The following is a 71,405-nucleotide window of genomic DNA, read 5'->3' on the forward strand; positions in this document are numbered from 1 at the left end:
ACTGTCAAATTCGACATTTTTTTTTTCATTATTTTGTTTTGTTATGAAAGAAACTATATGGAACATTTATAACAAGCTTAATGTTTAAACAGTGAAGTTAAAGCACGGACTCAGAATCTGAATAAGATCTATGAAGAGACGAACGTAAGCTATCCAAAGGTAGATTGTAGCGGCGTCTCTCATTCTGTGCTGTGGGTCCCGCATCCAAGAACTGGCATTTACTATCCTGAGGGGCATGAATGGGTGATGAAGGACGTGCCAAGCGGAGCCTCTTCTTTCTCTGTGAATTATTGGCTTAGGAGCTCAGAGGTAGAGCCTATGCAATCCTCTGCTCCAAGTTGTGCTAGAGATGATGATGATGTTGTTGTTTGATCATCCATTCTTAGTTCTCAAAAGCATCTGTCTAGTTAGTTTCTACTTCATATATTATAGGGGGGTAATAAATTAAGTGGCACAAAATTGTGGGGTAATTAATAAAGATTTGATCTCATTGCAATTGCGTGGATTGATGCTTGCAATTGCTTTGAATTATTATGTAATAATAACATGGCTTGGAATGGGATCCATGGTTTTGATGGTAATGGAATATTCGGAATAAGTGGCCATTAATTTTTCTACTGAAGTTCTATGTGAAAGCTGCATGCACTTCTTCAAAAATAATAATTTTTTTTTGAGAAAAAAAGTCAAGGATCAAGCTATCCAACCATCTAATACATACAAAAAAAAAAAAAAAAAAAATCCTCAATTTGAATTTCAAACATTTGACCTCTACATGAGAGCATTATTTTTTGCCACCAGATGAACGACAGGTTCTCTTGTCCGAAAAAAATAAACATGTAATAGGCTGATGCAAATTTATATTACATGCATATTATTTTGTATTGATTAGCATCTAACTAGATTGAAAAGAAACTTCACATATATCAGAGTACACTAATGTAGGGGACTAGCATCTATACTATTGATCAGTGTTTTAAAATGTGGCCGCATATGCTTATGCAGCCGTCCGCCGTGCTCAGAATGTCATGCAGTCCCTCCCATGCAGTTTTGGGTATGTGGCCGCATATGCAGTTCAAATATGCTGATATGCGGATTAAAAATGTAATATGCAGCGCATGTAATTAAAAGTTCATATGCATTATGCGGAGTTTTACCATCCCATCCCAAATTATTGTATATACAATAAGGCACACTTCATGTTGATTATGTGAAAATAAATTCAACTATATATATATGTGTGTGTGTGTGTGTGTGTGTGAATTTTTATTTTAAAAACCGCATATATAAATCTGCAATAAAATCCGCATATGCGCGCGTCCGCATACCGCTTATGAGGTATGCAGTGACCTTCCACATGCATGAACAAAACCGCATTTTAAAACATTGCTATTGATTGTGAATTCCAAATTATAACTGCTGGCCTTCTAATAATTTACCCACATGTTCAATCGGACGATCAAAATTCTCCAATCTGGCTATACCAAAAAAAAAAGAAAACATGTCAACGCTTGTTTTGAAGTTTGATCAGCCTCCAATGGAGCCTAATTGACATTTAACTCAAGTTGACTGACTCTGATTCGACATGAATTTAACTGATTCAACATGGCATGATAGTCCTCCATTCGACTAATAATCATTAATTACCTAAAAAATTGTTCCGCAACCCACAATCATTTTGCTTAGGATGAATTGAATTACAGTAAAACCATCTTAATCCAATTCGACCAAAAAGAAACTAAATTCAAAAACTGACTTAAAATCTGTTCATATTCATATATTAATGACATTGAGAATATGGATTTGATTATATTAGATAAGTTGAAATGTTGGTACTATGAATAATTTATACTCCCTAACATAAATGTGCATATTCGAATTTATCTTCATTAATATTATGAAACTCAATTTCTATTTTATTTTGTTGAAATACTCTCATGTTTTATATATTTATTTATTTTATTATGAATATCAAATAATATATACAACATTATTCTGAAATTTTTCGTTTAAATTTTTTATTTTATCATTCTAAAATGATCAATTTTTTTTTGCTTTCATTTGTTTAGTATTAACTATTTGGATGCCATATATAAATTTGTATTTGTCGGTTATTAGTTTCAAATCGTTATCCGTTTAATTGATAGTTTGATTATGAGTTTTGACATCCGTTGAACAGGTATATATTCACTCAATCAAATGCTAGAATTTTCTTGTGATTTTTCAATAGGAAATTTTTTTCGTTTCACTGTGCTAAGAAGTCAGACGGAAAATTGCATGTAATTTAGTTTACTTGCATGCAAAATTACAAGTATTTGTGTAATTATATGTGCAATATTGCTTTTATTTAAGTAACATAAATTTGATATTAAATTATTTTATCATAATATTGTTTGATTGTCAAGCCCAATTCAATTTATGGAATTCGATTTGTTTCATAAAAGAAAGTTGGGACAGAAGGATTTGAACCTTCGCTTTTATTTAAGAAACATAAATTTGATATTAAATTATTTTATCATAATATTGTTTGATTGTCAAGCCCAACCCAATTTATGGAATTCGATTTGTTTCATAAAAGAAAGTTGGGACGGAAGGATTCGAACCTTCGCAATAATGGGACCAAAACCTGTTGAACTTACCGCTTGGTGATGCCCCATTTTTTATATTTAAAACTAACATAAATTTGATATTAAATTATTTTATTATAATATTGTTTGATTGTCAAGCCCAATCCAATTTATGGAATTCGATTTAACCACGACAGATTTTTTTAGGCTTTATGATTTAAGTAGAATCGTTTTTCAAATATCATTTGGAAATAAATACTTATTAGAAAAATATTTTTTAAAAATATTAGTTTTCATAATGAGCAGGCAAAAGCAGATATACTACTCACATGACCCCACCAAAATAATGAGAAAATTAGACTATTTGACAGTTGGTTGCGAAAATAACATAGCATAACTAAAATACTTACAATCCCAATCAAATTTATGTGGTTATTATTTAAATTTAAATTTGTAAACTACATTTTCAATACAAAGAACTTATTCCACTATTATTTTTTAAACTTCAGTTTTGAATTTAAACAAATGAGTATGTTAGAAGTAATTGATGACATTGTAGGAACTGCATGTTAATTCATGGTCTGTACAAAAGACGGGGGAAACATCAAGCATGCAATCAAAGTTCAATATTTACATCTTAGTGCCCATATATATCAGCATCTATTTTGTCTTCTTCCCATAAAAAATTTGTTGTTTATGTACATTGTAGGAGCTGCTCACGTAAAGTATGTAACTTTTGCTCCGTGTAATTTCTGATTAGGGTGTGCTGTATATTTTCATATTGCAAGTGACTACTATGTAATCCTGTGTTGTGTGAAATAAAGAAGCCTACGGATATGCAAGATTGCAACAACAACAAGAAAAAAAAAAAAAGCTGCTCACGTAAGTAATTTTATCAGCATTCGAAGAGAACCAAGAAATTAACCACAAAGCAAAAGACAGGAATAACGACATTATGCTTGACCTTTTGACTCCTGCAAACTGCTTAACTAATGTGACGCCTCTGCCAATGGCAGTAATGTCCCACCTCTTCCACTTGTTAGCTTCTGATCCTTTTGTATGAGAAACTCAGGATCAGTGGTAAGAGTAAGTCTATTTAATCAATATTATGAATTTATGATGCTTCAAAATTGTTAGCATTGGTCTACCATTACATAATCTAGGCTTATATGAAAATAGAGTATTAACATATATAATGGTAACAACTTAAAGCAAATTTCCTTCTTTTGAGCTTCGCAAGGATAAGCCGGATTCTATCAGGGACTAGTCCCTCAGCGACTCAATCAACGGTCATGACATCATTGCAAATTGGCAGCATGCACTCCTTTACAACATTCACATGTGCTGGGCAGTTTTCGTATTCCAAGAGCTCCTTCAATTTATACCTATCAAGCAAGCAATAAGTTGGCAGTTAAAAAAAACAATTTTTTTATTCTATTGTCCCCTTATTCCATTTTTGTTAGAGTCATTTTTCCATGACTCTGCTTTCACTTTTTGGTTCTTTTTTTCACTCTTTATTTTGAATCATGTTGGATCATTGTACTTTTTTTTCTAGCTCATCTCTATGCACAGTGTGGAATACTCTTATATAGTACATATACTAAAGGAAAAAAAAAAGAAAAGAATCAAATATTAGGCAATCTAATTTGGTTACATATGCATAGATATTAGAGAACAACGTGTTAGTTTGATTTAATTATACCTTGTATTTGGTATCTTATTGAGCCAAATTCAAAAGGAAATCAATAAACTACAAAATGATTTCTAAAATTCATATGAAGATCCTCTGAAATAAAATTTGCAGTTTTAATTCCTATTGTATATACCATTGATGTGGATCCCAATGAGGTAAATATTAGTTGACAAGTAGAAATTTTGGACCACTTAAGGAATTTTTTCTAACAGGCATTTCTGCAAACACTTTGTATATATCGGCATACTACAACCAAGGCTGAATAGTTGTAGATTTCGTGGAACAAATTAAGAGAAACATGACTCTTTCTTCGTAAGATTTAAGAATAACCTAAAATAGAAAGTAGCTTACCATATCCAAGTAGAATCGAATGAAACGAAGCAAATATTGTACATGCATCTACACTTCTTAGCCTATGCATCAACTTCATCTTCCTCTTCTTGCGACTCCATTCTCGCATAATTACAGTTGAAAAGACCGGACAAAGGGGCCCACTACAATGCATGGAACAAAAAAATATCATCAGAATATTCGCAAAATAAGGCAAAGCAGGTTGGTGCAAACCAGGCTTGGAAGTAAAAGCAGAGGGAAAACAGATGATATCTCAAGAATAGGCAGCACATATATCATCAGATCATACATAGATCAGAGCAGTAATTTATTGAAAAAGCGTTAAGGAAGATAGAAAATGGACAATGACTCACTTAAGAATAGGCAGCACATATATCATCAGGTCATACATAGGGAAGAGCAGTTATTTATTGAAAAGGCTAAAGGGAGATAGAAGACAGACAATGACTCACAGCGTAGGAGGAGTTACCCCAACCGACAATGTCTTGCTCATCACACAGAAACCTGTCGCACATGGTAAGAAAATGAAAAAAAATCAGAAAATATTAAGGTAGCTATAAATTCAGGAATTCGCCTTTTTCTCTAAGGGCTTCTGAATGCCAGCCAAGAACCTCATAAGGTTGTTGCTCTACTACTCCAAACATAAATACATGACCGGTGATTTGGGGGGAAGAATATTTTTTTATTTAAAAAAAAAGTGTACAAATCAGCAACATTTCCCAGCTGGCAAGAAAGGGAAATACATTAGAAAATATGAAACTAAATGGAAATTCAGGTTTTCATCTTTCTTTTTTACTGTCACATCCTAGATTCTATGTAATTTGTAAGTTGAAATAAAAAAAATAAAAATTCCCCTGGTTACATTCAACCTGCCTCTGGTAATATTTTCTCATTCGGGTCATAGGGATTTAATGGCAGGACCATTGTTCTGTTTGCTGTCCTGGTAATGTTCGTGCCAGAATAAGAGGGCATCTTTATCCTTTTAAGGTATGTTAAAAGTTAGTTAGAGGTATTAATAAGTGGAAGCCAAAGGCCACTCGAATAAAAAAGTTAAATGTGTCAGAACTAAACAAAAGTTAAACTGAGTAGCTGTTTAATAAAAGACTCTTGTCGCTAAAAAAAATTAGTAAATGTTCATTGCTTAGATGTGAAAAAATGAATTTTATCTTATCCTATACCAGTAACATGACAGAAGTGGGGTGAGGTTTTTTTTTTCTAATGACGATGATGATTTGTACATGGTATGCACTATAGGGGAGCACAAAATAAATTGTATTGTTGATTAAGCGCGGAAGACCTGAATTTTTAATGTTGGAATTGACCAGTAACATGACAGGAGTGAAGAAAGTGAGTTGCATTTTTTTTTTCTTTTTGCTGCTGATTTGTACACGGTATGCACTACAGGGAAGCACAAAATAAATTGTATTGATGATTTGTGCAGACACATTGGACACTTACAAATGGCTTGTCGTGGGAGCAATCTAAAACTGAGTATTTGCAAGGATGATGTGTTAGCTGGTACCGTGCAAACTGGTTGCGTCTCTGATTGAAAAATTATGTCAAAAGCACGGGGAAACGACTCGTAGTGGACAAGACACCTTTCTTTTGCTTCCTTTGGTTCACCTTGGAACAGCAAAGTACAGGTAAGAGAATAGCATAAATAGTAAATATATTAATACCAGCTTATATTCCAACAATTCTACATGGCAATACATGTACAAATTTTTAGAATGGCATTGTGCAACAGATTAGATGCACAGTTGGAAGAATTGTGAGGTTAATTTCGCAATTAACCCTGCAAATTAAAAAAGAAAACATTAGTAAGCTATTGCAAAGGGGAAATTTCTCATGGAAACCCTGGAAAATGTGAGATTATCACACAGGCCCCTGCAAAACCATAAACAGACAGCCAGCAAAACATAGAACCATGCTTACAATACCATACAATTCTCCTACGTATGACATGCTCAGTTACTTAGCAAGATGCTCAAATATCTCGTTGTTATAGAGACAAAGAGGGGCAATTTTGGTATAATTTGTACATGCTTCTAATGTTTTCCATCTATGAAATACCTTTTGAAGTTTTGGGGAGCATATTAACATAATGTGGCTCTTCTTAGTTGGGGAGCAATCGTTGGATCGTGATCCCTGTCAACGATCCTAAAAGGTTGGATCGTGATTCCTGTCAACGATCCTTAAGGTTGGATCGTGATCCCTGTCAACGATCCTTAAAAGGTTGGATCGTGATCCCTGTCACCGATCCTTACGGTTGGATCGTGATCCCTGTCTCCGATCCTTAAGGTTGGATCGTGATCCCTGTCTCCGATCCTTCAAAGGTCTGGCCCTCCTCTTTTTTTATCGTGATGCCTGTCTCCATTCCAAGTGTTCCGATCCTCCTTTTTTTTAAAATTTGAGTGGAAATTAGAAGTAGAAGTAAAAAAAACGAGTTGATTGAAAAGAACGATTTTGAGAACAAGTGGGATCTGCACTTAGCTGATATCTGACCTTAGGTCTGGCCGTCTGGCCCTCCTGTTTTGCTCTCTCATCAGGGCTAATTTGGTCTTTTAGCGGGGTTGGGTGCTAGAATTTGAGCAAGGAAAAATTGGGCTCAGCACTGTGCTAAGAAGTCAGAGGGAACTTATATGAGGAATCTGGAGATATATAATCTTCTATGGAAAAAAATAGAAAGTAGATCACCAGCAAGATCTCAGAATTCGGATCACCACAGGTCCACAGGTACCTGACTCAAGCAAATTAGAAACGGACGGCCCAGCATCGTTATTTTAACTTGGCACGAATCTCATCGATGAATATTGGTCTGGTGTTCATTTATTTACTTTAAAATGCAATGGTTCATTGGTTTCTAAATTTTTTTTTGGGCACAGATATACTAGCAGTTGGCATTCAATGAAAGCAATAATAATTGAAAATACGTAGAATTAGAAGAGGGATGACGGCTTTCTATGTGAATCAGATGTACGGATGAGATCGATTGCTGAGTTGATGATTTCCTCAAAACCTTTTGTCAAGACCTGATCAGAAGCATTCATCTTCCATCTAACGCGTGAAAAGAAATGAAGTGGCATGGCACATCCAGGCCGTCTGGCGTCATGGGATGGACAATCTAACAAATGAATTGAAATAAATCATATCTTACTACAAGGTGGCAGGGGAATGGATCATATCTTACCTTCAATAATCAATACCATCTTCTTCTTTTTTTCAATACTATCAAATCCAGCCCACGGAAACAAAAGATTTTGTTAACCGGCTACTCATTTTTCTTAATCCCACAGAGCCTACTGAACGAAGATTATTTCTCTCTGCGCCTTTAAAAGGGCCAATGTTGTATCTCTTCAAACATAAGGTGCTCAGGTGAAAAGGAGCAGAAATAAGCATGGATCCGTTGCTGTTGATGGGGTTGTCAGAATTTTGCCAAGTATACTTCAAAATAGGTACCATAATCTTTTCCATTTCTGATTTATAGATCATTGGTAGTCTATTTTTCTTTTCCACTAGGATGACTAATAAAAGTCCTTAGTTGGTAGAAGAAGCCATCAAATCTAGGATGGAGGCAGACTTATCTTGAGAGTGCGGCAATATATATTAAATTATTAATATTGGTTGCAATTTCGTTATATTGGGTCATAAATTTTGTAATAAAATTCAACAACAAATATAATTTTAATTTTTCTTAGGAACTAACATAAAACACAACTTACATGATGGGACGCTGCATCCAAATCCTAACCCTTCCCCATGTACTTTATTTTAGATTTTATTTAGTAAATTCCGTAAATCAGGCTATTTCATAATTTATCTAAGTTTTTAGAAATTAACAAAATTCTGGTACCTCATTATTTCTATTAGACACTCTATATCACAATCTAATTAATTAAAGGAAATCTAATATATGTATTGTCTTCAATAAATACAACCTAAAATATATTTGCAAAGACCTTAATTCAATTAATTCAACATATATAAAATATATTTGCAAAAATATCTGAGAATCTACTGCGTAGTTATGACACATGGTTAGTTTGTACTCAATTTTTGTAATCCCAAATGAAATCATTATCCAAAATCGAAACTTTTTGTCCTTCTGTGTTATACCATAACTCTAAACAACATGTTCCAGACATTCAAAGGGGAGAGAAAATGACTTTTTTTTGCCTCATAGAAAATCTGTATTTGTTTAAATAAACTCTACATATATGATTTTTCATAGTTCAATTCAAATAATGAAATTTATATATTTTTCTTTCATTGTTATCTTACCATAGAGTACAGAAACTTTTTTTTTTTGTAAAATGAATGTCCCGCAAAGGCGCAAACAGTTTTTACGATAACAAATGAATTTGAATTCATTAATTTGGTGTTTTGATGATTTTTTTGCTCCAATTCAATTAATTCAACATAAAATATATTTGCAAAGACATGAAAACCTACTGCCTAGTTATGGCACATGGTCAGTTTGTGCCCGATTTTTGAAATCAGAAATGAAATCATTATCCAAAATTTTAGATCCTTCTCAATTATATAATAACTATGAACAACATGTATCATACATTCAAAGGGGAAAATAATTACTTTTTTTTTGCCTCATGCAAGATAATAATCTGTTTAAATAAACTCTTCCATATATGATTTGCAACAGTTCAATAAAAAATATAAAATTTATTTATTTTTCTTTCATTTTAATCTTACCATATATTATACAACTTTTATTTATGTAAGCATACTGCCCCGCAAACAGTTTTTACGGAAACAAATGAATTTGAATTCATTAATGACAAGTGTTTTGGTGAAAATTTTTTGCTCTAATTCTAGAGAATATCTTAAGTGTAATTGAATAGTGATAATTATATTTGTTCAGAAAGGAATTGCAACTAATAAATATTTCTTTTGTTTTTTTATACTGGTCAGACAGACTTACTGGCAGTTCAGCATGAGTGGATTAGGAAAAGAATCTACATGTTAAAGGTAAGTGTGAATTTACTTTAATTTAAGAATGGACTATGACTACTGATGCAATATGAAAGGAAAATACACATGCACGTATCATTAAGAATACCAATTTTGATCATGCTTGGGTTAACCGGAGCTTGCATGCGAGCAAAGAAGCAACAAGATTGCTGCACTATAATTACCAGTTAACTAGAAAATCTGGTGTATCCTGTAGTTCTGCCCCACAATCTCACTTATTGCATCCTATATACAAAGACAGGTGTAATTATGTAAGCTTGCATAATTTTATTTTTGATGGAAGGCTTTATGCTGGTATGCTTTATAATAAGAGAAGACTACCAGTCCTTTCACTTTGATAGAAAATGGTGCACTTGTCCAATAATCAGCTTTTTCTGTATAACTTTGTTTCCATTGACTTATTAACATATTGGTTACACTCTAGCAAGTATGGAAGATTTCCTCTCTTAACTGACTTAGCCTTTGACCCTGCTTACAAGCTTGAACTAAGGGGAAGAAGAATTTCCTTGAAAGTAAAGGCTGGAAATAAATGGTTTCCTAAGAAGTCTTTACCCAGTTGCTTTTATTCGCAGAAGTGTTTTTCTGAATGATTAGTTATCACCTTACTGATCATCATGATCATCATGATCTAGGATTCTCAGCTTCTATTCTATATTGGCATTTCTAAGATATAGTTGGGCTATTCCTATTCGTGTAAGTATATTGGTGGGGTTTGTAGCTTGTTCTATTTTCACCTTCCTTGTTACCTATTAGCTGAAATGACACAATTTGCTATGAGCTTAGCAACCGTACGTAGGTCTACCTCTAGGAATTGTACTAGTTTAAAGCTAGGGAATGACATTGTAACCCCTAACCTGTGTGATATATAGTATTCTTGGTGTTACAAGTTTTGCTTCGATTAAGAAATTTTTATTTTAGTTCATTTTATCTGTCTGATGCATTGATCTAGTGTTGTTGTGCTCAAATGTACCAGACTTGGACAAGAAGTAGGATATTGCAGCAGTCAACTATCCTCATGACACTTCTGTAAAGTCGAACCTTATATCTCCATGCCAAGATAACGTGGAAAAGACCAGATGGCCAGAAGCGCTTGTTGAGGCGAAAGGCCTCTGTTGACAACTCGAGCAAGGATTTGGAGACACCCTTGCACCGAAAGAAGGCCTTCGGTGGAGATAGGATATCTCTCAACAGATCGTCCAGGAGGAAAAAAACTGGAGAAAGAAACAAACAAAAGGAGGAAAAAATTGGAGAACAGAAGACTCTCATGTAAGAAACGATGAATCAACGGCATATTGGTGGTGGGATCCATGCAGAATAAGCCGAGCCAATCAGAAAAAGGACTGTTATTTTAATTTCTTTGTTGTATTTTCGAAAAAATTTAGTGTCGCATTCGTGTCCCGATTTCATAATGCGAAATTGAGAAACGATAGACTTTTCGATTTATTGTTATATAACTTTACTATTATTTGTGGGCTTATTTGTTTTGTGACACCCTACATGTATTTTGGACATCTTGTAAATTTCGTAGTGTTTTTTTTTTTTTGGTAAGAGTGTAATTTTCTGTGGCCTGTGCTGTTTTGGGGTTCCAATCGAAAAAAAAGTGTGGAACTTTGATGGTTTTCCAATGGTACTCTTTTTAACTATTGTACAGTGGAAACATATTATTCGAAGATGATGTATACTCAGTATACACTATGAATATACTTAATGTTGAAAAATAAATTGTATTCCAAAAATTGTAAACTTTTCTTTTATTGATGCAAATTGTTAGTGGGCAATTCGTCCGCTAATATAAAAAAATTACAAATCCCTTTCGAATAACCAGTTTGTGTAGGCTACAATCTTTGAAAAGCTAAACCAAATCCCCAATTCAATACAAAAAATCAATATGTCAATAACAAGAACCGCAAGACAGACAAAACAATATTGTCTACAAGGAATGAAAAGTAAACGAATAAATAAATAAAGGAATATATGCTTATTAAAAACAAAATTGAAAAAAAGAAGAATAAAAGCATAGAGCGATTCGTATCTATTTAAGATATTTGCCCTCTGGAAGCATTTCCGATTTCCTCTAATCCTAAATTATTTTGGGCCAAATGGACCCGGCCTTGTTAAGAAAATTGAAACTGCATGGTACAGGATCTCCGCACCGAACTCTCCCCCTTCACACATTGCCATTCTTACTATTAAGCGGAGCAGAGAAGCGGAGGCGAGGGGAAAGACAGGTGGCATGGCGGGGCAGAGAAGCGGAGCGGAAAACTTCATCTTCAAAATCTTCCTAATCGTCTGGAGTGGAGCTTACGAGGCTTTTTGTTAGGTGAATAGCATTTCAGAAATTAATAGTAACCAAACAATTGTAAACACTAATGTGAAATCTCTAGACACATCACTTATTCACAATATAAGCAAATATATAATATTTAATTACTCTATATTCTATAACTAAAATTACAATTGTTACGTCCGATTCTGAACTTATTTTGTAATTGGGATAGAATGTTACAAGTTTACTTTTTTTTTTTTAGTTGACTTGGTTAAAACTTTGTGGTGAAAGCTTTTCATCCATGATCCATGTAAGCATAATTTGTGTACCTTGTTTATGCACTAATTTTTTATTTATTTAAATCAAACCAGGTTAGGATTTGGGTCACATGAATTGGGAATCTGTCGTTTGGTTTGGATCAACGCCATGTTAGTTTTAGATTCAAATCATTTGACTTTGCAACTATTTTTAATTATCAAAGCTTCTCGTTGCTGTTGAAACCTGAAAGTAATAATTCCTTCCATTTATAATTTTGACTTTCTTGTAAGAAAATGCACAGAAACATGGTATCTAGATGGTATTATCCAATTGGAAGCAAAGCTACGGTGCACATGTAAGCAAAGACAAAAATTCTAGTACAAACTTAGAAGGAAGAGCAAGATGTCAAAGCGGGGCAAGGGAACGATTTGCCATGGTTTGTCTTTCAAACAAAATCTACCTTTCTTGCAAATCTCGGCCTTATTATTTTAAAAGAAAAATCAACATTAGTTTCTTTCTCCAAGTTTTCTAATTATAAGTCCAGTTAATTTCCAGCGGGAAAGACTCGTGAGGAAAATTGGAATAATTTTTTTTTCACGTTTCAAACCTATCTTCATTTTCTAATTCTTAATATAATTTTTTTCTAAAATTCTTATAAGAAAATAATATCATTAGACATGATCTCATAAAAAGTTACATTATTTCAGTTTTGATTTAATAAGAATTAGAACTTTAAAATGAATGGTAAAAAGTTATGTAAATAGGTGAGTTTCACATACTCTAAATAGTTATGTAAAAATGAATGCTAAAAATTTATGTAAATAGGTGAGTTTAATATATAGAGAAAATTTTATAATTTTTATATGTTGATAAAAAAGTAACATAAATTTATCTAATGATTTGAGTTTTAACATGTAGGTTTTAAATTTGAACTTATCCAAATTTAAAAAAACTAAAACACAGGGCACAAAACTATTTCAAACATAAAAAAAACCAATTACACTAAAATACTAATAAAAGAATAAATATGATACTTTTCATAAAAAAATGTTTAGATAAATCCAAAAAACGGAGCTAGTTAGAGGGAACGAGGTCGATTGACCTTCATTTAAAAATATATATATATATATATATAACTTAGAGTAAAATGTTACAAGTACAATAAAATTAACTTTATTCGCAGCATGAAATTTTTATAAAATATGATTCTCATTCACGTTTGACCCCTATAATTAGAAAGTCGGACTATTTCAATCCAAAACAATCCAAACAACCAATGAGCTATTTTTGAATAGCTCAAAAAAATGCTAATCCACTATTCCTAGTAAAAGATGGAACAACAGTTATTCTCGTGTGTGAAGAGAGAGTGGAAAACATATAGTTCTTTCTGGAATTTCTGTCAACACAACCTCGATCTGACGAAGTTAAAGTCACATTTGAGATCCCACTTGCTTATTTTTATCTTTCATAGTACCACATTAACACTATTTTTTTCGAATACATATATTCATTATTCTAAATGTACAATCTATATATACAATAATTTTACTAAATCGAATAAAGCACATTAACACTATTTTCACACTAATTTAAACATCACTATTTTCTCTCTATTATCATTTACAAATTTCAATTCTTATATTTTTGTGATAATCTTACACGATTCAAACTTGTCCGAAAAATGTGTTAATAATGCTAGGTTGAATGTTAATGGGACATGGTACAAGTACTCGAATGCATGCCTGGGCGCAAGGTAAGTCACAGTGGGGATGGCTTAGCTAAAATGTGTATTGTATGTATTAGCCCCTCTATGTATAATACAAATTTTCTGAAGGGTTTGAATGTAAGAATGACATACCATTTTAGTTGTAATTGACGCTTAGGCATCCTTGGCCGTGTGCCCGTGTGAAATTACTGAAGTTTGAAAAGCCTTTAATTGAAATATGGAATGTGAAATATAAATTGAGGGATCAACTTATATCTTTTTTTGATGACACTATATTACATTCTATATTTTAAAAATTTTTAAGGTTCAAACAGTCAAACCGTTCAACATGATAGATATATTAAAATGTACTTGCAGATCAAATTTTATATATTTTTTGAATTTTTATATTATTTATTAAGTATTTTACATAATTGTTGTTTTCAGACCATTGAATTTTTGTACTCATATTAATAAATAGTAAGAAAAATAAAAAAAATATAAAATTTGATCTGTAAGCACATTTTAATATATTCATTGCGTTGAAAATATAGTCTGATTGCCGAAAAGTAAAAATAAGTTATCAGAAAAAAAATAAAGAAGATGATTGAAAATCAGGAAAATATTCTATCATGAAGAGAGAAAAAATCAAAGTGAAAAAAGTGAAATTTAAATTGATGTGAAGCCGTGAAGGACATCATTTTTTTCTTCTTGAAATTGAGGTTTAATTTTAAGGTTTGTTTTTATTCACTGACTATTTACAAATTGTTAAATTCTTTTGGATGTTTAACTTTTTGTATTAAAAAATAAATTATGACAAAAAATGATTTGCGTATGTAATTATAGAAGAGACTATTTAATTTTTTGCGTACAAATAAGATATAATTTGTGTATAAGTTGTTCAGATGAGATTATTACATAATATGATTTTTTAGAAAAATCACAAATCTAAATTTAAATAAACAAAATATTAATATTCTATGTTTTACTTTATACACATATGTTATTTATTTATTGTATTTTAATGAATTTAAATGGTGAAAAGTTTTATTCTCTTGTGTTAAAGATATATTTTTTTTTAAATATAAGATATTTAGTCGTTTAGTCTTCCTATATTCAAATTCAGAGTTGTGTCTCTAAATGCGACTATACATCCATAAATTTTACAATCAACGCGTGCTTACTTTACATCCACCAACCTTTTGAAGTTCTTTATTCTTTTCTAAACCTTACGTATTAAAAATTGATGTTATCTTTATCATATCATCAATATCTATAAAGTTATTAAGAATGGGTTTGTTAACATGTTGTCCCACCAACCAAAAATGAAATATACTAGTAGTCTAATCGGAATAAATAATAACTAAAATGATCCCTAAACAAATAATAACTAAATGGACGCCCCAACGAGGCAACGACATTGAAGGTTTTACAAATTGCACCGTGTCGGCGTGTCCCCAATTGGAATGTACCGTGCTGTATTTCCCCACAATCAAAACGCCAGCTAAAAATGGTGTGATGCCAAGTCAGACACGCTGCGGTCCCCTTTCGTGAATTCGTCGCCACAGGACAAACGAGTTGCGCGATGACAGCGATTGCACTGCTACAAAACTGGGCCCCACAGAACAGCACTCATCTGGGCGGCTCTGCCTGCCTCTCATGAAAGCAATAAATAAACAGCCGAATTTATTCTATTAGGTATTTAGGTAAAGCTTCACATCTCCCGTTGCTCTTTTATTGTCGGTCATATGTCAATTGATGCTATTCTTTGTTGCTATTATTTAAGTTATCATATATAGTTTTCTATTAAAAGAGTTATAAAGTTATTCCATTTTTTAAATAGTAATTGTTTGTTATAACTTATAAGCATATCAAAGTATTTGATATTTTCTTTACATTAATGTACTTAAAAACAAAATTACAAAAACTTCATTAATTTTTTGAAAATAAAAACTTTTATTGTTCCATACATATTCATGTTTGACTACTCAGATAAATGATTATATATTTGATCTTTTGTTATTTTTTATGAGACTTCTGTGAATATAAAATATGATATCAATATAATAATAGAAAAAAAATAATGTGTACATTATACATAAATGTGTACGATATATATGTATTTTTGTTTCATATACAAAAGTGAAAATTATTTATCGTTTTATCTATTAAAATCAGAGAGGTAGGTATGTTAAAAAATTTAGTAAATGGAATAAAATTTTGAAACTATCACAATATAGTCATTGTGTGTTAGTCCATTTTAATAATATTGATAGTTCATAAATCATAATATATACTAACTAAACCACTTTATGTAATTCTAAATTTTTGTTATATACGTGTTAATGTGAGTTTATTTTGCACGACATCCTCAAACAAGCATATAACATTTACATAACATTTTCATGAAGTGTCTTTTGATAAATTCTACAGATGGTATTTTGGGAGAGCGTTAACAGCACCATCAAATAAATGATCACATAAATGAATTATTGAATATAGATGATGCGTGCATCTTCCTCATTAATAGAAGGATCCTTTGCTAACCTCTGTCCAACCACCTGAGAAGTTTTAAGTTTACAAAAAGATTAAAAAAAAAAAAGAACAACTAAATTTAGGCGAACGGAAAGGAGGAAAAGGGAAGATAGACATATCGCCATTTCGTACCAATCTCTCCCACCCGAGGTCGAATTTCTCGGATTTGAGCTAGGGTTTGTTCTCCAAATCTCGGGATCTAATGGCGACGAGCTTTGATAGGTGGGAGAAAGACCCCTTCTTCGCGGCGGCCGAGGAGGTGCAAGAATCGTCCGATAGGTTGCGATTTGATCTATTTTCTGTTTCGTTTTCATTATTCTTTTCTCTAGTTGAAAAATTGGGAATTATTTTCAGTTTTCTTTTTTGTTATTGATCTTTCTATTGCAGGATGGAATCAGTTTATAGGAGATGGATTCAGGAGAAAGATATCTGTGATGGTTCGAACGAAAGTTCCGATTTGAATTTTGGATTTGTTGATGTGAGTAAAGAGCTCCATACAGCGTTAGGCACTGCGAAATGGCAGGTGATTGCTGGTTTTAGTTGTATATTCCAATCTAGGATCATTTATTGATTAACTAGTGTTTAAATTTCCAAAATTAAACTCTTGTGGCCTTCTACAGTTCTAGTACCATCATTGTTTACCATGTCTAGAGTGATGTTCATTTGAATCTTACTAATTTTTCTCTCTAATGCTATTGATTTGCCCCAACTGTTTGGTAATTTTTTTTTATAATCCTTTTTTTTCTTTTATTCTCCACATAATGATGTTCTACTTTACCTGTTACCTATTTTATCCTGTATTTATCTGATATAGTTCAATTTGACAATCCTTCCCGTGAGTACTTTTTGCTCACTCTACTAGTTTTTTCTCAATTTATACAAGAGATGTTCTGTTTATTGAATTCAATCATATATATGTAGCTTGAAGAGTTGGAAAGAGCCATCGAGTCGACTGATGTTGCCAACTTAGCTGGTAAAGATACAAGAACTCGTCACTCTCAATTCGTTTCAGCAATTAGAAGTCTGATAGATATTGTAGAAAATTCATTGAAAGAAGCCAGCACCGGGAATGTAGAAAAAACCATCACGTGGGTTAATTTAGACAAACAGGAGAGAGATGAGCTTGCACTGTTCCTATCTTGCCCATCTAAAGAAAAACCAAAGCCTTCGACCAACGATGCCAGAATGGACTTTGTGAAGGATCTGCCAGAGTCAAGTTCGTCAGAGTCAAGAGATGGAAGGACTGAGAATAAACACAGGAGGTTTCTTAGTGCAGATGCAAATATTGGTTCCTGGAAAATTAATATTCCGAGTGAAGGGGAGGACACCTCAGAAAAGTCGTCTGACGATCGTGAAAGGCCAAATTTGCAATTGCCTAAGATACTCAGTTTCTCTGGTTTGAATGGTGCCCTTGAGATGAAACCTAGGGGCAAATGGTACAAAAGTGGAGGCAGAGAGGGCAAAGGTCGCGGCCGTATAGTTGATTTGGAGGCATCTATTCCCTTGAAAAATAATCAGGCCAATCTGGTTAGATATTATTTATTTTATATTACAGGCTCATTTTTATTTCAGAAATATCCAAAATCCCTCAAGTATCATAATCTGCAGTTTCCTCCCTCTTTGCATTATTTGAAAAATAAGCACTCTATCAGAAATCAAAATTGGAGCCTTGAGATGCATTTTAGCTCCATTAGAATGTTAGATATTAATGATTTATATGTTTGAATGACTAAAATGACCTTTTAACTATTGTTTTTTGCATGATAGTGTTGCAAGAAAATTAGACACTGTTTGAGCAATAAGTTATTTTTTTCACTATCTAAATGGGCAGAGCACATTCTGTTTGTTTTAATTGATTTTAGGTGAATGAAGAAACATTCTGTGAGAGCAGCAGCAGGAACTGTTTGAGTACATGTGGGGAAGAGAATTGTGAAAAAGAAATAAATGGTTGGGTTGGAGCTTTCCATAGGCAAATTCAGAGGTCACAGTACCAACTTCAATATGGTCGACCAATTCAAGTAGTCGCTTCTGTTGTTCTTGCTTTGTTATTAATTTGTGAGTTCTTTGAGCTATTCATTTGATTTTTTTGCTTTGATTTTCATTTATGGTTTAATAATGCTCTTATATGCTTTATGTGCAGTTGTGTTTATGTGGAGTACAAGCTCCTGATTATTTGTTTCAAGGCAGATTATAAGGTAAAATTTGACGATCAATCTATAAAATTAAAGTAATTATAAGTTCCAAATTCTAATTGGTGTAAGCCAGTAACTTTAGCAAAATTTTGTTACAGAAAGTAAACATGCTGACCTGGAATTGAATGACATTGGATACTGATGATTTTCTAAACACTTCTCCTTGTATAGAGTATGTCACGTCCAGGTATCTTCTGAGCAACACACTACTCATGTTGAACAATGCTAAAGGATGTGCACTATATGAGGTGGTGCTTGCAGGGCCATGGAATTGGGATAGTCAAGAATCTGATGAAATGGGACAAGGTGAACTGCCTCAGAATTTACTCCAAAAAGGAGGTTATATATTTGTATTCAGCGGCAATGAACAGGAACAGTTCACACTCTTGAATTGTGTGGAAACAATTGGGCAGTTTTGACAATTTGGATCCTCCGGTTGAAAACGATCGGTCCATTTGCCATGGCTGGCCACTATAAAAAATTATCACTTTTCACGGCTCTTCAATCAGACTGACTTGTTCGATCCGATTCTGAACATATTTTGCTGGAGTATGGATTCTCTACTTGCTTCTGTATAACTAATTGCAATGAAGATCGGCCAATGAATTCTAGACCGAAACAAGATTTAATTTGAACTCCATAGATTAAATTGGTTCTGTGGATTTGTAACTTGAACTCAGTTTGTGTTTAACAATTCATTTCACTAAATTTCTTCAAGAATATTACGAGCTTTTTAGTGAGCATATAGTTCTCTACATAGTCTGCCCGAGTTGTTCATGTAACATACAAAGTTATATATATGTAATCATATTGCTTTAGTTTATAATTGAACACCGCACTACATCCCTAAATAATGGCTGTGCAATTAGTGCACGAACCCTGGTGTTCTAATGATAACCGGAACATTTTGCTATTACTCTTTTCACTTTTGTATGGTTCTTTATTCTTTGTTCTTCGATGTCCTCTCCGTGGCACAGCAGTGACACTTTATCAAATTCTCAAAACCAATTTCCCTTTTTGTTCCCTTAATTTTTGATAAGGTAGAACCAATCCATTTTGAAGGTATGAAATTTAATTGTGATATTATACCTGCTCCACAGGAACTAGTATCGGTTGGTCAAAATGATTGAGGGGAGGAGGCGGGTGGTTGGCAGCTCGCTCTGTTTGACAATTTCAAACTATAAATTTTTCTTTCTGGAAAGTTATGACTAGAACTAGGGTGTTCTTAAGTTCTACCAAGTTTTGAGTTTAACTCTAAAACTATCAACTTGATTTCAAATGACAAATATAAATTGTTGAAATCGATTTATTTCATGAGGGATGCATATACATATTAAATTTTTGAATTAATTAGTATATAGTCTAGCAATAAAAAAACAATGAAAAATAAATATATTAAAATTAACTTATATTTTTTTATTTTTACCTTTTGATTTTATACTAAATTAATTCGAACAAATAATAGATTTGATATGTAAACACATTACTCATGAAAGTAGATCGGTTTTAATAATTTGAATTTAGGGTTAATTTCTCATGTACCATTCAAGAGTTGTTGAATTTCTTATTTACCCCTCTACTCTTAGTTATATCTCACATATCTCTCAACTCTCATTTTTCTTTTCTATTTACTCTTTGAATTAATAACCTACAATTAAATATTATCTAATTTATTTGTTTCCCATTATATCCTTATTCTTTATCTTTGATTTAAATTTTGCAAAGAGCACCATTGTTGTGCATCCTCTGACTGAAATATTGTAGGCCAATTTTGGTTCCGTGGCTGTACTGTTCCCGCAGTCTCAGTACTCAAAAGCTCTACTTTGCCATCTCTCCTTGGATCATATCTCCATTCCAACCTCTCCGGTAATTCTTTTTTCTCTCCACCGGACAAGAATCTTTGACCCTCCCTCTTTCACCTTCCCACCCAAAACCTCCCTCCAACAAAATCCCACCTCTTATTATTATTTTTCTCGATCCAGATGGCTCTTATTATATGTGGGAAAAATTCATAGATTTTTAGTTAAAGTTCTAGATTTAGTTTTTGTGGTCTTGATCTACAATACTTCTTAGTTAAGAACATAAACTCTAAATATTTGTCTCTGTTTAAAATGAATGAGCTATACTATGTGTCTATGTTCCGCAGAAACTTTGAGTGAAGGTGGTGTAACATTTCCTTCAAACCAATTTAACGATATAGAAGATGAGTTGTGTGAAATGCGGCTAATTTTTTTTTTTCTGGTATTATATATAATTTTCAATAGTGAGTATTGTATTGTTTTGGTAATTTATTTAGTTGGCAAAAATTACTTGCTATAATTATTTAGCTGGATTGCAGGAATGGTACAGCTATGGTATCGAAATTGGCCTACAATATTTTAGTCGGAGGATGCACAATAATGTTGCTCTTTGCAAAATTTAAATCAAATAGAAAGAATATGGGTATAATGGAAAACAAATAAATTAGATAATATTTAATTGAGGGTTATTAATTCAAAGGGTAAATAGAAAAGAAAAATGAGAGTTGAGTGGTATGTGAGATATAACTAAGAGTAGAGGGGTAAATAAGAAATTCAACAACTGAGTATATGAGAAATTAACCCAATTTATCATTTAAAATCATTCAGATAAGTTAAGCTCACTAAAGAACTGGCAAGCTTTAAAAAAAATAGTTATTCGATTATTTTGAATTTTAGTGGATTTTTTTTTTTTAAATTTTGACGTTTGTCCCCCTCTGATCCGACGGAAATTCTATATGCGCCTCTGTTCAAAGCTAAATATATACCAAATTCTTAGATGATTTAAATTCAATAAATATGACAGGAACTAATTGCAAATTCAAAACCACTTTATTTTAGTAAATTTCAGGTATGATTAACTAGTAAGTGATCAATTCGTATAGATTTGGATCATGCCACTATGGAACCTAATGACAGCTCGAATTGAAGGGCCGAATCTCATTGTTATAATGGGCTTGTTCTTCGGATGCTGTCCCATTTTTGATGAGAATATAATTCATTTTTCGCTATTATTGGCACGCTACACGATCGCACTTGAGGCCTGGGGGCCTCTACAGAGAAATTAACTGGGTCTATCCAAATTCCATTCTTCCTGGCATTATACAGCCATCCGTTCCCTTGCTGACATTGACAGAAAACTAGTTTGCACCAGTTACACCTTTAAATGCTTGCTACGATATTATCATGTTAATAATTAAGATCAGTTTCGCCTGCCTTTTCAAACGCTTGCAAGGTCGGATGTTAAAAAATATTTTTTCAATTAAGATTTAATATCCTTTTTAATACCTTCGGGTTTCATCGGTGTTAAAAGGACCAGGTCCAGGCGTATGAGATTGGGATTTTCAACCAGACTTTCCAACTCATTTCTTTTTACATTCCGAGGACACCGGTAGAAATTTCACGAAGTCCCAATACAAATTCTCTCCCTCCCTTCACAATTAGCGCCATTTAGCGGATAATAACGAGGATAAAAGGAGTTAGTGCATGACAAGCGCTTCAGGGCTGTTTTCGAACTGGAGATCTCGAGCTGGACGGGTCTCGGGTCCAGATTCAGAATCGGATCCGCACGTCTCCCGCCCGTTTGTCTCGGATCGCGACCCTCTGCCCGTTCGACGCTGCCGGCGGGGTAGTTCTCGTCGCCGGTACGATGCTGGTGTGTCGAGCCGGTTTCATTCGGTAAGGGTCGGTATCAGTGTTTATTTGCTGACTAAAGATTAAATGTTCTCATTCGGTAAGGGTCGACCTCAATTTTGATTTACTTGAGGATCCTGTTCAGGGCTTAATTTATATTTAAGCATTGCTTTTATGGTTAAAGAAGCAGAAACAGAACCTCTGTACTGTTATTATTTATCTTGCCTGTTCATTCGAGTAGGAGGTAGTGCCATTATACTTTATACAGGCCCTGATCCATATCTTGTCAGGTACCAATGGTCAAGGGGCCTGATTATCTCGTTAAATTTTGATCTGGTATCATGAGAATACCTGACTGGTTATATTACTACCTGACTGGTTATATTACTGTGTTTTTAGAGATAAGGATATACTAGTTAAAATTATTATTTAGCACTGTATAATTTATGGCCATGATATCTAAATCGGGTCAAATACCTCTTTAAATTGATGAAGGATACCAGTAATATTTCTGCTTACTATTTCTAGGACCATGTTTCTGGTTCTGAAGTAGATGGAAGTAGCATTGGTTCGACTCACAGTTCTAACAGGCATGACAGCATGAGGTTTACACGTAACGAGCGGCTTCCAAATACCGTCATTCAGGCTCGGGAACGGGTTTCAGAGCGACTGAGAGGTGTATCTCTTGTAGGCAGCAGGTACATACTAGTACCTAACATTGCTGAATACGTACTATTTTTTTAAGTCTTGTACATAGCTTAATCAAGAACAACTTTGTATTAACACCATGAAATATACACATGGAATTTCCTATTTTATAGGTAACTAGCAGGTCCATGAGTTCATTAGACTAGAAATCTAAATTTATATAAGCATACAGTATTTTCAAACAAAATTTTTTAAACCTACAAATTTGTGTTGAGCCATAAAAAGGTAACCTTGATTGAGGCAGTCCAATTTTGAAACCTACAGGGTATTCTTGATGGGAAGGGATTTACTGACAACCTACTAATTTTGACCACTATGACAATCGTTTTCACATTGAATCTGAAAATATTAAAATAAAAGTTATAGATATTCTTTATTATTTAGGTAAATTGTATATCTGGTTTGGTGCAAATTGGAAAGGTTCTGCTACAGATCAAATGTTGATAAACCGAATCATGCACCAATTTTGATTTGCGGCCTATCTAAACATGAGAGCGTGATCATTTTATTTTATTTTTATATGATAGGAGCTGTGCTGGCTGTCACAGATGTTAATTAGTTTTTTTTGTTAATACATCCTATCCTAAGATGAGTAGGTGTATAACTGAGAATGACCAAAATCCATGCCACAAGACTAAAGTTCTTTTTTTGGTTTCCCTGATAAACTTTATTTCTTTCTATACGTAGGGCATCTCTGTCATGGGATGAAACAGAAGATAATGTATTTCGGGTAATTGACCTCAGAAACCGTGGATTACCAAGAGAGCAGCATGAGCTTACCTCAAATTACATTGACACAAGTGTTGAACTTTATGAACCCTCCTATTTTCGTGATGTTATCTTTACCAACAAGAGGCCTCCGGGTCTGACCAAGGAGGAGTTTGACCTTTTAGAATTTGAATTCTTTAAAATTGAAGGAGAGAAAGATGATGCATCTGCATCCCTTGATTGTTCTGTATGCCTTGAAAGATTTTATGATGGAATTGAGGTGGTGGTGTTACACTGTAGTCATCGATTCCATCCCAATTGCCTGGAGCCATGGGTTAAAAAATGTGGTGACTGTCCATATTGTAGAACAACCATCTTATCTTGAGGTTTTTTTAGTTAAATTTAGTGAGGAAGGGAGTGACTTAACCAGTGGTTGGATAGCGAATGACATAATTTAATTAATGTAGAAGTGAAGGAAAAGCGTGAATGTGGAAGTTAGTGTAAATTTTTTGGTTGTAAATTGAACTAATTATTTTTGTCTTGAAAAACACTGAATGTTTTTCACTTCCTTTCCATGTATATAATGAAGAAATGAATTTCTATAGTTGTTTGTTTTTCTTGTAATTTGCAAGATTTAGCAATGTCAAGCCTTCTGTAACTTGATAAATTTATTGTCGTATTATCTTTTATCTTGTCAAGAAATTAATGGTTATGATTGGGATTATATGATTATTGAGTCCGAATCTGCTGACTGCTGTAATTCCTAGGATCCTGAAATCCTGATATCAACCATTCAAATATTTCTGTGTGTGGATTTCGAAAATGTTCTCGGAAAAATAAGTTTTCATACATGCATCTCAAGGAAGACCATCAGTTAAGATCGGAATTACAGGGTCTGTAATTCCCGAGAATTACAGCAGATTTATTTTCATGATTACTTTTTGCTTACTCCATTCTTGACCACTTCCATCCAGCTATTTTCAAATTGAGTCAGATGGAAATTGATCAGCTTGTCCGTACGCCTCTGTTAGCTTCCCATGAATTCCGAACCCAAACAAAGATTTATTCGGAATCATTCATTTGAGACTGCTCGAGGAGGGAAGGAACGGAAGAAAAATGAAAGGTTAATGTAAAAACTACTTTTTTATCTTTCGATTTGGAGATGACGGAAGTCGTTAAACATTGTTGAGCTTGTATAGCAGACTTCACCTCTTCTCTTTTCCTCTCTTCTCATGTTTCTCTCCAATTTTCTTCTTCAGAAGCATGTGAACCGATCCAATCAGATTCGATCCTGCCGTTTTGCATATTTCCTCCCCTTCTTTTTCATTAATGATGAACATTCTGAAGTACAATCTAAATTAATTTGTTGCAAGGACCATCTCTTCGTTTGTTTAAAAATGGTGATTTTCATTGAATATAGTAAAGACAGGTTAGCTAATTAGCTTGGCTGTCCTTAGCTTGCTTTATTCAAGATAATTCCAAAAGACTACTCATTACTTTAAATATGCAAGCTACGTTTTCATATTACAATTAATTTACTTTTTTTTTTTCAAAGATTGGCCCTTAAAATGAAATTGATGTTGATAACTTAATTATTAGTTTTCAGTTTGTACTGTACATATTTCTTTCTTCCTTGCATATTGTAATAGAGTTCAGAGTAGGTCCGATGCCCATCGGACCTACTTTGGTTCGATGGGTGTAGTGACCATTAGATTGCATTAAGATTCGTGCGCTCTGTATTAAAATCCGTGCGAGTCTGTATCAATTTCCGTGCGTACCTATCTTAATACTAATCGTACGATGTTAGAGCTAATTGAACCTAAAAGTAGGTCCAATGCCCATCGTACCTACTCCTATCTCATTGTAATATTATCTCTGGAATTTCAGGAGATATTTAATAATTGAAAAAATTATCAGCGATATCAAATTTAATTTATGCTATGTACACCGACTTATTATTAGTGGGGGAAAACTGAAGTGGCGATACAGAGTGATATGGAAATGCAAAGCTCCCATTAAAGCAAAGGTATTTGCCTATCTCATGTTAAGAGGAAAGATATTAACACATGAAGTGTTGTTATGTAGAGGGGTACGTACAGTGTGAAGCTCGTTGCGTAACCTGTAACACATGCCCTTTGGAAACGTTGCGTCACCTACTATTCCAGTGCAACTATGCTCAGCAAGTGTGGAGCCATCTCAAACATTTATTGGGACATGATATCATGAAGCAGGACACATCGGTGCAGCGGACCTGGCAAGCCTCAGCTAGGCAGGCTAAGAGAAGGCTTAATGTAAAGGAGGTGAGGTGGGCTGTGATGTTTATTTGTGCATGCTAGCAAATATGGAAGCACAGGAATGCTGTCATTTGTAGAGGGGAGAATGCACAGCCAAGAACTGTAGCATGCAGAATAAAGGAGGAAAGTGCACTGTGGGAGAAATATGATTAACAGGCACAAGGGGTAACATACTGGCAAATCTAAGACCAGTCATAGGATAGTTCTGATGCATTGTACTTTCTAGAGCTGATGTAATTTCTTTGGTGTTAATGCAAAAACTTGACTGCATCAGTCAAGTATTAAAGAAAAAATATATATTATTTGATTGCATGCTAAGATATTATTAAGATTCACATACTAGGACTACAGACTACTCATTTTGTGTTTAGAAGGCGTTTTGCTTGCCAGTCCAACAAAATTATTAACAAAGATACGTTCATTTGTCAAATTAATTAATTACACACTTTTTCAATGTAAAAAGGGCGTCTATGGTTCACTGAAGGAGAAAAAAAATTAATTATGTAGATTGACTTCAGTGAAATAGTAATCAGTCTTCCGCTTAGTAACCATCCTTTTCTTATCTAATTTGGTGACTGATTACACACTTGGCCACTCAATATGGAAAATAGGAAGATATAGTATACTAAAGGCAGTTTGCTGGGACTTATATATCCAGGTTATTTTTGTTTTAGAAGGGTTCTTTTGGTTAATTAGGGAGATCTTTTTGCAGCCATAGTTGAATGAGTGTTGATGTTCTTCTGAGACGAAGAGCAATTTGAAGTATTGATTGGAAGTTTTGGAGACAACGAAATAGGGCAGTTCGACGCTTTGTGACCTCTATGCACATCGGAGACAGATCGTCGTAGGAGAGGAATTACGCCTAATTCCCTCAATTTTCGATTTAACAGAGTTCACCGATCTGATTTGACCCGGATTATCCATCACATGATCCTATCGTTTACAGCGTAGACGTGTGGATCTCGCCTCAATCTCTTCTCTTCCGCTTGCTTTGCAGCCCAGAGAAAGAGGATATCATTTGCTCCATCGCCATAATTGATCTTCTATTATATATACCAGATCTGAGCCCAAATCAGAGCCCATTTGGTAACTATATATCAACAACCTTATCCAGACACCTTCTCTGTTTTATGTTGACAATTGCTTTTGGATTATTTAGTAAAAAGTGTAATTTGTACGATTCTTTTTCTAAAGTGATAATTGCATGCAATACCGTAACTTTATTATGATATTTGGTGTATGAAATAAGAGAAAATTAGTAATGAAAAAGTGTCATGATTTCCAAAGAATCATGCAATTTTTCTCCGTTCGAAAATTTAAGTCAATGAATCATGGAGCTTTGAGCAGTCAAGATATATTCACCCATCTTAAGCAAAAATGTTGTATAAAATAGCTTACTAGACTATTTAGTTGAAAAAAGTGATTCTGTGTATTAGAATTTAGAAATATTGTACAGCATTGAATGTTTTACGGACTTATATGTAGGGGTGGCAACGAACCGAACCGAACCGAACTTACCTTAGATTTGAGTTTGGTTTGAATTAATTTCAAACTGAACCTAGTTTGATTCGTTTCGAACCGATTCCATTTCGAATCGAATTAATTGCGAACTACACATTTTTCGAATCGAATCCGAATCGAATCACGAACTAAATTATTTTTTAGCAACACTAGTTATACCGGTAGTTTATACATTAATTTTTTCTCGCGGGACAAAATTCACATGGCTTCCTTTTACCAGTATGAATTATGAAATAAGTGTTTTTAAGTTGAAAAATTGTTCATGAAAAAATACATCAGAGACGGCTTTTGTTCACACAAAAGTATGCACAAAGTTTCAGTACAGCAAGCTGTACCTTTTAACCTTGATTACACTTTCGACTCAGATTGCAAGTGTACAATCCTAATCGCGTAGTATTATCAGGTATCGATCCACAGGGACGGTTGAAACTTAACTGGACTTTACTTAAATTAAATAAACTCTAGAAGTTGCAAATGTGATTTTGGTGTTTTAAAAAGATTAATAATAATATTCAAAACAATAAATCTTTTTGGGGTTTTGTTTAATAAGAATAAAAAGGCGTTTCCAGGGTTCATATTTTATTTCTGTCCAGCCCTGAGGCATACGGCCCGTACGGATTCCCGTACGGCCCGTAGGGGACCCTGAGTTAATGCTGCAGCTACTGTTTTCTGCGTTGGTGCTAATGTTTAGGGTTTCTATCGACCAGATCTAGATACCTAACCTCAACTTTCGCATTTTGGCCTAGTACCCGATTACCGGACTCAAATACTTCCCTCTTAGATGCGTTAAACCTCAACTTTCGCATTTTGGCCTAATTTATCTAAGTCACTTGTCGGTTTACTAAAAGTATCCAAGAACTTTCTCCTCAAGGAAAGTTTCACCTTTCGGGTACTCCTTGGTTTCACCCTACTTCATATACTTTATTCGGTTGGATTAAATGTCATAGACTTGGCTCCTAACACTTAGATGTGCGCATTCATCTAACGGGATGACTAATCGATTCAAGCAAGCACAAATAAAACAATCAAAATACTACACAACAAGGTAAAAACAAAGCATTCAACACAAAATCCAAGTAGCATACAAACAAAACCAAACTAGAAACTACATCTTGGCCCTAGAAACTAAAAGAAAAGAAAGCAAATTAAACAAGTAAAGATAATGGTAAGGGAGCTCATGGCAAAGCTCGAGGAACGAAGAAGATCCGTCGCAAAACTCTCGTTTTCCTCCTCTCTACTTGCTCTCCAAGCCAAGCCGTCGCTCCCAAACCCTAGGTTGATCCCCCCATGATGAGGAATGATCTCTCTCTCATGCCCCGTGATCTCTCCAAGAAGGATTGTATTTATTCCATGACCTAATCCCCCTTTTTCTGGTGTGGAATATCTCCTTTAATGACCCAGATCCCGTCCCCAGAGGCTTCCTTTTCGCCCCCCTTAAATTATGCTCATTTCAGATTCTAGCTGGATTTTCCGAATTTGCGTCCTACAGGCCGTAGGGGACCCCGTACGGGCCGTATGCCTGTGCTTTGTCTTGGAGACTTTGTGCCTCTGTTGTGGAACCTTCTCTGTGGTTGGGCAGATCTTGTACGGGCTGTACAAAATGTCATACGGGCCGTATGAAAAGTAGTCAGATCCAATTTTTCGCCTTTTTTCCTGCAAAATACCAAACAAAGCATAGCAGTACCACATTTCATCGAAATATAAGTAAAAAGTCCACATTTATAGGCTTTAAAGCACAGGTTTTAGTGTAAATCAGGGCCGTAATTTAGATATAATATGGAGATATCAGCTTTCTTGGTATGAACTATGAGAGAAGACCGAAGAGAGAGGAGAGACAGTCATCTAGGCCGGAGAGAGAAGTGACAGTCGGAGAGACAGCCAGTCGCCGAGAGCGTCGGCTAGATTTTAGAGCTAGAGGGAGAGTGAGTTAGAGAGAGGTGGAGAGAGAATTAGGTTATTGAGATTTGAGAGTGAGAGAGTGTCGGTTAAGTTAAATTATGACTCTCTATCTTGAATTTTAATTTCATCAGGTAAATGGATGGCCGGTGATTTTATGAGATTCGAACCACAAAAAAATCACGAACCTATTTCGATCGAACCAGGCTAGGTTTGAGTTTGGTCTGAATTAATTCCAAACCAAATCTGGTTTGGTTCGTTTCAATTTGAACCCATTTCGAATCGAATTAAATTCGAATCAAACCTGAATCAAACCCGAATCGAATCACGAACCTCGAATTTTTTTGCCAGCCCTACTTATATGTAAGCAATGTTCGGATCGATTAGTCTGTCATCAAATTTGCTTAGTCGATTGTGAAGACTAATTAGTCCATCTTAAGTTCAATGCTTAAATAGTAAAATGGAATATCCTAAACTAACTATAGAATATTATGATTATTTTCTTTCGAATAATTTTAATGTACATTTAGTTTTTCTTGTGCATTGACAATTAGTCGTTCAACAATATTTTATTTCATATGTTAACCATTGTTTCCAACACAAAAGCATTCATGTTGTTGTTATTCTTTGTAGTTTGCAGAATAAATTATAATCGATAGCTAAATAGTTAGACTAATATATTCAGGGACGGATTATAAATCATGCTAGGGAGTGATCAGCCACTTCCATAATTTTTTTAAATCATATATATTAAAATTTAATTAATTTTTTTTTATAATTTTTTTATAGTTTAGCTTCATCATTGTTTGTAACCTAGTAATTTAGAAGTCGCTTTTATTGTTGTAGAGATTTGCGTTCAAATTGCAGTGATCACATCTACATTTTTATATTAAATACGTAGATGTTCTGATATGCCAATGACTTTGATTAAAGAATGAAATTTCAAACTGAATATCATCCCTCTGATCAGATATTTTGATTCTATGTATATTTTTTTATGTTTGTTTACGTGTAGAAGTCTAAATTAATTTAGACACGTACACTCCACACGTACGCTCCACATGCAAGTTGTATCATATTTCTGATTGGTCATGATTTTTTTTTTAAATATCATTTAAGAAACTTTTGAATTGATTGATAATTGATTAGTCATGTCTTCATTTCTTTCTATTTTTTCATATCATTGAAGGAATGTTATTTGTCATTTTGTATGAGATATTTTTGTTTTCTCTTATAATATATCATATTGCAACACACAAACACGATACTCGTATTTATATTGTGTTTTTTACTCCCTCTGATCTAATTTTTCTAGTTCCACCCTGAAATATATCTTACATTTACCTAGATATAAACAAGCGAATATTAAGTCAACTAATTATTTAATGAATAATTATTTCAGTATTCGTGCTACAGTACCTGCACTGTACCCGCGCTACAGTACATGCACTGTGGAATAATGTATTATGGTCCCCACTAATTATATTGTGTCCACTAATTATTATTCTAAAAATATATTATATAGTCTTAACTAATTATTATTCTAAAATCCCAGTAGCATCATTTCTGTATGGTCCCCACTAATTATATAGTTTCTCTTTTATAGTCTTCAAACTCGTTCCTGCATCAACCTTTCTCTAACAAAAATAGTTGATTTCATTGGAATAAATATTTCAGTGCATAGATATAAAAACTCCCAGTACTTAGATATTAACACTTTCCGTGTCATATGTAAAAAATACTTAGATATTTATATATTTGTAGTTATAAATACTTAGAAGATAAGATATTAATACTTAAAAAAAGATATTAATACTTTGATGCGTAACTTGTTATGATTATGATTATCCCTTTTCGAGTTCTCCAATCCTCCCTGCGTCAGTTTTTCTCTAACAAAAATAGTTGACCTCATACGTATAAATACTTCAATATATAAGTATAAATACTTTCAATACTTATATATTAATACTTTCAGTGTCATATGTAAAAAATACTTGCAAACATAGTTATAAATACTTGTACAGCGAGGTATACATACTTGCGCGATGACAAGTCCGAAGGTACGTCATCATGGATCTCATTTGAAAGAAAAAAAAATGTGTAAGTATTAATAATTGTGGAAAAAAAAATTAAAATTGTAGAGATTTTGCAGTCCCTGTAGGAAGTTACCTTTCTGCATTTAATTTTTAGTGGTCTCCCCACGGTACAGTGCGGGTACAGTACTACGGGTACTATTATCTTCGCGCTACAGTTCTCACACAATAAATAATTGTTTACCTCATAGCTATAAATACTTCCGTACTTAGGTATAAATACTTTCGTGCATAGGTATTAATACTTTAGAAAAAAAAATTCAAATTGTGGAGTTTTTGCGATCCCCACAAAAAGTTATTTTTTCATATTTAATTTTCAGTGGTCCCCCTGCGGGTACAGTGCGAGTACTGTAGCGCGGGTACTATTATCAGCTCCCTTCTTTAATTACGTGTATATAGAGAATAATACAAATGCATAATTATCCATAAAATTATGTCCAATCGCCACATAATAAATAGTAACATCTCCTTGATACATAGAAACACACATGCCATTTTTCCCATCATTGTCTATAGGGGCGGACCCAGAGTAGACCAGGGGGGCAACCGCCCCCTCTTGGATTTCAAGTTTTAGTGGTGATTTATCGGTCCCGATCGACTTTGCCCCCCTCTGGATGTTTGATTTGTAATTCAGGTTAAATTTAGTGTTAAAATCAAAATAAATTTCTTAAATTATGATTGGTAATTAAAATTATAAGTTCAAGCATCATAAATTATAAGTGAGAGTATTGAAAACTATAAGTCAAAGCATTGTTTTTTTTATGAAGTACCTAATTAGTTAATGAGTTTAAATCCAATTCGATAATTTTTTGCCCCCTCTCCGACGAAAATCGTGGGTATGTCCCTGATTGTCTGTATGAAATATAATATTAGATAAATTGTTGGAAAAATCAGGGAAAAAAAAAACAGGAAGAAAGTCATCAATCAGCACACTTGAATAAAATAATCAAATTATATGCGTAAATAGTTACATAGAATATACTAATTAGTTAACTGTAGAATTTTATGATTACTTTCAAATAATTTTAGCGTATATTTTCATGTACATAACAATTAATCGCCCAATAGTATTCTATTAATATCTTTTAAGTACATACTATATAATGTTTCCAACACAAAAACCTCCATGTTGTTGTTGTTCCTTGGCCAATAATTGTGATTAAAAGATAAAATTTCAGAGATTGAATATTAGCTGTGCAATCAAATATTTTGCATTCTTTTTATTGTATGCATTTTTTATTTATGTTTTTTTAACACGTACTCTCCATATGCAAATTATATCATCTTTCTGATTGCTCCTGATTTATTTTCATTTTTTAATTGTCACATAAGGAATTTTTAGATTGATTGATAATTGATTAGTCATGTCTTTATTTCTTTCCATTTTTTTTATAACTTCTAAGAAATGTTATTGTCATTTAATATGTAATTTTGTATGAGAATTTTATATGAAAATATGTATGTTATTTAATGAAATATGTCATTTAAGGAATACTATTTACGTGAAGATGATTTAGTAAGTCATTTAGGAATGTTATTTGTCGTTATCTATTTTTTATTTATTTATGAAAATATATAATTTTGTATGAGTTTTTTTTTTTTCTTATAATATATTTCTAGTAATAATATATATTGCTTAATAGAGAGACCAATAATTATATATTTATCACACAAACCGTTTCCCTTCATTATCTATAAGGATGAAATATGTATTATTGGATAAATTAGGAAGAAAAAAAAGCCAAGAAAATGTCACCAGACAGCTCACTTGAATAGAAACATACCGAAGAATTTCAGCCGGAAAACCGTTTCTTGTCACACTCAGTCAGAGAAGGATAAAACTACTCTCCATTTCATTCTTCTGATGAAGCCTTCCATTGTCTGCTTTAAGTCATGTTTTCTTTTTATTTTGTCGAAGAATATACCGAAATTACATTTTGAATGGAGATCTCCATTTTCATAACTTCAGTAAAGTGTAGAGACTAGAGAGCAACATGTGACGCAAGTAACAATCAAGGTAACACGCGTTTTGCATCTGCACTTTCCTTTTTCTCACTTTGAATCGCTGCTAACGCGTCTCCGTTGGATAATATTATGACAACACCAACACCACGAAAAAATTCACCGATTTCCTTCATTCTCTCTGACTGATTGTTCGACCCCACTGGAACAACCTAAGAAGACTAGTCTAAATGATATGTTCCATGTCTAGTCAAATTCAAAGAATGAAATTAATGCTTCCACTCTTCTAATTTTCATTTAATTCTTTTGGACCCCATCGTTGATCTTATTCCACATCATCTCCGCGTGCATGATGACCATGAAGATTTTCTGTAAGCCGGGTGCATTAGATGATACCTCAGTACACACCGATTTGTGGGACCAGACGAGATTTTACTGACCTTAAATCATTGCACCGTGTGTACCTAGAGTTCTTACATCACAATCCAACGGGTTATCAGCGTAGCCCACCCGTTTGTCCCCTCCGAGAAAGGGAAAAAAAAGACCAAAACCACTAAAAACCCCCAAAACCCTACTACTCGCATCATATTCCTCAGAACAACATATAATTACCAAAGAGAGAAAAGAACAAGAATAAGAAAGCCAGATAGTGAGACAAGTACTACAACAGAACATGAAGATGGAATGGAGCATCTTTGACAGGTGGTGGTGTTGCGGTGGCAGCTCCAGAGAACGGGATGACGGCTTGATGTGGGAAATGGGGTTGAAGGAGCATGCAACCGGTAATTTCTCAATCGCTGTCGCGCAAGCGAACGAGTCGCTTGAGGATCAAGGCCGGGTTGTGACGATGCCTTCGGCTACTTATATCGGGGTCTTTGATGGACATGGCGGGCCTGAGGCTTCCAGATTCGTTAACCACCGGCTTTTCTCGCTGATTCATGGTGAGTGAAGATTCTAATTGAGCCTTTTGTTTTCTTTATTATTGCAATTTTCAGGAGTTTATTATTGTTACTATTTTAAGTCTATGGGTTTTTTTATTTATTTTAGTTATGGATGGTCATAGATACTTGCTAGCTGAAAAATGGAAAAATCATAGCTGTTAGATATCTCATTCTTTGTTTTTACTCTAAATGTTTGTTGGAGTTGAGATTCTTGAGTGAAGGGATGGTTATTGATTGAAGAGAAGCGACACGTGTTACTCGGAGAGAGGCATCTCATATGATTTTTTGTTTTAAAATGATATCTCACCTCCTCAGTAAGACCTGGTGCCAAAAACAGGGCAGAAGCTGTATGAAAGGAGAAATATATTTTTCTAATGAGAAAGTGACAACATAGTCAAGAGTCAACGGATGAAGTCTTCCTTTGGAAATTATATCATTTATTACTTTTCCCACACTTTGACCGTCTTTTTCTCCATGCACATGCAGTCTTTGTTGCGTCATAGCCTGTATAACCGTGTCCTCAAGCAGTAGCAGATGATCCCTGTTTTTTCTTTTTACTACTAAATTACATGGTCTAGGTCCATAACCCTCCACTCCAGTAGCTCAGGTTTAAATACGAGCCTTCCAATTTGATCCTGTTTGAGCTTTTAATTAGATTGGATTAATTGTACAATTTCCTATTGGATGAGAGGCCACGGCGTAGAGTTGGTCAAAATCTGATCCAACCTGTGAAACATGCCCAATGTGGATTTTTCTAGGAATTTCACCTACTAACTTTACAAAAACTTTGCCTAATTGCATCCATACTCCTGACCTACCTCAAAAAAATTTCAGAAATTCAATTCTAGAAGAATGACAAGACTTGAATTAGGATTTAAGCAACTTAAGCAAAAGCCTGTAATGACTCTAGCTGGGTTCTTCTGTAACTTAATATAATTCCGGAAAGAAATAATTACAACAACATAAAGCTCAGTTTATTTTGAAATTGAAACTGATCTGAAACCTTGATCCATATCGAAACTTGAATTCTCCAAGATTTGAACTAATCTGAGCCCTGATTGATCTTGAAGCTGACTTTGAAACCGTACAAGAACTGAAAATCCATTGACCAGAGTTGAAAGACAAGACCAACCTAAACAATTTGGCTTAAATTAAAACATGACTCCAACCAGCTTAACCAACAAAATCACTATCCACATGCCTTGTTGCCACCTCTAGTCTGCAGCTGTGGACGTTAAACTGTTTTTTCTGGAATATAAACTGTAACAATATACTTAATTATTTTGTATGGTTCTACCTACAATTTCTTAATAATAGTACTGTTCAACTTCTGATACTACGGAAAATATTTTTCCTTGAGGGCCATCATATAAATTATGAACATTGTGAGGATTACATAGCAGAAAAAACAAATGATTTTGTAATTAACATCAATTTTGAGCTAGCAGTCTCCTATGTTAATTCATGAAGGTGCAATGCGTGAGACTCTTTTTCAATAGAATGTTTTCAATAAAGGATTACTGCAAAACGTTTTCAATTTTGAATAACCAGCATTGCATACATTATATTCGTAAAATTCCAGCATTGCAATGAAGGATTACTGCAAAAATTTCAATTTTGAATAACCAGCATTGCATACATAAGCAGAGATATTTAATAATCCAGTTGTAAAATCCATTTCAAATTAGTAAATGCCAAGAATTCCCTATTATGTTTTCCTTCAGACTGCTCCATCTGTGTTAAGATGCAACATGCTTCATTTTCTTAATAGCATATTCTCTATTTATTATAGTGATACAGAATTACAGATCCAATTCTCCTGCTCAACTCTTGTGGATCATCATATGATAAAAAAGACTTCGAAGGATTATAGTGATAACGGTTAACTAAACAAAACTGAATCAAAGAATCATTCTGTACACAAATTTTCTAATTATGGTATGCATTTTTAATATTTTGACAGAACTATCGAAAGAAAACGGAGGCCTATCAACAGAAGTACTTTGCAAGGCATTTGATACAACAGAGAAGGAGTTCACTGGTTTGGTGCAGCAAACCGGTGTCACTCGACCGAGGATAGCATCAGTGGGGTCATGCTGTCTGGTTGGTGCCATTGAGGCTGGTGTTTTGTATGTTGCCAATCTCGGTGACTCGCGTGCAGTGCTAGGGTTGAAGAATGCGGCAGGACTGACGGTGGCTGAGCGGCTGTCAAGAGATCATAATGTGGCTCAGGCAGAGGTTCGGGCTGAGGTGGAGCGAGACCACCCCGATGATTCAAGAATTGTGGTGCGAACACAAGGTGTTTGGAGGATCAAAGGAATCATTCAGGTCTGCACTTCTCTTTGTTTGTTTGTGTGATGCTTATAAATCTATACTGGTAAATACAGGCTGGTATATACAACTGCAAGTACTGGTACTGTCTTAATGCAATAATATAAATAAATTATTCAGTTCTCACACTGTGCGTATACCAGAAAGTATTCGTAGTGTAACTTTAGATGGAACTTAATCTTCATAAAAACCATTACCAGTACCAGAGGATAAAGAGTAAAAGACGTGGATACAAAATGGAGATAAGAGTACCAGTACCAGAAAAAATGTCCTTGTAAATTCTCTTTGTAAAAGACCTGGAATAAAGTTTACATAGATTTCTCTTAAGAAAATCATCTCATCACATTTGGGAATTAACTTAATTAATCAATCAATAACTCAGGTATCAAGATCTATTGGAGACGTCTATTTGAAGAAACCAGAGATAAGCCGTGACCCTCAATTCCAACGGTCCATTCCTCCCATTCCACTGAAACGACCAGTCATGACTTCTGTGCCTTCGATTCGGGTCCGAAAGTTGCAACCACAAGATACCTTTGTCATATTCGCATCTGATGGTCTCTGGGAACAACTGAGCGATGAAAATGCTGTTGACATTGTTTTTAGTAACCCAAGAAAAGTAAGATTCTTTGCTTACCTTATATTATAATTGATATATTTTTTTAAGCTTTTGATTTGTCAGAGTTATATATCCATACCAATTTTTAGTTTGTTGCACTCAAGAACCTGTTAGTCGACAATTGCATTTTATTTTTTTATAAGGCTTAACACTGTCTAGGTTATCATTGAGGTACCATTGCTGGAATGCTGGTAGCAGATTTTACAATTGCATACCAGTTATATTTAATTTTTCTTTTAAAGGTTTATATTGTCTTTCTGTTGGTAGTATAGTCGTTATCAACATGAGCCCTTTAATTTCTATGCTTCCCTTTACTCGTGTCTCATAGAGGGACACATACTACAAATTTAAATCTGAGATCTTTAAATTGCCTACTAAATTGTTTTCAAAATCCTTTCAGGGAATAGCAAAGCGGTTAGTGAAAGCAGCCGTGAATGAGGCCGCAAAGAAAAGGGAGATGAGGTATGAAGACATGGCAAAAATAGAGAAAGGGGTTAGGCGCCACTTCCATGATGACATAACTGTAATAGTAATATTTCTAGATGATCCGAAAAGGCGTCAGTCAAAATTTAAAGGCCTTAAAATTGATAGCACTTCGGCTCCAGTTGATGTATACTCTCTAAAAGCTGATGAATTAGATGACCCTTCTCGACCTGTGCTGAGATGAAAAATATAAATTCTGGGTAGTTAGTTTATGTTTTATGAAAAACAAACAGTAGAGTTTCTGTTGACAGGATAATTTCAATAACAACCTTTTGTTAAGATGGAGGTGATTATTGAAATTATATTTGTTCGGGTTTAAAGAATTAGCCAGTGGTTTTTAAATTTGGATATATGTTCCTGTAATAGCATTGTGGATATAAATGGTGGCAGTGCTTTCTTATTTGAAGCTGTTGATAATTTCAAGAGGTTCTTTATTCTCTTTAGTCATAGAAGATATATCAATATATTAGTGGTTTAATTTCAAATTAGTTTTCAATTTTCGAACCTACTTTAGAACACTAGTCTTGAACTTAACTAAGCCATCTAGGTGTGTCAACGGATACTAGATGGATCGAGTGAAAACATTTTTATATCCGTATCCATTACAAATTGATTTTACCTGTTACAAATTGACTTTACTCATAACCTACACTTATCCGTTATCATCATTGAAGAACAAAACGATAATGGGGATAAATAAAGAATAATGGAAGATCACCGAATAAAGATTCAATCTGAACCGTTCAGAGAACTTAGAAACAAAGTCTCGTGCTTCCCACAAGTAATTAAATTCTGTAGGCCTAAACTATATTGGAATTTGTGGCCTAATCAAATTTTCAGAGCAATAGAATGGGATTCATTTATGTATTTTAATAATTAATTAATCACACACATAGGACGTTCAATTGTCGAAGTCTAGATAATTTGATCAAAAGGCATTTTTCCAACATTATCTTCTCTTCGAGAATTTAGTAAAATGCTGTTGGCCAATATGGATATTCATTATTCATCAATATATATAAAATTATTTTTTTATATTAATTCGATCGGATAACGGGTACGAAATAGTCTTTTTTCGTATCCTTATCTGTTTAGATAACGAAAAAAAAATTCTTTATCCATATCTATATTCAATAAGTTAACAAAAAAAAAAAAAATCTTACACATATCCGTATATGATATAGCTCAAGTAAACAGATAAAAGGGTGTTATTGATACTCCTAAAGCCATGCGTTAGTAAACACAAAGTGGAGAAGAGTAAATAAGTCCGTCAATAATTAAGAAATGAAAGATAGAAATTTAATTATTCAGCTACAAATTTTATATCACTAATCACCGAAGAATGTTCAGAAAAAAAAAATCTGAACGCACATCTTTAGAGATGTTGTCTAAATACAAGTATTTAGGAGTTCAAATGCAGAGATTTAATATTGTAATTCTAATAGTTACTATCGGATATTTTCAAAAAAAAAAAATACAGAGATTTAATAATTTTCTTTTTATCTTTTGGGTTTATCATCTAAATAAACGTGTTTAGACAACATTTATGATCAACACCACATACTGCATGGTGAGATGTTTTGAAGTATTAGGATAATTATGGTTCTAAATAGCACGCTATAGTGTTGCTACAGTATTTTCAGACCATAAAACTATAATGCTATCAGAGCTATAGTAACGTAATATGGACACAACGTTATTTTTTTAGCCGTTTTGCTATGACACAATAAACACTATTTAAACTTTTGGATAGTCTCGAATGGATTGGTGAACGTTGAAGTCATCAGTGTCATGTTTGATTGTGGAGTAAGAGATTTGATAAATTTTTCATCCACACTTAAGATTTTAAATGAGAAGTAAAATTTTAAATTAATTTAGTCTAAATTTTTTTAGACCAATTAACTTATTTAACACTTTCTCTGCTTATAGAATCTAATATCATAGATATATATTTATTTTTTAATATCTTATTACTCTAAACAAATTAATTTAAGCTATGGCTTAAATTGCAAACAAAATATAAAATGTAAATAATGTAAGATGAAATATACAACTTAATCCGTCTGGCAATCAAACATGACAAAATCAAGAATTAAAACTGCAGGAATCGAGTGAGCGACCGGTAGATATGGGAACCCGGATCACCCCATGGTACTTAGACTTAGACTCAGTGGCGTAGCCAGGATTTGAGTCAGGGGTGGGCAGAAATCAGGTTCTAATATTTTTTTTTAACGGGTTCGGATTCGAATCGCCTTCATAATTCTCTTTCCGCCTTTGTCTGCCTACCAAATTGCATTCTGCCTATCGAATCGGTTGTAAAATTGCATCTGCATTGCCGAATTGAACAAAGATTTAAAAATACATTTCTTTCCTAATTAGATTAAACGACTCACAAACCATCTTTGAAATCTGAACTGACAATCGGTACTCCGAATTGAATCCAAAAATAGACAAAATCAAATTAAAAAAAAAATTTCAGGGTAGGCAGCTGCCTACCCCTGTGCCACTGTGGCTCCGCCACTGCTTAGACTCAAGCAAATTACAAACGGACAGTTCAAATCGTTCTTTTAACTTGGCACAAATTTCAAAACAGATCCCTATAGTTTCTATAGGTATCAATTGACTTTGATCGTGTCAGAATTAATGTGGACCGTCCGTTTGTAATTTGTTTGAATCAGATACCTGAGAGGAAACGGATTATAGCTGTGGTCACACTAGTGACTAGCTACGACCCTCAATGCTATTGCTAGCTGCTTGTGCGGTAAGCAGGAATTCGCATCCCTGAGATATCGCATATTTTACGTGACTTTTTGGAAAATCTCAACCGTTCAAATACGTTCTGCACGAATCTCAAATCTCAAATAATACTGCCCTGCGCTATTCCCGAATAGGCACCGGACAAGTCGGTCATGCAGATCCGCACTGGGTCTGCAGCGGGTTTCTTCGCACGTCTTGATCAATTCAATGTATTAATATGTGCGCTCTCTCTCCGATACAGACCACAAATCATTCTCAAGGGTTCTCAACTCCTCATCTATCCAGCAAAAGGAGAAAAAGATAAACCAAAAACCAGAGGGAAACACGTGAGCCCAGCTATGCCACTTGCCACTTGGGTTTAAAAGTTTTGACTAAGTTCAAAACATTTTTTTCTAATTCAAGAACAAACGATTGGATTTTTCAATTTTTAAAGTTCAAACAGTCGATTCAAACCGTTAGATGTTCAATCTATATTAAAATGTGTTTGGAGATCAAATTTTACATTTTTTTGAAATTTTTTTACTATTTACTAAGATGGTTTGAAAATTGATATTTTTATTAAATTTTTGCACTATTGAAAATCAGCAATTTTCAAATCATCTTAATAAATAGTAAATTTTTTTTTTTAAAAAAATGTAAAATTTGGTCTCCAAGTACATTTTAATATAGATTGAACATCTAACGGTTTGAATTGACTATTTGGATTTTGAAAACTGGAAAACCGAATCGTCTGTTCCGGAGGCTAGAAAAAAAAGTTTCGAGTTTAACCAACATCTTTTAATAATATATTATATTATTATTAGATTTTTTTTCCAAAAAAATAATATATATATATATATAGAGAGAGAGAGAGATGGGCTATGGTGAGTTGCGAAGTAAAACACGTTTCTCCTTCACGCCGTATTTTTATTTTGAAAGTCCAAATGACCGATCCGAACCGTTAGATGTTTAATCCATATTGAAATGTGCTTGGACACCAAATTTTATACTTTTTGGAATTTATTTACTATTTATTAAGCATTTTTGAAAATTGCTGTTTTGCTGTAAACAGTAAAAAACAGTAAAATTTTCTGGACCATCAGATCAGCGACTTTCAAAATTGCTTAATAAATAGTAAAAAAATTCCAAAAAATGTAAAATTTTGTCTCCAAGCACATTTCAATATGGAGAACAAGATGAACGGTTCGGATCGACGTTTTGAACTTTAAAATCACAAAATATGAGCGTGAAGTAAAATAGTCATTTTACTTCGCAACTCACCGTAGCCCATCTCTCTCTCTCTATATATATATATATATATATATATATATATATATATATAATACTTGATGTGTTTGGATGAAAATGCAAAATAGTCGAGTTAGAAGTTAATTAAGCACACTGAAGACTGCTAACTCAATTGCTAACTTAAAATTTTGTTGAAATAGCGAAATAGCCTCTAATCCAAGAAAGAGACGCATCGAAAACGTGTCCAAACACATAATAGAAAATCTCAGCTACCAGTATTAATTCCTAAATTGGTGCTATATTGTGAACCATCTAAACGCAACCTTATTGTTTAGAATAATTATTAAATTATGCCCACCCTAATGATTTTTCTAGCTTCAACAAGAATACCATTGATTTTCAGTTTTTAATTCACTCAATTAGAGCGAGAAAGGACAGTTTTCACATGAGATAATTCTATCTTTTGTACATGTGAGGCTTTTGAGTTGGAAAAATTACGGGACAAGCCCAAAATTAATGTAGATGCCTCCTCTCAGTAAGATCTTCAAGTTATATGCAAGAAAAATGCTATCAATTGCGAAAAATAACCGTTATTTTCGAACCATATGCATTTGTTAACTGATGTACGTAGTGTCTCCTTTACAATTTCTAACGTCCAATATAGATCGAGTTCAAACTTAATTTTACAATCCTTTAAAAAATAACCATATTCTTTCTATTCCTTATAATTAATGTTGAGTTAGAAAATGAAGTCGGCTAATTAGTGATATAATTTGGGTCTTTTTTGGTCTTAAGGAAGTGGCCAGTTAACTTAAATTTGAACGACCAATTAAGCCGGAAATATAGCTTATAATTTACTAAAAAAAGTTGGTTTAATAATGACAGATGTCAGACATGAGTTTATTGTCTTGCATGTTATATGTTGGAACTTGCATACATACCTTTTTACCTAAAAAATATTTGTTCTTCTTAATTTATTCAGATGTAGCGCCTAGCTTTGGATTTTTATCCTGCTGCTTTTTGATTAGTTGATAAGATCTAATGCCAAATGAATGACAGCATATTAAATATGTGGATAAAACCTGGACCCTAGTATGACCATGACATTAACATACGTGTCCCTTAACCAGAGAGAGAGTTACACATGATACTAATATATACATGAGGAGGGTTCAGATGCCTCCATTTTTTGTGCCTCCATTTTTTGTGCCTCCATCATGCCTCCATTTTTAAAAACTTAAATAACTCAAAGTTTAAAACTTAAACGTCAAAATAAAACCTCTAGATGTGATTTATGTTATTTTCTCTATATGTCAATAAAAAATTATCACATTTTGATTTTGCTTTTATGTGAATCAATAAGTTAAAAAATCAACGTTTAGAAATTATCCACATTAGTATACATTTTTACAAGCTCAAAATGATAACCAAAACAAAGTTGAAATGCCTTAATTTTACACGTGTATAAATAAAATGATTTAGTTCATATCCAACGGTTTTATTTTGAATTTTAAGATTTAAATTTTGAGTTATTAAAGTTTTTAAAAATGAAGGCATAATGGAGGCATTTGAACCATCATCTATATACATACAACCTCATGCATTAATGTAAATGTATAAATAATTATGTTTCTCAATACGTAATTTAGTACTCGAGAGCAATTAGATAATTGTTGTTAAAGATGAAGAATCAAAAGACAATTAGTAAAATAAATAAATAAAATCTGAAAAATATCAATTCTATTATTTTTTTTGGAATATTTGATTTGATATATTGTAATCAGCTGAGTTAGTTAAATATTTAATAAATAATTAGGAATAAAACATTAAAAACACCCTAACAAATTTTTAGACCTTGTAACCTATAAATAAGCAATGTATATATTGAAGCTTAATAACAATTAAAATTTAATCAAATAATAATGCGTAATTTAATTAGTACTCTGTTCACGCAAATAAAATCGTGTATGTTCAAGCTGATAAAATTAAAACAAGGTACAAGAACTTGAGGATATTAACAATTGGGCAAATATTTACTAGATATGTTCCCAATAAAATTAAAAGAAGTGTCACACTTCAAGTGTATATTCATTAAACAGTAAGGGTTCCAATCTGAGGTTGCAACTTTCTTATTCATTTGGACAAAATGGTGGGGCCAGTACTATTTTACATAAATTTACAGAAAAACTAAATTTATTAGATGATCGATCGGCAGTTTTAATTTTCTTTTCATATTTGAGTGAAAATTTAGTTCCCTTAAGTTCAAACAATACCTAAATTTCAGTTCTCTAGACTTCTAGTTGAACTTTGTTAGATTTTGGACTTCTTGTTAGATCATCTAGCTTCCCAACAAATAGTAACATGAAAGTGGAAATTATTCTCATGAAAAAGTTTATATCTTTTTGTGGTCACCAAGTTATCATGAGCAAAGCAATATGAAACAGAGGATTTAGGTGCAACTGTGATACTTTTATTGAGCCAAGCAATTATGATATCTTGTTCTTTTCTGTGTGTTTTCTTTTACATTAGTTGGAAATTAAAAATATTATTGAACAGTACTGCCAGACGTTAGCATGGGAACACCACTAAAGCATTTGTCATGCGTACACCCAATGGCTGTATTTTTCTCCATTTATATGCTAGATTCATTGCTAAAGTGTACCCTTCAAATAGAAAAAATGGCCCCGAGGGACTTCTCAGCAAATAAAGGGAAAAAAAATAGTAAAAGTGTCACTTTTTTGTATTTAGAGATGACTGAAAGGTGAAAGCGGATCCAGCATTGGGGTTCTTGTCTTGGACCACAAACACACACACACACACACACTTGCCTTCTATTGGGTGGAAAGCACTCAAATTGTAAAAAAAAAATTGACTCCAAACTCAAAGCAGAGCTCACTTTAATTTAATTTCCAGTGCCTAGTAGGGTTTTTATCACGGATGAACAAAATATTTTACTAATACGGCTAGTAGATTACAGACTGTCGTAAATTAACTAGTTTAGACTTTAGACTGTGGGATGTTTAGGAGTAGACAAAATTCTTCCAAGAATAAGTAATAACTCGATTATACATAGACTTATATTTGATTTTCCAAATTCAAGAACTAATTAACAATTGTCTATCTCTGAATCAATGTGGCTCTGTCACTGACATCAATACTACTATATAGGGCTGTCAAAAAAACTCGCGGCTCGTGGCTCGCCTCTAGCTCGCTCGCTAACAGCTCGCTCGGTAGTGGACCGAGCTGTTAACGAGCCAACTCGGCTCAGGCTTGGGCCAAAATAAACGAGCTGAGCCAGGGGTCAGCTCGGCTCGTTAAGCTACAGTGAATTTAGGGTTTAGTCCCGTATAATTTCAAGTCCAGTCCCATTTTTAAAGGTGCAATTATGCAAAATTGATATATTTTCGGTTTGGGAAGAAAGGATATGGCTTTAGTTGCTTGAAGATGTGCCTGCTGGACAATTTCTTAAATTTTTTGAATGAGATTTCTTATTTTTTTATTTTTGAATTTGTATAATAGAACCCAATAAAGCCCAACGATCCAGCTCGTCAGCTCGCGAGCTGGCTCGGGCTGGCTTGTCACAAGCTGAGCCAGGAGTTTTGGCTCGGGTGACCTAGGTCCAGCTCGCTCGGTCCAGGCTCAGGCCAAAATAAACGAGCTGACCTATGGCCCAACTCGGCCCGAGCCAGCTCGTTTACAGCCCTACTACTATAGCAATTTAACAATGTATTTTCTTTTCTTTTTTAATCAAGAAAACTTCCACAGTTTTAATTTTTAAATTTGAACAGTATATCTTTAAAGATATCAAATAAATGTATCATCATTAAATTTTAATTTTCGTTAGAATTACTATCTATTTTATTTAAGAGTGAGTCTATGGTACTATGCATATTACGATTTGTTACGGTGCTACGGTTCTATATTCGAGTTTTCAAATCCTAACGGTCGATCCGAACCGTTCATCTTGTTCTCCATATTAATGTGTTTGGAGACCAAATTTTACATTTTTTGAAATTTTTTACTATTTTTTTAGATTTATTGAAAATCACTGTTTTTGGATGGTCCAGAATTTTCAGGTCAAGTGATTTTCTAAATATCTAAAAAAATAGTAAATTTTTTTCAAAAAATGTAAAATTTGGTCTCCAAACACATATTAATATGGAGAACAAGATGAACGGTTCGGATCGACCGTTAGGATTTGAAAACTCAAATATAGAGCCGTAGCACGGTAACAACCCGTGATATGCATAGTACCATAGACTCACTCTTTATTTAATATAGTAATTATATCGAACAATTCATTAGAATACAAGAAAAAAAAAACACATCCGCAAACCAACACCAATTTTGGGATTGATTATAACAATTCATAAGTTCGACTATTTAAAAATCGATATAAGATTAAAAAAAAAACACATCCAGCTTTAGAATGTGAAGATTCAAACCTAGAAATAAGTATTGGACAATTGTCATGAACCAAAAGTATCTGAAACTGAATTAGTGTAAGTACGAATTAATTCTACCCGACACGTACGTATTATGTCTACTTCTACTTAGGGGTGGCAAAAAAGCTCATAGCTTGTGGCTCGATCGTGACTCACACTTGACTCACTCGCTAACAATTTGTTTGTTATTGGACCGAGATGTTAACGAGCCTGGAGCCTGGACACTAACTCGGTTCAAAATTAACAACTTCAACCTGGATTCTGGCTTGCTCGCGAGCTGGCTCAGTTAGGCATCAAATTTGTGTGCATCTTATACTGTCCAGCTCGGCCCAGCTCGATTTAGCTTGGTCGAAAAAGTTTGTAGAATTTATTTTCTTTTAAAAACAAGATTCAGTCAAACCCAGCGAGTCAGTTCGTCAAATCACGAGTTATAACTCGGTCCAGCTCGTAATGATTTCAAGCTAAGATTTCAACTCAAGCATCTAAAATCAGCTCGCTCGTGACTCAAACGAGCCAGCTTATAATGAGTTCAAATTGGACTGAGCTCGTGATCAATGGCGGACCTAAAGAGGCTTAGGAGTAGGCACTTGCCTACCCTGGATTTGAAATTTTAGACCTAGTGGTAAATTAAACTTGTGCCTACCCCTGTATCACGTGTCGTGCCATGATCAAGTCAGAATTTTACGTGCCATACTGTTCTGTGATAAAATTTGGAAGGATAGTCATGACACATTAGTAGCGCTTTGACCACACGTGACTGGTTTGTCACGTTTGGTCATATTTAACTATTTTTTTTTCATAATTTATGTTAGTTTATTCAAGATTCACTATTTGATCAAGATTTAACAATCCTAATTACACGTGACTCATGTGACCACATGATGTGCCGCGATTAAATTTTTCGTATGATATGTGTCGTGCCAAATTTTCAAAAAATGGCCACGCCACAGGATATGTGAATCACAACACGTGATCGGCACATGTGTTGTGCCGTGACGTATCTAGTCACGCCATGGCTTTTTTAAATTCCTATCCACTACTTCGCTCTTATTTGTCAGGAAAAAAAATTACACTATTGTCAGTAGTTTGTGCCTAGTACCTTTGACTGAAATTTTGAATTCGCCCCTGCTCGTGATGAGCCAAACTTATTGCCACCCCTACTTCTGTCACCCATATTATATCATCAGATAACTATAGTCTATATATGTATAACTATGTTACTATGTAGAGATTCTATGTTTGTTTAATTACAAACAGTACAAAATGATTAGTGGTAACAAACAGCCGCAACTTTAGACTAATAACCCATGCATGCCCTCATACTAAATTACTAAATTAATCATAGGTCATCTAGATAATTATATATGTATCAGTTGTGTGGTTAAATGGAGATATGCTATAGCTCAATATCATTCAGAAATTTATTAGACCTAATCCTATAGGTACTCTAGTTTAATTATTTAGAAATAAACTTGGTAATGTTTTCCTGAAAATTGAAAAAAAATATATGCATTATGTGTTGTAATATCAAGTAAAGAGTTCACAATACAATACCTTGTTATTGGCAAAGACTATATATTTTGCGGTTAACCGACCCAAATTCTTATAAATTTAAACTTATTTGTAGATATGTTCTATTTCATATAACGAGATAATGTAAAAGTATAATTTGAAACTTAATTAGTTATCCTTCAAGCTATTAAATGTTTATGAATTTATTTTTATTAATTTTAATAAGCAAAAAAAAAACCACAAAATCTGATCAATTAAAGTAGGGGTTAATCGAATTCAAAACCACAGATATTGATTTCGTATAGATAGACCCTTCAATTAATTGAATGTCAAGTCCAACAAAAGTTTAAATTAATTACATAGAAAGGTGACTTCTAAGTGAGAAATTCAAGACCCGCCACCGACTTGAATAAACGAAAGTTGTACTATTCCATGAAAAGGTTCACCCCATATCTATATATGAAGACAGTGTCATGCGCCGCTAGGTGTCAGCTTCGCCTTCATTTATATTAGTCTCTCTAGTCCATATCCTCTCAGGTAACACAATATTTCTTATTAAATCCGGACCGTCCTATCAGAATTCAAACTAATTCGATCTGAGAGCATCTACATCCCTGAAACTATTAGAGTTTCTAATCTGATGTGGCAGTTTCTAATTCAGTTTCAGGGATGTGGGAGAGTTTCTTATTTAGAAACTATGCAGGAAAGTTTCTTATTAAGAAACTGTTTATAAACTCTATATTGGCCAAATGATTGGTTCAAATTGTTTCTCCTTTTAAATTTGTTGCTGATGTGGCTTAATAGAAACTCTAAAATGAGTTTCAGGAATGTGAGAGTTAAAAACTTTAAATATCATAATTTCTAAAAAGTAGTTAATAGTTATTTAGAAATTCTTTTGAGTTTTAGGGATGTAGATGCTCTGAGATGTAATATTGTATGACGTCTCTTTAATATTTATGCGGATTCTGATTGGATGGTCTGGATCGAAATAAAAATATTATATTAGCTTATGTGATATGGATCCCCCAATTTTCATATTTATGTTGGCTAACCCCTTATTTTCATATTAATGAACGTGCTTATAATTAATTATTTAACATTATTATTAATTAAAATTAAGAGAAGGACAATAACTATTCGAAGGCACTATAAGTCTGTAATATATAGAATATATAAAACAAGACTTGCTCTACTCCAAATAGAACCATCGCCGTACGGGTCCGCCATCAAGGACACATTTACTCGAACCTACAAAATTCTCCACTGTCTCTAAACAATCTCTGTCCTGTTAGCATATCAATTCTTCTGTCCTTTTTCACTCAAAACACAACCAATGGATCCAAGTACAAGCACAAGGACAAAAACCACCAAAACCCTCAACAAGCCAACCTATTGCTGCTTCTTCTGTGCATTGAAAGAACCAGAAGCCAATAGACGGCGGGCTTCATTGAGTGCTTTCTTTCGTGACATGCCAAACCATGATGATGAATCGCATGTGCTCGTGGCGAGCTCCATTTGGAGCATGGCCATGGCGGATCCGACGAATGTAGAGCTGCCTTCTCTTGGTGCTCTAGAATGCATGTCCCGTCTCATCTCTAAATCGTTGTCCAATCCTTCTTGGCTTAAGCTCCACCAGAATATTTACATACCGTACTACGCCGCACACATTATAGGGTCGTATACCATACGTGTGCCTTCCCTTGCCACTGTGGCAGTTGAGTCTGGTGTAGTGGGCCCGCTTGTCAGCCTGATGCAGGGGAGAATTTCATGGGTCGAACAACGTGTGGCGGTGCGTGCACTAGGACACTTGGCAAGCTATGATTCGACGTTCCCTGCTGTTGCTCAACATGGGAAGGAACTCATACCGCTTGCTATGTCCACTGCCTCCACATGCATAAACACGGTTTTTAAACAATTTGTATGTATCAAGTCACAGAAGCGAGAGAAATACCATCGGGATTTGCTGACCAGAGGTCTTGGTGGAGCCGAAAGGGAGGATAGAAAGGCTGAAGAGTGGGCCAGCCAAATTCAGTGCTGGTCTCTCTATCTCTTAAGTTGCTTTGCTTCAAAAGATGCAAACTCTCATGCTTTAATGGTGGAAAATTTTGATTTCTTGAAAGAACTATGCCACATGTGGGGAGGGTTAATGAATGGTGATTCACCAGCCGGAATTGGGTTGATGCGATTATTATGTAAAAGTAGTATCGGTCGTGAGGGTATTGCACGGTGCCAAGAAGTGATAGAAAGCCTTTGCCATCTAGCTCGATCATGCGATGATTGGCAATATATGGGAATAGATTGTCTCTTACTTCTCCTAGATGATCCTAAAACAAGACCTTATACTTTGGAGTTTGTTGCGCCTTATCTCATAGACTTGGCAGAGATTGGTAGCCTTGGAGCAAGAAAAAATCTTGGAGAATCCATAACAAAAATATTACTTAAAGACTACAAAACCCGTAACCTTGTACCAGGCAGCGAAACCGAAAGTGCCCTGAAAAGTTTATGGGACATTAAAGTAGAGAGAAAGAAAAATGAGGTGACAATGTCAGCTGGAGAAATAACCATGAGAGAAGAATTAGCATTCCGAAAGAAGAAAGAGGGAAAGGAAAGGTATTCCAAGGGTAATGTTGAAGGCGCTGTAGTTGCTTATACTGAAGCACTGAGTATATGTCCTTTGAGCAACAGCAAAGAGAGAATGGTATTGTATAGCAATCGAGCAAAATGCTACTTGTTACTGAGTGAACCTGACAGAGCAATTAGCGATGCGACACGTGCACTGGCTCTGGCAAGACCAGTGAACTGGCATGGGAAGAGTTTGTGGTGCCGGTCTCAGGCATATGACATGAAGAGGATGGCAAAGGAGAGCTTGATGGATTGTCTTATGTTTGCTACTAATTGCTTTGAAATTAAGGAGCAGGGGAGGCGGAGGAGAGATAAGGTGCCATATTATGTAGCAAGGATGATCAGCAAGCAAATGCATGCTGCTAATTTGTTTGCACATAGAAAGCTACAGCATAATACCAGAGAAGTTGAAGATGGCTATAATGGTGATGACTATGATGATGGTGATGACAGCGGTGATGGCGACAGTGATGGAGATACATTATGATGTGGTTCAAGAAATGAGGATTAATTGTTAACTTTAATTACTTTTGGGTTGCGTTTATTATGGGGACGAAATGGGCAAAAAAAAGTTTCCTAAAAATAAGAAAGATGATAATCAATAGTTCATGATCATAATCATGTATCCTTTTTGGTTTTGCAAGTAAGTTTAGGAATGATTGATCCGTGATTTTCTTGAGATTTTGTTATTAATCTACGTTAATTTCTCTTAATATGTGATACTTTTGTCATATATACTATATATATTGAGTTCATATATTTATTTGTTTTGTGAAGGAAAGGAAAGACAGCGCGCGGACTAAAGATTTGAGTTAGTCAATGTTTATATAAGTGAGTGTAGTCTAACTTGGAAAACATCGGTTAAATTAAGCTCAATTATATATATAGGTTTTTGTTAAGGGTGTCAAATAAAAATTGAGTGGAAGCATTTCTGTATTCGTACCGTTACATATTGTTCTTATTAAATATTAATTTAATAAGATAGTTAATTGTTAAATGGACTTAATGGATACGTCAATTATATAGTGGTTTAAAACTATACCTTTATAATTGTAAGAAAATTATTAATATGGTAATGCATATATATTTGTTAACAAACATTGTTATAAACTAAATTAAAATGTCATATTTGTTGATTTTCATAAAAAATTACTTCCGAGATAGCTGATTTGAACTATTCTATTTTATCACAATTAATTATTTTTTGATTAAACATTGGAAGTTAAGTCACCAAACTATTTAATTTCTACAAATAGTTCTTTTTCCGAGTTTCGAACATGCGATCTTCCACATTAAGAGCGTGCTTTTATCATTAGATCAAAAATTAGCACTCACAATTATCTAAAAGGCAATGATATACGAGTAGGGATCCACTTACATCCTTTTTTTCGTGACACCGGATTACATCTTACATTTTCAAAGTCCAAACAGTCGATCCAAACCATTCAACATGATGGATATATTAAAATATGCCTGTAGATGAAATTTTATATTTTTTTTTGAATTTTTTTACTATTTATTAAGATAAGTACACAAAATTTAATGATCTGAAAACAACGATTTTGTAAAATACTTAATAAATAGTAAAAATATTCAAATAAATGTAAAATTTCATCTGCAAGAATATTTTAACATATCCATCATGTTAAACAGTTTGAATCGATTATTTGAAGTTTGAAAACTTTAGAGTGTAATTATATACATGTCACCCAAAAAGGATGCAAGTGGATCCCTCATGATATATAATCAAGTATATGAGGTTCGTATAATATATACAACAGCCATTTGTTCAGTTGTAAATTTTAAATGATCTATGATTGACAATTAATTATAATCGCATAATTAACAATTAACTATATATTCTTAAACAATTAATTATATATCTACAATAAAAGAATAGAGATATCTAGAAGTGGATAGTGAGGTGAATAAAACTGAATTCGATCGCATCCTCTGAGATATCTCAACTTTTGCGTGACCGACGTGTCCGGTGCCTATTCGGTGATGACGTAGGGGGCCAGTATTATTTGAGCTTTGAGATTCGCGTAGAACGTATTGCAATAGTTGAGATTTGCAAAAAAGCACGCAAAATATGAGATATCTTAGAGGATGCGAATTCAATAAAACTTTGGTGGACATCCAGGTAATAAATCATGATTTTACTAATGATTTTTCAAAGTTTTTTATTTTAGGATATGTTTGGATTTTACTGTTGAGAAAAAAAAATTCACCAAGAAATTTTTTTTTCTCATATGAACAGTGAAAATTAGTTCAAAAGTTTTGCATTCCTATTCCCCTCCATCCACCAACCACGCCCTTAAGGTCAATGATTTCCCAAAGTTACAAAAGTTTATTGATAAGTTCAACTTTTCATGACATTTATAGTTTATAATACAATTATTTATACTTACCTAAATTAGTTAGACTTCCCTTTCAAGAAAGTAGAAATATATTATGTATACATAAACTGGCCCACACAGTACGATATATATATCCTTAATTTGTTTACATAATTCCCTCTCTTAGCGCAGGTTTGATGAACCATAATTTAATGCATTATTTGACATATGATTAAGCCCAAAAATTGATCCTAATTACCTTGTTTTATTGCATTTTATTTATCATTTCATTTAATTTTAGTTAATGTTAGTCAAGATACAAGATACTGCGCAAGTTGTTAATTATTGCAGAATTGAAGCATAAAACCATGCGATTAGTATGTGCACAGAAGATCAGAATTGTCAAGCCGAATGGAGAAACAAATGAATGAAAATCTTACAAGGAAAGATTTAGAGAGTAATCGGCAGGGCATCATTCATTTTTGGACCTTTGTTTGGATTACGACTTATTTTGATTGCCAATTATTATATTTGATTCGGCCAATTTTATTTAGCTAATTTGATAGCTGGCGCATAGCAACAGGGGGATTTCTTACCAAAATTTGATTTAATTAAATTAGGAATATATTGGGCTGGGAACGAAAGGAGAGATATCTTCACTTTAGCATTCTTTTTATTTTTCGTTACTGGGAATTATTGAGAGAGGTCGGCCAGAGGGAAAACCAGGGGAGAACATTTCATTTTGATAACGAGAAGTCAGAGGCAAATCGAAGGAACTGCACTTGATTAAGGGAGCCCTTATTCTTCTCTTTTTCTTTTATTTTTCTGATTTTAATGGAATCAAATATGATTTGTGCTTGTGTCGAAATTATGCTTGGCTAAACATTTTATCTAGGGATATGGGAGTAACTTGATATTTTTTTTATGTTAATTTAATTGTTTGAATTCTATTTGTGGTTGTGATGTTGATTTGTTTATGAATGCTTGCTTGGTTTGTTTAGTTATTTCTTATTTTATTAAGGGATCCACTAATAATAAATTGAGACCGAAAGGAGAAATTTATATTATAAGTACTTTTTAAAATAGTGATAATTATGCAAATAATATTAGGTAAATTTGGTGATGGACCGAAAGGAGAAATTGAATTGCTAGAACAACATAAACAAACTTAAGTACTCGGAGCTACGAAAGTAGTCCAAAAGGCTTTTGGGGAAAAACACGGGTTATCAAATAGCTTAATGGGTTTAGATTAAAACTGGTAAGCCACGAACGTAGGAGACCTATTTAATCTAGATACGGTGCGAAGTCACGAAAGTGGATAAACATCTACCTTAGGATAACACCCCCTCAATAATTGCAACCCAAATATTATAAAAACAATTAGAAATACATAATTAAAAGTATCATAGTGAAACCATAACCCTAGATATCCATTCTCTCTGATTTTTCTCGTTATTTACTGTTTCTGGAGTTCAATCTGCATTCTGTTGCATTCAGATAATTCAATCTGCATTCTGTCTGGAATTTAGGCTGAGTTTCTGGAATTTAGTCTGCATTAGTTTATAATTCATTCTGCATCTAGTTAATTCATCCAGCATTTTTATTCAGTTTATAAAAAATCACTCAATATCTGCTTGTCTAGATTACTGAAAACCGGTAAACCAGTACTTGCAATACCTCTCTGTGGTTCGATACCCAAATTACTAAGCGATAAGGTCATGCGCTTGTGACCAAATTGTATTAGGATTAAGGATTAAATTGTTAAGCTATTAAAATCACATCAAAAGTTACGGAACATAATTAATTCCAGATTAATTTCCAATTATCCTCAATGGAATCACGCCACGTAGAATTGACATAGCACAATAAAAATGGGGCTTTTTCTCTGATGCAAAAGGCTTTATCAATTATCACACATGTTGAGAATGATTTTTTTTTTTATTATTGTAGATTAACTAAATCTTTATTTTTAAACTAGCTAAATTTAAGCTGGATACCCCACGGCCAATTATAACCAAAGCCCTTTAAACAAAACCCAATTCCAAAAACTTACCTATTGCCTTATCGAATACGATACGGATCGAGTAAACAGTTAAAAAGGTAACCATTGACACCCCTATGTACAATGAATCCTTAACACTTACCATATTTTGTTTTCACACTAATATTCCCAACATTTTAGGATTGGATGAAAATATTTAGATGCAAACATGGATAAATTTCATCGGACGTCATTAAACTGTCTTTTATTAGTTACTCAAATTTGATTTATTTTAATCAAGTCGCTTAACTTTTCATTTGTCCCAATCAAGTCACTCTATATTTTTTTTCATCCGAAATACTAATATAATATTTTTTTATTCCGTTAGTATTTTGGACAAAATATGCTCATTCTATTTAAGAATGTTCAAATGGTTTAGTTTATTTAGTTTTAAACAAAACAGAAAAATTTGAGCTAAATAGTTCGGTTTTTCGAATTAAATAGATTGAATCGGTTCAATTTTTTATGTTATTTGATTTCTAATTTGATTTGATTTAGAATTTCTGAAAACCAAAATGTAACCGACCCGACTGAATAAGTCGCAAAACCCTAAATCCTAATTCCCAGTCCCTTTCTCTCGCGAATCCTTGAAGTAGGTCAAGCTTCCTTCTCTCTTTTATTAATAATTTGTTCACATTTTTTATTTACGATTTTTGCCGATGCAAAACCTTGATCTTGTTTACTAATTATCTGAATTTCCGGTGAAAATTATTTTTGCTGTTTTGAATTCAATCGTGCAAAATTTTCAAATTTGTTTTTAGTTTCAACAATTTTGCTAGAATGATCCTCACATTTCAATATTTTTGGTACCGATAGTTTTACTTCAGTTTGAACTGAATAAATCAAAATTTGTTTGGTGGGTTTTAATCGGTTGATATGTTAAATCGGTTCGGTTCAGTTCTATTTTTTATAACAAAAACAAAAAATGATTTGACATTTTTTACTTCAATTTTAACCGAACCAACCTATTGAACATCCCTAATTTCACTAGTATTTTGGATGGAAAAAGAATATTTTGTTAATATTTTGAACATAATAGACATATTCCGTTAGTATTTTGAACGAAAAAGTTATATAGTGACTTGATTAAGATAAATAAAAAGTTCAGTAATTTAATTAAAAAAAATCAAATTGAAATAACTAATTTGTGACAAAAAAAGAAATTTAGTGATCTCCAACGAAATTTATCAATCAAATATAGAATAATATTTGGCTAGTTATTATAATCTTGTGGTTATCTTTTGACTGTTAGGGTACCAATACGACAAAAGTACAATAAAATGATTAATTTGTTGGGTCCGGGCCCAAATGGACCTGCCTGACATGATTGAAAAATGCCTAGTTAGTGCTGGTGCAATTCTCTCCTAACATGTGGGGTCTAATTTTGCACATTGGTCCGGATCCTCTAAGGTAACTCAATAGTTCCATCAAAATTCAGATCAATCTAGCCCAGATAAAGAATTCACGTGCTCTTTTAATATACGTGTGGATTTTGATCGGACGGTTCAGATCCAAACCCATAGTTTTGAGTTATCTTAGATACGAATTCCTCTAGGTTCATGGTTCATGGTTCATGTTTTGGTTGCTAAGAAGACTACTTCAAGTGAACAATTTATTTCAATAATGCCACATTGTTTGGAGTTTACATGAGCCTACAATAATTGATCAGATTAAAAAAAAAAAAAAAAAAAACTGAAGATTCCCCATAACTAATTTACAAACACTGAATTCTCATTCAAAGGCCCAATTACGTTTTGGGCTTGGTAAACTAATTGTTCACTGTTCATATATACCAAAAAATTATCAAGACCCAAACCGACCAATCCATCATGACCCGCTTCCAGTGACAGGATCACCAAATAAAAATAATCAAATAAATCAATCAAATCGATAAAAAGCAGAAAAAAATAGTACAGTTTGCATGCCCAAGAAGTGTGAATACATCAGCAATTCAGCACTCAACCTCAAGGATGAAGTGGGGACCTGGTCAAGCAACAGAAATTAAGAAATGATATCACGCAACAACAAAAAGGAGGAGAGAGGGGGTTTGGGGGGAGTTCAGATCCAGTGAAGTAACTCAATCTTTGAGTTTTAAATCTGAACCGTCCGATTCAAATACGTGATAATCTATCTGTGGTGGAGCGCACACCTCCCAAAGATGAACTCGAATCACAAAGCAATTTTGAACGACGGATTTGAATCGGACGGTCTCAATTCAAAACTCAAAGATAGAGTTACTTTAGGGGATCCAGACCCGGCTGGGGGGAGGAGGGGTTTGGTTTCTAAATTAGATGGTGATCTCAGCGTGGTCATAGTGGAAGGTGGTTCGATTGATTTATACACCTCAACTAAGCCCATGAAGAGAGAAAGAGACTTGCATGCATTTGTTTCCCACGCTACACATTCTTGATGCAATCCTTCATTTGACAGAAAAAAAGAACTTTCTGTGATTTGTTAACCGCCTTACATTCTAATCATTCTTTGATATTCATTTTATCCTTATCAAATACTGACACAATACAACCAAGATGATGACAGAAAAAGTTGAATGTCCCTACCTACAAGTGGGTTGCCAAGTTTCTATAATTACCCTTTATTATTGAATTTTTTTTGTTATTATGACCTTTGATTTCATTCTTCATCAATTATTCTGAATGACTTTTTGAAAAATGGAGACAGAGCAATTACTATCAATTTTTTCCATTAGTAGAGGACTACATGTAAAAGTACATGAGCAGCAGTTCAACATGGGAAAAAGCTGGGAGAACCCCATGGTGTGTTTCTACATTGCTGTAAAGAGAAAAACAAGGATCCAGATCCAAAGTACCAATCAAACAATACTATGAACTATTACAATTTGTACACGATCTTATTTACATTGCTTAGCCACACATGACATACGGTACCTTAACCTAAATCTCACACACCAAGTCAATGGACTAGAAAACACAAATAACAACATTGATTAATTAGCATAATAATAAACTTCAACATAGTATTAAATTCTATCAGCTATGATTCAGCACTCCAACAGATCCTGTCAACAGCATGGTGGTGGTCACCGGACCTCTATAGAGCCGCCACTTTCGCACAACCACCGGTCAAACTGTTATTTGATTTGCCCCTCTCGCTTGCCTGTAGTAGGCACATTTCAGGAAAAGGATGGGATTTTATATCGGCAGGAGGAATGAAACAGTCAAGAGAAAGTCCATGAACATTGAATGCCACCTCATCAATGGTCCAAGCCTCCTCCATGCGGGTCCGAGTGTGGCTCATGGCCGTCTCACCGAACCGATACAGAGTCACGATCGAGCGGCCTGAGTGTGCGATCATGACACCCTCGACGGAGCGGTAATCTTCCAGGAATGAAATGGTATTTGTCTCCCAGTAAATGGATTCATCATTGTGGCAGTTCACTTGGATTCGTGACAGCTGAGAATCTTCTATCTGTATCAGCAGGCCGGTACGTTGGCTGAAGTAACCTAGCAAATTGTGGCGTATGAGCTCTGCAGGACCATTGCTTCTTGATTTTAAGTTTTCATCACTGGCACAGAGCTTCAAGATGAAGCAATCCTCGCCATTGATGTTCTTCTCTGCAATGCACCTGGCTTTTGTGAATATAGTTGCTGTGGTCAATGGATCAAGCCCCTAGTTAAAAAAAATATATATAAATAATTAAATTATTGGTTGCTTAGTTATTTTAGGATAAAATTAACAATCGAATTCCATATAATATTCAGTGATGCAATGCTGCTATCAGCCTGTCACTGTTTTTAGCATTTAATGTGTAATTACTTAAATTTATCAAATGTAAACCAGTACTGTTATAAACTGAGTACTTGAATTCTGATTATACCTGAATGACACGACGAAGGGGTCGAACGGAGCCCTTGGCAGCATGGGCCCCAAGCCAAGGTGTTTGTCGCCATACGATCCTACCATTAGATCCGGCACGTATTTTGCTCCCTCCCAAGGCGAGCTCGATGCACCACATGCTAGGTTTCATCTGCCACAGAACAAAACCTCCTGTCTCTGACACGGACGCTGATGGCCCACCGCCCCGATTCTTCTTTGCCTTTGTAGCGGCTTCAAATTCTGAGGCTACCATTCTTATCTTCCCCAATACATATGTGTTGTTGATTGAATTTAGATGCTTTAGACCTCCCACGGCAGCTATATACTGTTGTATTATGTACTTAGCTGATGAAACTTGCTGTTAAGAAAAGAAAAAGAAATTAACAAACTAAACTGAATTAATGCATTGGTTAATACAACTGCAAGGAAAATATATGTCAAAAACATATTAACTAGTACTTACAATGGGGGCATTTTTAAGGGAGAATTGAGGGAATGGTTCGGCAGTGCTGACTTCGAATGGCGTGAGTGGAGCCCCCATGACGCTTAGCAGTAAACGAAGATCAGAAAAACTAGGTGATGCTGATGGGTGGGACCATGGTAGTCTAGATTTCATCCACTGGGCCCATCGTTCCTTGCGGGTCTCTGGTACGGTCGATGCTGCACACATGGCATCATTTGGGCACTCCATTAGAGGTGTCAAAGCTTCTCCTACCATTGCTAGCCCTCTCACTGGGCTCCTTGAGTTGAGAGAAGAGACTGTGTTGTATCCCCTCTCCATATTTGAGAGGAAAAGGAAGGAAGGAAGGAAGAATGTGAAACAGAGGATACTTTGAAGGAAAAACCTAGTGTTATAACTGAGAATTTGTATCCTGGAAGATAAAGTGATTAACGCGTAATATTTGCTAAGGGAATACTGATCATCTCCAGTTATATATTGTCAGAGAATGTCCTTTATGTTGCCAATTATTACCCGTCCTGACTGAATACAGCCGACAGGGCACCCAAATAATGGTCAAGAGTCAAGACTCGAGATATCATATTTAATTGCATAGTATCAAGTTGAGAAAGAGTTTATGTTTGGGGAATATATATTGAGCCTCCTCAATAAAACAAAAATAATAAAGAAAAAATGAATATGCTGTATTTTTACGGCTATTACGTCATTGTAAGACTATAATAACGAAGGTGTGCTGGATAACAGCATATAATGTTTTTACCATATAATTCCATATAATGTTGTATTTTTTACTGCTATTCAGTTGCTCCCTGTCAATTAGCGCGCACAGTATTTAGAAGGTGTGCTGGATACTAATTATAGGCGTATGACGTCTGCGGCTTGGCCAAGTTGAAGAGCAATAAAAGAGCGCGCGCGGTACAACTTACCAATTGCAAATATGGGGAGTGTGGTGTGGCCCGTGTGGGTACTCATGAGTGAACTATTCAAAAACTAGTTGTTGATGATAAAAAATGGGTAAAGTACCGTAGTCCCATTTTAAAATACAAATAGAAGAACAAAAATAATGTAGTTGTTACAGCAAATACGAGAACTATTCAAAAACTAGTTGTTGAGTGAACTTCTTTAAGATTCTCATAACTAGGTTATCAGAAACTACTACTATTTTGTCACAAGTAGATCCAATAGTTCTCGCATGGTGTATATACTATATACTCACCCTTCTCCCGCACGTATGGGTTGAAGTCTTGGAGAGCAAATTACAATTTTCTTAATTAATTAGTTGGATAAAAGGCAGGAAACAAAATGATAACAGGAAGCACAAGTCACAGCTTGTATTCCCTTGATTTGAATATTTAATATAATAAAAAGCTCCTGAGGTCAGGCGCGGAACTAAAAAATTTTGATAGGGTGACTAAAAATTAAAATGAACAATTACAGTGATTGAAATTTTAATCAAAAATCTCTCAACCATAAAATAAAGCTCTAACTACTAGGTTACAACTAAACATTTGTCATTTATCAATAATGGCTAGACTATATAGAAAATTAAAAAAAAAAAAAAAAAAAAGATGAAAGTCAATTAAATTCCTATATGTATAATTAAAATTTTGAAATCATAGGAGTGGCTTAGTCATTTTTAACTAAGCCTTAAATCCACCTTGCCTGGGGTCAACAAAAGAGTTATTGATGTGAAAAAATAATCCTCCAACTGACATTTCTGGAGGACATTTCTACTATTTATAAGTTAAATATCGATACAAAATAAAAAAATAATAGTTAGTAATAAATATTTTAGGAACCACAGGTCCAGTACAGACAGTTATGAATATTGTCTTTGTATGACATAAGTTTAATTTCGCAAAGACAAAGCATAAAAAAATGCCAAACTTTGTGAGAGCTTTTATTTAAAAAAAAAAGGTTACTAACAAGATGAGAGGATGTTTAGAAATGTTTCCTGTACAATTTAATTTTTAATTATTTTGCCTATAAAAATAGTCAAATATAACTTTGGAAGCGACTATTTTTTTTTTTTTTTTTGAAATCTAGTACCTCTGCAATTATTTTATTTTTCCCTTTAGTAGCCTGATGCTTGCCCTCATAATATATTTTTTGATCGTACTCATATCTTATAGAACACCAAAGATTTAAGTGAATTAGCATGATGCTTTGACAAGGTCTGGTCAAAACGAGGCTAGATTACAATTTTCAAGATTTGCAGGGGGTGTCTGGATAAACAAAATAAAATAAAAATAAAAGCTCTTGTTAATGGTTTTATCTTCTTAACATATTTCTAATTTATAATTTAATTTTAGAAGAGAAAAATGTCTATAAACCATGGCCACGATACCAATGATGAATGTTACAGTGATCAAGAAACAAGAGAAAAGGTGAAATTGGCTCAGAAGTTACAGGCTGCAATATAATCATTTAATTCACAAATTAAATTAATTGTTAGTAAGTAGCTATCTGGGGACAGAGAACAACCAGGGTACATAAATCATGGCTCTTTTTCATGCCGTTGTAACACATCACATTTTGTCCCTATATTTTTTTTAAAACCACGGTAATGATAAATAAATTAGAAAACGATATCGCTGTGAAAAGACATACAATAGAGCAATATATCAATTTAACGAATTAGTTCTCTTTATTTTTATTAAAGAGACGGTAATGATGAATACTAAACTAGAAAAGGATACTGATGTGAGAAGTGGAAGATATTACATTCTCAAAATCCAGATGTAGATCCTTTATAAACGTTAAAATTTGAAAGCATAGATTTTTAGAAGAAAAAAAAAAGTTGTTGTTGAGAAAAAGACTTTGGGGAGCCCATTCTATCAATCAAACACTTTAGGATGGCCAGTCTCTCAACAAGCTACTGTTCTCAGTAGTCCTTGTTGCACAGTTGCACTTCATCTTCATTCGTTATAACTATAGAAAACTATTGCTCAATTAAACAAAAACTTTGATTTAATGAGATATTAATTGTTGAAAAGGTCGTCTCAAAAGTTGCCACGTATATGTTTGTTGTTAAGAATACATTTTAGAGACTCTATCCATTTATAACATTTGTAAGTTACAACATCTTATAATAATTCAGTTTCATAATTTTTAAAGTTCAAACAGTGGATCCAAACTGTGCAACATGATATCTATATTAAAATGTGTTTGGAGATCAAATTTTAAATTTTTTGAATTTTTTTTTACTATTTATTCATTATTTTACAAAACTGTTGTTTTTAGACAATTCTAGACCACTGAAAAACAACAGTTTTATAAAATACTTAAATAGTAAAAAATTGAAAAAAAAATAAAAATTTTGTTCTCCAAACACATTTTAATATAGATATCATGTTGAACGGTTTGGATCCACTGTTTGAACTTTAAAAATCACAAAACCAAATTATTGTAAGATATTGTAACTTACAAATGTTGTAAAAAACTTGTCTTTGGTTTAGTGGCAAAGGCACATGGCTTTTATGTGGAAGGTGGTTTGAAATCAACAAAGTAGGAAAATCCTCTATATTAATTAATACATAGAGATTTGAAATATTTTGGATAACTTGACCTCCAACCCATATTTAAAATATATATATATATATGAGTACGGCTAACGCGCTTCCTCTAGCATATGGGCCGAAATACTTCCGGTGGAAATTTGAAATTTCAAAATCCAAAAAGTCGATCTGAACCGTTCATCTTCTTCTCCATATTAATATCTGCTTGGAGACCAAATTTTACATTTTTCTGAAATTTTTTACTATTTATTAAGCCACTTTGAAAATCGCTGATCCAATGATTTTACTGTTTTGTTAAGCCACCGTTGGATCAGCGATTTTCAAAGTGGCTTAATAAATAGTAAAAAATTTCAGAAAAATGTAAAATTTGGTCTCCAAGGAGATATTAATATGGAGAAGGAGATGAACGGTTCAGATCGACTTTTTGGATTTTGAAATTTCAAATTTCCACCGGAAGCATTTCGGCCCATATGCTAGAGGAAGCGCGTTACCCGTACTATATATATATATATATATATATATATATATATAGAGGTTGGCTAAGATCAAAGTGGTAGTTCCTGAGCTTTGGTGCTACCAATTCGTTTTTCAACTTTCAAAGTTTCAAACGTCGATCCGAACCGTTCAAGTTGTTCTCCATATTAAATTGTGCTTGGAGACCAAATTTTACATTTTTCTGAATTTTTTTACTATTTATTAAGCCACTTTGAAAATCGCTAATCCAACGGTGGCTTCTGATTTTACTGTTTTGTTAAGCCACCGTTGGATCAGCGATTTTCAAAGTGGCTTAATAAATAGTAAAAAAATTCAGAAAAATGTAAAATTTGGTCTCCAAGCACAATTTAATATGGAGAACAACTTGAACGGTTCGGATCGACGTTTGGAACTTTGAAAGTTGAAAAACGAATTGGTAGCACCAAAGCTCAGGAACTACCACTTTGATCTTAGCCAACCTCTATATATATATATATATATATGAGTTGGGCTACAGTGAGTTACGAAGTAAAACACGTTTTTACTTCACGCAATATCTTCATTTTCAAAGTTCAAATAGCCGATCCAAACCGTTAGATGTTTAATCTATATTAAAATATGCTTGTAAACTAAATTTTACATTTTTTGAAATTTTTTTACTATTTATTAAGCCACTTTGAAAATCTGAAAATCTGGGTGAACAGTAAAAAAATTTAGACCACTGGATCGGCGATTTTCAAAGTGGCTTAATAAATAGTAAAAAAATTCCAAAAAGTATAAAATTTGGTCTCCAATCACATTTCAATATGGAGATCATGTTGAGCGGTTCGGATCAACGTTTTAAACTTTAAATTACAAAATATTTGCGTGAAGTAAAATATTCGTTTTACTTCGCAACTCACCGTAGCCTTACTCTATATATATATATAGAGAGAGAGAGAGAGAGAGAGAGATAGGCTAATGTGCTTTCGGTAGCATATGGGCCGAAATACACATGGTCCAAATTTGAAATTTTAAAATTAAAAAAGTTGATCTGAACCGTTCATCTTGTTCTCCATATTAATATGTGCTTGGAGACAAAATTTTACATTTTTCTGAATTTTTTTACTATTTATTAAGCCACTTTGAAAATTGCTGATCCAACGGTGGCTTAACAAAACAGTAAAACCGTTGGATTAGCGATTTTCAAAGTGGCTTAATAAATAGTAAAAATATTCAGAAAAATGTAAAATTTTGTCTCCAAGCACATATTAATATGGAGAACAAAATGAACGGTTCAGATCGACTTTTTGAATTTTAAAATTTCAAATTTGGACCGTGTGTATTTCGGCCCATATGCTACCGAAAGCACATTATCCTATCTCTACAGTAAAACCGTTGGATCAGCGATTTTCAAAGTGGCTTAATAAATAGTAAAAAAATTCAGAAAAATGTAAAATTTGGTCTCAAAGAACATATTAATATGGAGAACAAGATGAACGGTTCAGATCGACTTTTTGAATTTTGAAATTTCAAATTTTGACCGTGTGTATTTCGGCCTATATGCTACCGATAAGCTAATGTGCTTTCGGTAGCATATGGACCGAAATACACACGGTCAAAATTTGAAATTTTAAAATCCAAAAAGTCGATCTGAACCGTTCATCTTGTTCTCCATATTAATATGTGCTTGGAGACCAAATTTTACATTTTTCTGAATTTTTTTACTATTTATTAAGCCACTTTGAAAATCACTGATCCAACGGTTTTACTGTTTTGTTAAGCCACCGTTGGATCAGCAATTTTCAAAGTGACTTAATAAATAGTAAAAAAATTCAGAAAAATGTAAAATTTGGTCTCCAAGCACATATTAATATGGAGAACAAGATGAACAGTTCATATTGACTTTTTGAATTTTGAAATTTCAAATTTGGACCGTGTGTATTTCGGCCCATATGCGACCGAAAGCATATTAGCCTATCTATATTGTAAGTGAATATCTCCTCTACATTTTATGATGTATTGACTACGACATATAATTTTAGTCAGGCTGGTATAATTTAAATTAACATTCTTAGTTTTTAATTAATGGAGGAGACACATAAGTCTTACATTTCATACTATTAGTCCATGGAAGTTGCAATTAATGATATTTTAGAAGTCATCTCACACTTCACCAAACAAGCTGTTAGACTATGTTAGATTAACAGATTGATCTTTTGCAACTCACGGTTGCTATGCTGTTGATTGATTCAAATTCTTGTTTCTGCCTATATCAGAAGTAAGAAGAGAGTTCAAATGCCTCATGTTTTTCATATAAACTTGTCCTCAATTTTTCTCGAATGAAACAAATGACATGGTCGCGAACTTAAATTAAAATTCGTGTTGTAATAAACCGTTCATCTTCTGGTTGGTTTATTATTATCATGGTGATTTTGCGCTTCTCTGTTTGGTCGCTCTTAATCTCTTCGCTAGTCGCCATGTATACAACTTGGAATAAAATAAAATGAATAAAGATGCTCATACTGTCAATAAGTTTTGTTGGCAGTATAAGTGTATAACCAATCTAAAACTGATATAAACTCATATATAGAGAAAGTTACCCAACCGCCACCAAATTTAAGCTTTCAACCTATGTATATCCACTTGAGCAAATATTAACAACATACTGAATAAACCGAATGTAATACAACATAGTACAATATTATAAAAATTCTGGATCAAATATAAATCGTAAATAAAATAATAATATGGAAGGAAATGGCAAATATTTTGTTCTGTTTTTCGACAATAAAACATTAAACATTCATCATCCGTACCAATATTGTAATTCATATCACATGTTAGAGGGCCATGTTAATTTCGGCACCAAATGCGGGAGATACTCGCCTTTTTCAACCCATTCACACCAATTCTTTTTTTCTTTTTCTTTTTTATGAAATTCACACCAATTCTCGCTGCAAAAGATATGCTTCATTCCCAATTTGGTAACGAAGTGTCAAAGCTATTTCAATCTCTTCCCAAGTTCAGTCAACAAGTGAATGATTGGTAGTTTGGTACTTGACCAAATTTATAGTGCTGAAGTCAACACATAATAAGCAACTTGCCTAAGTTGCCTTTATAAAATAGTAGCAGGTGAAGAGATGCTCAAGCCAAAATACTTTATCACCGCCTGTACTGATCTATCGGTGTTTTCTGTTCTCTTCTAAATGCACAAAATACCTTTCTGCAAACTTGTAAGTTTGCCAACAGGGAAAACAATAGGAAAAAATAAGATGCCGGACAACTTCATTTGAGTTGTCCACTTGTACTACTCATTTTTCAGTTTTAGATCAAGATTGAATCAGAACAACTATACACTAGCAACCATATTGACATGTATAATTGAAAATAGAAAGGACTGAGTAGGGGGAAAAAAAGGTAAAATTGTATATTAGAAGGAAAAAATTCAGTGTGTGATATCTCATGCTTTGGCATCTTTTACGAAACCATTTCCCGGGAAAAATAATAAGGGTCAAAATACAAAGAAAATCTTTTAATGTCTTAAATTAAAAACCAAAAAATTTGAATATAGAAATCCATATTGGGATGAAGATAAAGAATAACAATCAGCCAAAGGCAGAAGGGGCCCACCGCCAAATGCCAGGATAAATAGTGCATAACCCCGTTACCTACAACTAAAAAGACCTAAAAGATAAACTAAAAGACGAACCCATCTGTGAACTCATCATCTTGGTCTGAGTCAAACTCATACTTGGTTCTTGGCTTGGAGATTTTACTCAAGGATGATGACTTCGGGTTCTTTATTACCGGTTTCTTATCTTTCTCAGCTTGCATCTCCATCCCTTTTGCTGATGGTTTTCTTTTTCTCTTCAAGCTGGTCCCACCGTCCTCTTCTGCAAAAAAAGTTTCACTCCCTGCACAAAGAAATCAAACGTCAGAACAAATTTAATGTTGAAAGAAAAAAGAAAGAAAGAAGTGATTTCTTATTCATAATGAATATCAAGGGCAGGAAAGTCAAATATAATTACAAATATGGGACTATAAAGATGCATAAAATTTCAGCTCTGTAGTTGAACTTCAATACTGTTTAAGTATACAAAAGTCATACACTAAAGCTCCAACTATAAACCTCAAAATCATATGAAAACTGAATCTAACTCTTTAACACCAATATAAACAGCCATGACAGTGGCATCAGCACATGTAAAAGTTTAGATCCAAGGAAAAATGAAAAGAAAAAACAAAAAAAAAGACCACCACCCCCCCGAAACACAATGTACTAAGAATTTAGCACCATATTGCAAAGCCCATCAGAAGAAGAAGAAAATTGCATAAACACCAAACAAAAAGACCAGCTCAGCTCCAAACCCAATGATACGAAAAGACACAAAAACCCACACCTAAAACCTGAATCCCAAAACTGATCAGAATCCAATATATGTAAATAGAACCAAGGTCACAATCAGGATAATAATTAGCGCTACACAAGCCATTTATTACAACAAAATCCAAAATCCCACAAATACAATCATGCACAACTCAAAACAAAGAGACACCCAAAAAATGAAAGGACAATGAGGGGGAAAAAAAAAAAAAGGCTTCCAGAACTGAAAGGTATGAGGTACAACAGTAAAGTTTACCTTCCATAGGGCTTGAGGCATGCCCATTAGCAACTACATCCATGTCAAAAGGGGAGGCAGAATTATTACTCTCTTCCTGCTTGATTGGGCTGGCAGGATACTTGTCCTGCTGCTCTGATTGCTCTGGGGATGGCACTGCAGCCAGATAACGTAACCCTCCATATGACCCATTTGATACTTTTAAAATAGATGTATCCCCCAAATTGTCTATATCAACCTCTGCATCTTCATCTATGACTTCTTCTTTCTCCTAAGATGTGACAATAATAGAAAAAAATGATAAATCTTCAGATTCTTGTTCAATATCCTTACCAAACAGAGGTTGTTTTGAAAAAGCTACACCTTCCAGAGAAATTTGTTCAAAAACACCAAAAATAGAATAAATCATTTGTCAGGATTAAGCAGCGATTGACAGCACCATTTGTCAAATAGTCAGCCTCAGTCTCAGTACTGGTAAGAACAGTTTCAATATTTAATTCTTAAGTTTACACCATTGGTTGCATATTAACCAGATAATAGCCGTATCAGGCTATTAGCAGTTTTGCTTTTCAGAAGTTTGGGTGCAAAAAATTCCAATAAAAGAATCAAGAAAGCATAATAGAGATGCAGCTAGGGTACTCATAATGAAAGCAACCAACAAATAAAAAAAAGGAAACAAACAAGAAAATCTATTGCAGTTTTTTTTTTTTTTTGAGGTCTAAAGTCATAATTGAAGAGGTCTCCTGACATGGCTTGACCAAGAACGGTAACCTTCATTTCTTTTATAGGTCTTACAAGTGAATCAGTCTAAAAAGTGCCAAATTATCAGATATGTTATTCTAAAATATTTTAAACAAAAAATTCCCCAAAAGAGAAGACTTACTATATAACATCATCAACAACAATATACTTGATTAAGAAAGCCCATAAAATTATGTTATGGATTCCTTTACCACCAAACATCAATGCCACTACCTTGCTGAACAATTGTGTATTTGTTTATCCTTCAGTAAACCTACTACTGTACTAGCAAACTCTGTTCAACCACACAAAGTCTAAAACCAAACAAAATCAGTTATTGAATCTGCAGTGAGCATACCTTTTCATCTTCTCTTGGATTGATATCAAACTCGTCCTCTTTCTCAATATACTCCTCATTCTCCTCGAGCTCCTTAAAATCAGGTGCAAATGCACTCCAATTCTCAACATAATCCTTGGCCCAGACATATGCAGTACCAGTCACAGAAACCGACACAACAATGGGCCTCTCAGGGTGCCACACAAGATCAATTATCGCCTCCTTGGGACCTTCTAAAATCTTCACGAGGTGTCCCAGCCTCTCCCATATATATAACTTATGTTCCCCTTTACTAGCACTAGCACCAAGTATCCACTCATCATCTCCACTAAAGCATGGTGTCTTCCATTGGATTTTTGTCACCACATCTTGAAATTCGCGCAAATATTTCATGCATTTGGTACCGTTTGTTTTCAATTTATCTACTATGTCATACTCTTCAACATTGTTGTTGGTGTTGTTATTAGATGAATCAATGGTCTCAAGCTCATTTATGGTATTATAATGAGGAAGGAGGTTCTCAAAGAGGCGTATCACCCGATCGTTTGAGTTTGTCAGAACATACAGGCCACTACGGCTGAAAACTATGTCTTTGATTACTGCACCACCTGGTACTGGAATTATTGCATAGACCTTGCTAGTTTTTGTGCCGACTATTAGAATCTCACCTTTTGAATTTCCCACACATATCACCTCACCCGACCAGTCAAAAGTGGCAGCTGTTGGAGTAAAGGGTGTTGACCCATCAGAGAATTTACGGGGATTTGTAGCAACAGTGTAATTATTACCTTCTTGGGAAACTGATACTGGCAAACTTGTTGAGCTACCGTTGCTTATATTAACCAATAGAGGAGCAGATGAAAGAGGGCATGCAAGGCAGATGGTGGGCTCAAGTGCTCCTGGGTCCAAGCGGGCATGTAAGGCTGTCTGCTGAAGAGTTATTCGAGAAATTTTTTCACATTTTTTAACATCCCAAAGAGTGAGAGATTTGTCGGTGGCAGAAACAAGGAGCCGGTGGCCGTGTTTTGACCAGCAAACGCTGGTTATGGGAGAGATGGTGGCACTGTCGCGAAGTTTCCTGGAGATGCCTCTTGTTTCGAAATCCCATATTATACAGTTTCCGTCAGAACACCCAGCTGGTTGAGTGAATAAAAGGAACAAAAGTTAGTCTTGGTTAAAACAAAGGACCAAAAAGTTTTTATTAATATGTTATATGTGTGAGGTTAATTTCAAGCTTTAATTGTAGTTACTTCAGTTGGGTTTACAAATCTGTTGTCTACATGTACTTTAGATGCAAAAAGTAAGCCACGTGATTCAGCCTCTTTAATTATAAATAAAACCAAGTATAATATTCCAGCTGACAAGCAGTGACAACAACACAACAAAAAATAATAATAAGACAAGCAACTTGACTGCTTTTCCAATTCCAGGCGGGAACAATTAATAGGGCTGTAAATGAAGCACAGGAAATTTCACCCGTGCCAAGTTGCTAGTAAAGATTGGAAAAATGGGAGAACAATAGCCTGACAAATAGTTGGTTCAGTACAATTCTATTGTGATTATAGATACAAAATCCAGTAAAATCCAACATTGATCTGATAGGTAAGGTTGATCCCAATCTATTCAATGCTAGGGATAATGAGTATAAGCAACAAGCCAAACAGGTTATATTGTGTTAGTTATGGTAACTGAAGCTTCTAACTACTGCAGTTATCATAATCTCAAACAGGCCTCAGATATTCATTGCAATCCTGCATATATTACTGATACTACAACTAGATAACTTTCAGAGGGCTTCCACCCCGTATGAAAAGTACCAAACCAGAAAGTAATGATAAAACCAAGGATTGAATTTGAGTCCATACCAAGTAATGAACCAAAAGGTATTACCAGTACCATGCATGACCAGACCAATAAGACGCCACAGCCTTTTTAAGTTATCAATACAAACCAAAAGACTATGAAGTCATATATACACATCCAATATAATTGATACAGTACTAAATTGTTATTAAGGAAAAAGAAAACTAAGAAAAGGAGTTACCAGCGAGTAGAGTTCCACAACTGTTGAATGCGATGCACTTCATGCTACCATATTGCAGAAAATCCTCTATTATTTCTGGGAAATCCCCTTGCAGAGGATCTTCGCCAAATAAGCCCGCATGAAATAAAAAGAAATAAGTTAGCTAATCAATTTTAGTAATTAATCAGTAAAAGCTCGTAAATTAGCATCTAAGTATCAGTTACACGATAATTAGCAAAGAAATAAAATTATAAGGTTAAAAAAGGTAAATTATGGAACAACGAACAGACGCATTTTATTGTCTATAAAAGTTCAATAATCAGTCTGGAAGTGGAGAAAAAACGTACAGTTGAAATTGGGGAAGTTAACATTGGCAGATTAATTCAGAACAAAACTAAAATTGCGAACTCATCCCCAAAATTTGCCGTGTGATGAACTAGAGCACTCAATTAGCATATTAATAACGACAGGGAACATGCAAAGGTGGGGAAAACGAACCAAAAGGGGGGAAAGGCCACTTCTCCAGCTACAAAACCCATGATAAACGAAAATAGACTCCAATTTTCGCACTAAAAGGTAAATAACAGAAAGAAGGAGAAAGAAACTAACCGATTATTGGCACATTCATCTTCAAAAATCGAGAGCCAATATGTAAGTAGATAAACCCTAGTACACCTAGAGAGAGAAACTGGAG

At 33.9% G+C, this 71,405-nt stretch overlaps 7 protein-coding genes and 1 long non-coding RNA gene across 10 annotated transcripts in view; 5 read left to right on the forward strand and 3 right to left on the reverse strand.

Annotated features, from left to right (window-relative positions):
- Positions 1–3,447: 3,447 nt before the first annotated feature.
- Positions 3,448–6,916, reverse strand: LOC144559542 (uncharacterized). Of its 2 annotated transcripts, none has more exons than XR_013513162.1 (5): positions 6,682–6,916; positions 6,067–6,231; positions 4,962–5,112; positions 4,609–4,751; positions 3,448–3,949 (listed from the first exon to the last, which is right to left on the reverse strand). XR_013513162.1 is itself a non-coding variant. In XM_078308604.1 (5 exons), the coding sequence occupies exons 1-5, from the start codon at positions 6,701–6,703 to the stop codon at positions 3,939–3,941; spliced, it is 393 nt and encodes a 130-aa protein (XP_078164730.1). In that variant the 5' UTR covers positions 6,704–6,916; the 3' UTR covers positions 3,448–3,938. The 2 variants fall into 2 exon arrangements, 1 of the variants encoding a protein (XP_078164730.1); XM_078308604.1 differs by having other exon boundaries at positions 5,061–5,112.
- Positions 6,917–7,921: 1,005 nt separating this feature from the next.
- On the forward strand, positions 7,922–11,067 carry LOC144559455 (uncharacterized). Its single transcript, XR_013513142.1, has 3 exons — positions 7,922–8,063; positions 9,538–9,594; positions 10,571–11,067. It is a non-coding gene; the product is annotated as an uncharacterized LOC144559455 (long non-coding RNA).
- A 5,195-nt stretch (positions 11,068–16,262) lies between these two features.
- Positions 16,263–19,270, forward strand: LOC144559038 (Syntaxin/t-SNARE family protein). Of its 2 annotated transcripts, none has more exons than XM_078307955.1 (6): positions 16,263–16,640; positions 16,749–16,884; positions 17,283–17,888; positions 18,224–18,416; positions 18,502–18,556; positions 18,725–19,270. In XM_078307955.1, exons 1-5 carry the CDS (start codon positions 16,564–16,566, stop codon positions 18,528–18,530), a joined length of 1,041 nt encoding a protein of 346 aa, XP_078164081.1. In that variant the 5' UTR covers positions 16,263–16,563; the 3' UTR covers positions 18,531–18,556; positions 18,725–19,270. The 2 variants fall into 2 exon arrangements, with proteins under 2 accessions (XP_078164081.1, XP_078164082.1); XM_078307956.1 differs by having other exon boundaries at positions 16,335–16,640; positions 18,652–19,270.
- Positions 19,271–21,890: 2,620 nt separating this feature from the next.
- On the forward strand, positions 21,891–24,223 carry LOC144559640 (RING/U-box superfamily protein). Its single transcript, XM_078308727.1, has 3 exons — positions 21,891–22,248; positions 22,732–22,901; positions 23,599–24,223. Exons 1-3 carry the CDS (start codon positions 22,057–22,059, stop codon positions 24,002–24,004), a joined length of 768 nt encoding a protein of 255 aa, XP_078164853.1. The 5' UTR covers positions 21,891–22,056; the 3' UTR covers positions 24,005–24,223.
- Positions 24,224–33,902: 9,679 nt separating this feature from the next.
- Positions 33,903–38,176, forward strand: LOC144559274 (putative protein phosphatase 2C 29). The gene is made up of 4 exons (XM_078308292.1): positions 33,903–34,326; positions 36,290–36,654; positions 37,040–37,276; positions 37,677–38,176. Exons 1-4 carry the CDS (start codon positions 34,059–34,061, stop codon positions 37,941–37,943), a joined length of 1,137 nt encoding a protein of 378 aa, XP_078164418.1. The 5' UTR covers positions 33,903–34,058; the 3' UTR covers positions 37,944–38,176.
- A 10,771-nt stretch (positions 38,177–48,947) lies between these two features.
- On the forward strand, positions 48,948–50,940 carry LOC144559649 (uncharacterized). The gene has a single exon (XM_078308737.1). The coding sequence runs from the start codon at positions 49,034–49,036 to the stop codon at positions 50,807–50,809; it is 1,776 nt and encodes a 591-aa protein (XP_078164863.1). The 5' UTR covers positions 48,948–49,033; the 3' UTR covers positions 50,810–50,940.
- A 6,577-nt stretch (positions 50,941–57,517) lies between these two features.
- On the reverse strand, positions 57,518–59,551 carry LOC144559036 (uncharacterized). The gene is made up of 3 exons (XM_078307952.1): positions 59,021–59,551; positions 58,559–58,915; positions 57,518–58,350 (listed from the first exon to the last, which is right to left on the reverse strand). Exons 1-3 carry the CDS (start codon positions 59,336–59,338, stop codon positions 57,772–57,774), a joined length of 1,254 nt encoding a protein of 417 aa, XP_078164078.1. The 5' UTR covers positions 59,339–59,551; the 3' UTR covers positions 57,518–57,771.
- A 6,893-nt stretch (positions 59,552–66,444) lies between these two features.
- Positions 66,445–71,405, reverse strand: part of LOC144559491 (Transducin/WD40 repeat-like superfamily protein) — a 5,220-nt gene continuing 259 nt past the window's right edge. Inside the window, exons 1-5 of the mRNA XM_078308517.1 lie at positions 71,321–71,405; positions 70,733–70,831; positions 68,710–69,824; positions 67,632–67,881; positions 66,445–66,905 (exon numbers count right to left, since the gene is read on the reverse strand). The exon at positions 71,321–71,405 is cut by the window's right edge and continues 259 nt beyond it. Coding sequence (XP_078164643.1) covers positions 66,688–66,905; positions 67,632–67,881; positions 68,710–69,824; positions 70,733–70,831; positions 71,321–71,339 — 1,701 coding nt within the window. The 5' untranslated portion in view covers positions 71,340–71,405 and the 3' untranslated portion in view covers positions 66,445–66,687. The remainder of the gene's footprint in view (positions 66,906–67,631; positions 67,882–68,709; positions 69,825–70,732; positions 70,832–71,320) is intronic.

The sequence above is a fragment of the Carex rostrata genome, chromosome 9 (assembly GCF_964058835.1).
Source record: "Carex rostrata chromosome 9, lpCarRost1.2, whole genome shotgun sequence".
Classification (NCBI taxonomy): Eukaryota; Viridiplantae; Streptophyta; class Magnoliopsida; order Poales; family Cyperaceae; genus Carex; species Carex rostrata.

Bases quoted from the DNA above. Each gene is read 5' to 3' on its own strand.
- LOC144559542 (XM_078308604.1), bottom strand. From the start codon at position 6,703: ATGCTCCCCAAAACTTCAAAAG. The intron at 6,232-6,681 runs GTATTTCATAGA...TGCTGTTCCAAG, and splicing joins GCTCCCCAAAACTTCAAAAG to GTGAACCAAAGGAAGCAAAA. The intron at 4,752-5,060 runs GTGAGTCATTGT...CATGCATTGTAG, and splicing joins GGGGTAACTCCTCCTACGCT to TGGGCCCCTTTGTCCGGTCT.
- LOC144559038 (XM_078307955.1), top strand. From the start codon at position 16,564: ATGGCGACGAGCTTTGATAGGTGGGAGAAAGACCCCTTCTTCGCGGCG. The intron at 16,885-17,282 runs GTGATTGCTGGT...ATATATATGTAG, and splicing joins TAGGCACTGCGAAATGGCAG to CTTGAAGAGTTGGAAAGAGC. The intron at 18,417-18,501 runs GTGAGTTCTTTG...CTTTATGTGCAG, and splicing joins TCTTGCTTTGTTATTAATTT to TTGTGTTTATGTGGAGTACA.
- LOC144559649 (XM_078308737.1), top strand. From the start codon at position 49,034: ATGGATCCAAGTACAAGCACAAGGACAAAAACCACCAAAACCCTCAAC.
- LOC144559036 (XM_078307952.1), bottom strand. From the start codon at position 59,338: ATGGAGAGGGGATACAACACAGTCTCTTCTCTCAACTCAAGGAGCCCA. The intron at 58,916-59,020 runs GTAAGTACTAGT...TTTTCTTAACAG, and splicing joins CCCTTAAAAATGCCCCCATT to CAAGTTTCATCAGCTAAGTA. The intron at 58,351-58,558 runs GTATAATCAGAA...TTTTTTAACTAG, and splicing joins CCCTTCGTCGTGTCATTCAG to GGGCTTGATCCATTGACCAC.
- LOC144559640 (XM_078308727.1), top strand. From the start codon at position 22,057: ATGACAAGCGCTTCAGGGCTGTTTTCGAACTGGAGATCTCGAGCTGGA. The intron at 22,249-22,731 runs GTAAGGGTCGGT...TACTATTTCTAG, and splicing joins TGTCGAGCCGGTTTCATTCG to GACCATGTTTCTGGTTCTGA. The intron at 22,902-23,598 runs GTACATACTAGT...TTCTATACGTAG, and splicing joins GTATCTCTTGTAGGCAGCAG to GGCATCTCTGTCATGGGATG.
- LOC144559274 (XM_078308292.1), top strand. From the start codon at position 34,059: ATGAAGATGGAATGGAGCATCTTTGACAGGTGGTGGTGTTGCGGTGGC. The intron at 34,327-36,289 runs GTGAGTGAAGAT...ATATTTTGACAG, and splicing joins GCTTTTCTCGCTGATTCATG to AACTATCGAAAGAAAACGGA. The intron at 37,277-37,676 runs GTAAGATTCTTT...AAATCCTTTCAG, and splicing joins TTTTTAGTAACCCAAGAAAA to GGAATAGCAAAGCGGTTAGT.